At 37.3% G+C, this 71,889-nt stretch overlaps 7 protein-coding genes and 1 long non-coding RNA gene across 9 annotated transcripts; 7 read left to right on the plus strand and 1 right to left on the minus strand.

Annotated features, from left to right (window-relative positions):
• The first annotated feature begins 13,261 nt into the window (after positions 1–13,261).
• On the plus strand, positions 13,262–15,713 carry LOC141698605 (endoglucanase 1-like). The gene is made up of 7 exons (XM_074503373.1): positions 13,262–13,592; positions 13,712–13,921; positions 14,115–14,315; positions 14,400–14,492; positions 14,570–14,731; positions 14,819–14,930; positions 15,070–15,713. Exons 1-7 carry the CDS (start codon positions 13,344–13,346, stop codon positions 15,555–15,557), a joined length of 1,515 nt encoding a protein of 504 aa, XP_074359474.1. The 5' UTR covers positions 13,262–13,343; the 3' UTR covers positions 15,558–15,713.
• A 2,386-nt stretch (positions 15,714–18,099) lies between these two features.
• Positions 18,100–19,961, plus strand: LOC141698157 (protein BRANCHLESS TRICHOME). The gene is made up of 2 exons (XM_074502786.1): positions 18,100–19,433; positions 19,585–19,961. Exon 1 carries the CDS (start codon positions 18,249–18,251, stop codon positions 19,212–19,214), a length of 966 nt encoding a protein of 321 aa, XP_074358887.1. The 5' UTR covers positions 18,100–18,248; the 3' UTR covers positions 19,215–19,433; positions 19,585–19,961.
• A 193-nt stretch (positions 19,962–20,154) lies between these two features.
• On the minus strand, positions 20,155–22,995 carry LOC141698156 (protein IQ-DOMAIN 17-like). Of its 2 annotated transcripts, none has more exons than XM_074502785.1 (5): positions 22,696–22,995; positions 22,334–22,615; positions 21,719–21,964; positions 21,504–21,641; positions 20,155–21,389 (listed from the first exon to the last, which is right to left on the minus strand). In XM_074502785.1, exons 1-5 carry the CDS (start codon positions 22,825–22,827, stop codon positions 20,613–20,615), a joined length of 1,575 nt encoding a protein of 524 aa, XP_074358886.1. In that variant the 5' UTR covers positions 22,828–22,995; the 3' UTR covers positions 20,155–20,612. The 2 variants fall into 2 exon arrangements, with proteins under 2 accessions (XP_074358886.1, XP_074358885.1); XM_074502784.1 differs by having other exon boundaries at positions 20,159–21,389; positions 22,334–22,618; positions 22,696–22,993.
• An 8,600-nt stretch (positions 22,996–31,595) lies between these two features.
• LOC141696458 (putative mitochondrial protein AtMg00310) lies at positions 31,596–31,934 on the plus strand. Its single transcript, XM_074500598.1, has one exon. It carries the CDS (start codon positions 31,596–31,598, stop codon positions 31,932–31,934), a length of 339 nt encoding a protein of 112 aa, XP_074356699.1.
• Positions 31,935–33,730: 1,796 nt separating this feature from the next.
• LOC141698194 (non-specific lipid-transfer protein 1-like) lies at positions 33,731–34,431 on the plus strand. The gene is made up of 2 exons (XM_074502842.1): positions 33,731–34,119; positions 34,234–34,431. Exons 1-2 carry the CDS (start codon positions 33,746–33,748, stop codon positions 34,241–34,243), a joined length of 384 nt encoding a protein of 127 aa, XP_074358943.1. The 5' UTR covers positions 33,731–33,745; the 3' UTR covers positions 34,244–34,431.
• A 2,051-nt stretch (positions 34,432–36,482) lies between these two features.
• On the plus strand, positions 36,483–37,095 carry LOC141697940 (uncharacterized). Its single transcript, XR_012564887.1, has 2 exons — positions 36,483–36,743; positions 36,836–37,095. It is a non-coding gene; the product is annotated as an uncharacterized LOC141697940 (long non-coding RNA).
• Positions 37,096–65,543: 28,448 nt separating this feature from the next.
• On the plus strand, positions 65,544–66,527 carry LOC141696460 (uncharacterized). The gene has a single exon (XM_074500599.1). The coding sequence runs from the start codon at positions 65,544–65,546 to the stop codon at positions 66,525–66,527; it is 984 nt and encodes a 327-aa protein (XP_074356700.1).
• Positions 66,528–67,255: 728 nt separating this feature from the next.
• On the plus strand, positions 67,256–68,533 carry LOC141696461 (uncharacterized). The gene has a single exon (XM_074500600.1). It carries the CDS (start codon positions 67,256–67,258, stop codon positions 68,531–68,533), a length of 1,278 nt encoding a protein of 425 aa, XP_074356701.1.
• Positions 68,534–71,889: the final 3,356 nt, after the last annotated feature.

Consider the following 71,889-nt stretch of genomic DNA (forward strand, 5'->3'; position numbering starts at 1 on the left):
ATCACTATTTGAACAACTGCTGACACGTGAGTGAACTCCATCAGTTATTCAGCTGTGTGAGTCATGTTCAGTGAACTTATTCTATAATAAGCACCTACATACTAGCTTTAGTGTCACCACACAAATGTCTATGAGAATAGACATCCTTCATAATGAAGCAAGTATAGTATGTACCGATCTTTGCGGATTATTAATTACCAGTTAGTAATCCTACGACCGGAAACTATTTAAGTTTAGAGTTATCATCTTTTAGGTCTCATTATTATGATCTCATCACAATCCATAGAAAGCTTTGCTCTAAACTGTGGTATATCTTATTTAAACATTTAAATAGATGGAGCACGCAATAAAAACAAAACAAGTCTTTTATTAATATCAATGAAATCAAAACAGATTACATAAAAGTTATTCCTAAATCCTCATACATGATTGGACTTAGGACATATCTCTTTCAATCTCCCATTTGTACTAAAGCCAATCACTCTGGTATCTAATATCCATCTTGTCTTTATGACGATCAAAGTGACTTTGAGAAAGTGGCTTTGTGAGTGAGTCTGCTATGTTGTTATGTGTGTCAACTCTCTCGACGTTGACATCTCCTCTTTCAACAATCTCACCACCATTCAGAGTAAACACGTACCCTGACATGGATTTGCTATCACTTTCTGATTGAAAACTAGAGTTAGTATAACCCTCTATTTTCAACTCAGATTTACCTCCAAAAACAAGAAAAATGTCCTGAGTCCTTCGCAAGTACTTAAGGATGTTTTTCACTGCTTTCCAGTGGTCTTCACCTGGATTGGACTGATATCTGCTCGTCACACTAATTGAATAAGCAACATCAGGCCTTGTACATAACATCGCGTACATGATAGATCCTATTGCTGAAGCATAAGGAATATTACTCATACGCTCTCTTTCCTCAGGTGTCTTAGGAGACATTTTTTCGGAAAGGGACACTCCATGGCTCATCGGTATGAGACCTCTTTTGGAGTTTTCCATGCTAAACCTTTTAAGCACTTTCTGGATGTATGTACCCTGGGTAAGACCTATCATTCTTCTAGATCTATCTCTATAGATCTTCATACCGAGAATGTAGGTTGCTTCTCCCAAGTCCTTCATGGTGAAGTTCTTTGATAGCCATACTTTGACTGATTGTAGCATCGGTATATCATTTCCTATAAGAAGTATGTCATCCACATACAATACAAGAAATGTTACCGCGCTCCCACTAACCTTCTTGTAGACACATGGTTCATCTATGTTTTTGATAAAATCAAACTCTTTGATTGTCTCATCAAAACGGATGTTCCATCTACGAGAAGCTTGCCTTAAACCATATATGGTTCGCAGCAGCTTACACACTAGGTGTTCATTTCCCTTGGAAAGAAAACCCTCTGGCTGTGTCATATACACTTCCTCCTCAAGTTCCCCATTGAGGAAGGCCGTTTTCACGTCCATTTGCCAGATCTCATAGTCGTAGTAAGCAGCAATCGCAAGCAAAATCCGAATTGATTTTAACAGGGCTACAGGCGAAAATGTTTCATCAAAGTCAATCCCTTGCCTTTGTTTGAATCCTTTTGCCACGAGCCTGGCCTTATAGGTCTCCACTTGGCCATCTGCTCCAATCTTTCTTTTGTATACCCACTTGCACCCAATAGGCTTAACACCTTCAGAGCCTCAACCAGAGTCCATACTTGGTTGGTATACATAGATTCCATTTCGGATTTCATGGCACTATGTCATTTTTCTGAGTCAACACTACTCATAGCCTCATTATAGGTCACAGGGTCGTCATCATCAATGATTGACAACTCATTGTCATTCTCAATGACAAGGCCATAATACCTCTTAGGTTGGCGAGACACTCTCCCTGTCCTACGAATGGGCTGTTCCACAGAAGGTTGTTCAGTCTGAACAGGTGTTTCCACTTGATCCGTAGTAGTTTGTGCTTCTTGAACTTCATCAAGTTCAATTTTGCTCCCACTGTTTCCTTCAAGGATAAACTCCTTTTCCAAGAAGGTAGCATGTCTGGAGACAAACACCCGATGATCGGTGTAAAAGTAATACCCCAAAGTCTCTTTAGGATATCCCACAAAATTACATTTTACAGATCGAGATTCCAGCTTATCTGGGTCAACTTTCTTGACATAAGCTGGACATCCCCAAATCTTAACGTGTTTAAGACTCGGTTTCCTTTCTTTCCATATCCCATATGGTGTTTGAGGAACAGATTTGGAAGGCACCTTATTCAGTGAATATGCTGAGGTTTCCAATGCATAACCCCATAGGAATACTGGAAGATTCGCATAACTCATCATGGACCGAACCATGTCTAACAAAGTTCGATTTCTCCTTTTAGATACCCCATTTAACTGTAGAGTATATGGAGGAGTCCACTGGGAGACTATACCATTTTCTTTGAGATAATCTAGAAACTCTCCATTCAAATATTCACCACCTCGATCTGATCGAAGAGTTATAATACTGTGTTTGGTTTGTTTCTACACTTCATGTTTATATTCTTTGAACTTTTCAAAGGCTTCAGACTTGTGTTTCATCAAATACACATATCCGAATCTAGATCTATCATCTATGAAAGTAATGAAGTACGAAAATCCACCCATGGCTTGTGTAGACATTGGTCCACATACATCTGTGTGTACCAATCCTAGCAAATCTGCAGCCCTCTCTCCATGTCCACTAAATGGAGATTTGGTCATTTTACCCAATAGACAAGACTTGCATGTAGGATATGATTCAAAATCAAAGGGGTCAAGTAACCCTTCCTTATGCAATGTCTGCAGTCTATTTTCACTAATATGACCTAGCCTACAGTGCCATAAATAGGTCAGATTTTCATCATCTCGTTTTCTTTATTAGTTTGTTCAATCTGAAGTAAATCATGCTCTACGTCACATACATACAGACCATTATTTAAAATACCACGTCCATAAAGAACATTATCTCTAAGGATAGAACATTCATATTCTTAATAATAAATGAAAAACCATCCAAATCCAACATAGGAATAGAAACAATATTCCTCACAATAGAGGGAACGTAATAACAATTATTCAAAATAATAGTCTTGCCCGTAGGCATATGTAGACTAAATGATCCTACAGATATGGCCGCAACCTTTGCTCCATTGCCCATACGTAGAATCACCTCATCTTTTTCAAGAGTCCTACTTCCCTTTAGTCCTTGCAACGAATTGCAAATATGAGAACCACAGGCGGTATCTAATACCCAAGTAGAAATTTGACCAAGTGACATATTAACTTCGATCATGAACATGCCTAAATCAGAAGCGGTAGTCTTACTACCCTTCTTATTCTTCAATTCTGCAAGGTAAACCTTGCAGTTTCTCTTCCAGTGCCTCAACTTGTTACAGTGAAAACAAATAGCTAAATTAGGAACAGTCAACTTGTGAGCATCTAGTATGCTCCGGAGTGATAGTGCAGAAGACATGACGAATATAGTAAATCTGTAAATGATAAACACATAACAACACTTAGCAAATATTCAATTTCATTTCAAAACACTATATGAATCGGGTCTTTATTCATAAGTGTCTCCCACTAGTTTATCTAATTTTTTCAACCCCCTAAGTGAAAATTAAGCATTCATAATGCTAGTGGGAATAGGGATCCTACATTCCATCACACAACCTCGGCTGTGGCACGAAACATCATGTGATGTTCAATAGGTAGATAACTCTTGTCAATTACATCTTATGTTATTCCCTAATATAAGTTTAGCCTCTTGAATAATTGAGTCACGGCTGTGGCACGACAAACTCAATATTCTAAGTCAAGTCTAACCCAACATTTCGTACAATTGAATCAGTCTCCAACGGCCCACAGCTGTAGCACGTACCTTTAGATTCTAATTCAATGTACACATCTCTATGTAATAGACAAGTATTTCTTATTTCGAAATCAAAGCCCTCGACTGTAGCACGAAACGACAATGATTTAAAAATAAGAACCACTTTCTAAGGCCAATTACTTTTAGAGGGATTATATTACATTACAATCATAATCATATTACGTTACAATCATAATCATATTATAAAGAGATTATTCCTTTTAAATTAAATATTTCAAATCAATAATCGATAATCAGATGATTCCCAGATCGGGTGGAGCATTGTCAAGAGGCGTCACTTAATAACCCTTTCTTACAGATAGAAATATGTTGTTGACAGAATCATCCTTTCTCTCAATATTAAAAATTCATATTCAATTACGTGTTTCATAAACACAAGAATCTCATGATCGTATTCATAATATTATTGTTAAGGCAAGAAACGATTCATATTCTAGATTTTCTAGAGCATGCCTTATATTGATTTAAGTTCACCTAAATCTATCATCGCATGGTAAACATAGGCATATATCTCATATATAAAATTAAATAAACAAGTAAATGTAAAGTGCAATAAAGTAAATGTGTTTGGTTATGGCCCCATCCTATGTGATCTTTATCAAGCTCATGATAAAGATCAAGGTCAATCTAATATGGTGATGGAAATAAATACAACTACTTATTACATAAGTCTTCTTCTTTGTTTAGACTTCTTGTATGCCTCGTCTTCTTCTTTGTATCACCTCCATTGGATAGCCTTCTTGAGTCTTCAATTACATTACATGATTGAAAGTAAAACTAATCTAATGAACTTACAAGAATTAACTCGAGTTACATTCGAGATTTATGATTACAAAGATTGACGACATGCAAGTCGTATTTAAAACCAAAATTAAAACCATTACACTAAGGTCGAAAGACCATAACCATCCACCATGCTCATAAAACACATACAAGCATGTTAAAACACATAATCTGATCTTAACATATCATATTATCCATGATCTAATCATAAAAAAAATATGACAAAAATCAGAAAAATCAGAATAAAATCAGAAAAACAAGAATCACTGTTTAGGGGCAGTAAACGACGTCAAACGCCTTACAGACGAGTCATTGATAGCTATTGCTATCAGTTTTGTTCAGACGCTCGTTTACCTATGGAATAGGGTCTTCGTTTGCGTAAATCGGACACCAGACCCAGATTTCAGCAAATCTGCAGCAGCCAATTCAGAATCCGTATCTAATATGATTCTCATAATTAGAACAAACATAAATCATGTATATATCAATATATATACAGATTACATAATCATCTTATAATTATACAACTCACATGAATATCATATATTCAAAACCATACATATATAAGCATATTATATCAACATCAAATCATGGCGAATCACGTACATGCTCATATATCGAAAACAGTTAAACACATAAACGAATTAAAAACTTTTCGCAAGTAGCTCTGATACCATTGAAGGGTTTTTAGCACATAAACGCAACGAAAACGTAAATTTAAATCTTAAAAAAAAAACGAAACCCTCCGCTGGATCCATGCGAAAAATAATATTTTATTCGTAGTTCAGTATGTTTACCTTAAGAAGCTTTACGTTAATGGAAAGATGAAGGTCTTTAATGGCGATCCAAAAACGATGAACGGAGATCCTTAGCAGCTGTTCCACAAGTGTGAAGCACTCCACCGATATCCACCAAGAAAACGATGTAATGAAGGAGGAGGAGGTGGAGAGAATTAGGGTTTTGTAAATCTTTTTGGTTGACGCAAAATAGGGTCTATAATAGTATATTTATAGGCAAAATTTTCAGCTGAAAATTTTCCCATAAAATATTATTATTATTATTAACCCTTTATTATTCTCACTAATAATTAAAACACCTTTTAATTATTAATCCTTTTTCTAAACACTTTAGAAATAATTCTCTCACTTGATTTAATTTCCAAAAATTAAATTCTTAATTAATAATATTAAGAACTTTTTCTTAGTTAATTTATAATCAATTAAATCTCATTTAATCAATTATTAAATTTGCCAATTAATTATTTATTTCATAAATAAATAATTATCAGCCATTATTAATTAATTTCTCCACCATTAAATCATTCTCTTTTATAGTGTGACCCTGTAGGTTCAATATTAAGCCGGTAGTAGAAATAAATAATAATAAAACTATTTTATCATTATTTATATAAATTCTCTAATTCATTAAATATGATTAATTAATTAATCATATTTATTGTACATCGTGAGAGATACTTCTCAGCATATCGCAACTATCCAGATAATACGAATTCACTGCTTAGAATACCAAGAACCTATTCAGTGAGTAGTTACCGTACAATTAATTCCTTCTACCCTGCAATGTCACGATTAAATACAAGGCATTGAACTTGTGTCAAGCCTATCATATTTAATCACTTGCTTTCCCATTTGCTATGCTTAGTTCTATTTAATGTAAATTAGAAACTCCTTTTTAATTTCATTCACTCTGGCCAGAGATTCCTGAACTAACATAAGTGGATCAACATTGAACATTCTCTTCCTACACTGGAAGGGGTAGATCCTTTATTGATCATACACTATCTTCGTGTACAAATTTCTATACCCAGTAGAGCCCTTATAATTGTCCTTTGAGACTAAGAACTAAACCAAAGCATAGTTCAATGTACACAAGATGACTATGATGACCTCAAGTCTAAGGATACTTGTACAACTATCACTATGTGAACAACTGCTGACACATGAGTGAACTCCATCAGTTGTTCAGCTGTGTGAGTCATGTTCAGTGAACTTATTCTATAATAAGCACCTACATACTAGCTATAGTATCACCACACAAATGTCTATGAGAACAAACATCCTTCATAATGAAGCAAGCATAGTATGTACCGATCTTTGCGGATTATTAATTACCAGTTAGTAATCCTACGACTAGAAACTATTTAAGTTTAGAGTTATCATCTTTTAGGTCTCATTATTATGATCTCATCACAATCCATAAAAAGCTTTACTCTAAACTGTGGTATATCTTATTTAAACATTTAAATAGATGGAGCCCGCAATAAAAATAAAACAAGTCTTTTATTAATATCAATGAAATCAAAACAGATTACATAAAAGTTATTCCTAAATTCTCATACATGATTGGACTTAGGACATATCTCTTTCAATTCTTTGGATGAATGCTTGAAACCCCGAAAAAGTTTGAAGGTGGTGGAGCTGCGGTGGTTGAGGTTGCCGGAAATCGCCTTCTAAGAGAGAAATTTGAGAGAGTTTTTTAGAGGAGATTTGAGAAGTGAGGAATGAAGTGAGGATTCTCACTTCTCGCTTCTCTTATATAAGCGAAAAGCTCGGAATACGAGGCGTTTTAAGGCCCATGCAGCAAGGCCCAACTTGAGGAAAGCCCACTATGGGGAAGCTTCAGGATCATCCTAGAAGCACGGATGGAAAATGAAGGGTCAAAAATCGACCAGAACTTCAAAGAAATAGTTCGATCAGAGTCCTGATCGATACAGGGAAGAACCCTGATCGATATTCTATTCGATCTAAAGGGTAAAAAATCACTTAATTTGATCAGAGTCCTGATCGATACAGGGAAGAACCCTGATCGATATTCTATTCGATCTAAAGGGTAAAAAACCACTTAATTCGATCAGAGTCCTGATCGATACAGGGAAGAACCCTGATCGATATTCTATTCGATCTAAAGGGTAAAAAACCACTTAGTTCGATCAGAGTCCTGATCGATAGAAGGAAGAACCCTGATCGATATTTCATTCGATCTAAAGGGTAAAAAGTTAGCTAGTTCGATCAGAATCCTGATCGAAATCGATCAGGAATCCTGATTGATTTTGCTTAAATCCTGATGGACGATTCCATCGATTGAAGTATCTTATTGTGAGCTAGTTCGATCAGAATCCTGATCGAAATCGATCATGAATCCTGATCGATTTTGCGTAAATCCTGATCGAAGATTCCATCGATTAGAGTGATGTTTTCTGAGCTAGTTCGATCAGGATCTTGATCGAAATCGATCAGGAATCCTGATCGAAGATTCAATCGACCAGAGTGACAATATCACATTAAGTTCAATCAGGATCTTGGTCGATTTCGACCAGGATTCCTGATCGATTTAGTATGACCCCTGATCGATTTTAAGCCATAAAATTAGGAAAAATTCCAGAAAAATAAGGAAAAATCCAGAAAATGAGGAAAAATCCCAGAATTAAGGGAAAAATCCAGAAAAATAAGGAAAAATCCCAGAATTCAGGAAAAATTCCTGGAAATCAAGATAATTCCTAAATAATAGGGATAAAAGCAAATTGTTGTAAATGTGTAGGTCGCTCCACACTTTACGAAAAAACGATATCCTGTAAGGGAACAAGTAAACTTAACTTCTGCGAAACCGAACCACTGTTTCCCAAAAGTTGGGGGGCAAATGATGGGGAGTAAATAAATACTGATTATGTAATTAATATTGCATTTATAACACATGATTGGGGCTAAAAGGCCCAATAAGAAGATGTATGACATTCAGACCAAAAAGGTTAACACATTGATCAGGCCTGATGGACCAGATCAGGTCTGATGGAACAAAGAAGGCCCAAAACCCTGAATATCAATTAATTTCGTAATTAATTAATAAGGGAGAAAAACAGCTATTAAGATGAGTCCTAGTAAGGATATAAATCCTTGTAGATTGGCCTCCAAGGAACCTCATGGGATAAGGAATCAGCTTCCTACTTCCTAGGACTCCAAAGTCCATTCTAATTCTGAGACTTGACCACCAAGTATCCTACACCAAGTCCAATTCAAGGACTCCCAACATCTATATAAGGGGCCTCACCCCACAAATCAGAACTACATTTTTTGACTTGATCATTGGCAATCAGCAAGGTACGTAGGCATCTTGTTAAGGCAAATTGAGTCACGAAACACAAGAGCAGTCAGATCGAGCCTCGAAGCTCACGTTCCTTAGTAATAAACACGGCAATTATATACCTTAGTTTTTAATCCATAACAAGTATCCCGTTGGATCATTCCGGATATAAAATAGTACGTTTATTTATAAAAACAGATCCAAAACGGTACTGGTTTCGGGATAATTATCCAAATCTGTACAATTTGTACTGCGGTCTTGGTCTCAGCGCCTGGTTACACGTATTACGAGGTGATAATTATAATAGTTTAATAAAAAGATCCTGTTTATCGAAAATACGAGTTTTATTGATTTACCGAAATAAATTTTGTATCGAAAATATTACACTGGGACCCACACAGGACAAACCGTACGCCAGATCGAAAAAGTCGAAACATGGAAAATGCTCGGAATATTGCAATTAGGTTAGGAAGGAGTTCTCGGAAGAGTTTCGGGTTATAAAAACGTAAAAACGGGTGAAGTCGGTTGGTTCCCGATTATATAAAATAATTTATAAATACTCGGAAAAAGAATCTATTAAATCCATAAATTTCCTATAAAATCATAAATCAACGTAAAAATAATTAGGAATATATGACAATTATCTATATTTTATTTTGGACATATAAAAATTAAAATACTCAATTTATATTATTTTTAATCACCCAAACACATATACCACTTAACAAATAATTCACAGAATACATACTGAACATGCATAATATTTATTTATTAACCGAAATAATTACACGGTATATCCCAGATATTACATAGTCTGATCCTAATACTTGAAAATTATTTTAAACGGGCTAGATTATATAATATTATATGATATCTAATTGTACAATACTTAAAATACAAAGTAATATTGTATTCTATAATTCTTAAAATTTCGTGTGAGTCATAAAATTTTATAAATTGAGTTTTAGAACTTAATATACAACCAAAATAGTAAAGATTCCGCATTAAAAAATCATATAAACTAGACCAAATTAACTAATGGTTCAGTTTTAAAATCCTAATGTGAACATAAAAAATAATACAACTCGATTATTTTTTGATAATTTAAAATTACCATTATTTTTTGATAACATGAATTACAAAACTCTTGGATGCAAAGTAAAATTTGAGAAAAATTCTAGTATGCAAACTGAAATATAAAAATGTTACCGAAAATGCCCTTCTGACTAGGCCTGTCAATGGAGCGAAAATTTGATCCGACCCGATCCGATCCGAGACCATTTTGGTGGATATAGATTGACCTATTAAAAATCCGATCCGATAAGAAAAATCCGATTATAAATGGAGCAGATATGGATTTAGGCCGATCCGATCCGTTATAATGTAATAAAAATATTTTTTAATAATTCTAATTTTAAACGTATTATCCTCGAGTGAAGTCCCATTATTTATATTTCATTCGGTTTGGTCTCTATAGTCTAGTCCATTTCTATAATCCTAGTTCTTTTACCTTTTATAGTCGCACAACCCAAGTCTCAATTCATATAACACTTTCATTTACAAGTCAAGTCCCGTTATCCTCGAGTCAAGTCCCATTATCTATATTTCGTTCGGTTCGATCTCTATAGTCTAGTCCATTTCTATAACCCTAGTTATTTTACTTTTTAAAGCCGCATAATCCAAGTCTCAATTCATATAATACTTTCATTTTGCAACATCAATTTTTTTTCATTGTTAGAATTAAAAAATTGTTCATCCAATAGTATTTTTGTTTCAAAAAGCGAATTTTAGTTCGTAATTTATCTTTGGACTTCGTTATATTCAACTTGTATTTTAATATTTTTCAAAATTGTCAATTTTAAATAAATTCTGTAATAATTGAAGTTAAAAAAATAAATATACATAAATGGAGCGGATATCCGATCCGAAATCCGTGATCTGAACAGATCCGGATATGGATCGGCTATAAAAAATCTGGAGCCGATCCGATCCGATCCGAATATGAATCCGAAAAAATAATTGGATATGGATATGAATTTAGGCCGATCTGATCCAAACTTGATCCATTAACGGGCCTACTTCTGACAATTAACATTAACGTCTGAGTTAACGTCAAAACCAGCAAACAGATGCAAAAGTCACCGTTTTTTAAGTATAGGATGCAAACTGTTAAGGTTAAAAGTAATGGTACCAAAGTGAGATTCAACCAAAGTTTTAGTATGCAAAGTGCTAATTAGTCAAAATCAAATTACATTTGTAGTACTTCACTCTGATCTTATATTTTGAAAAAAAGATAGTATCTAAAAATATCTCTAACAACATAGAAAATGCAAATTATCTCTAACACTTACATATATTTTGAAAGTAAATAAAATATATAAATATATCGTAGAGCGGGGAAAACGAGGATCGGGTGGGGTTTACATAAAAAACCATCCCCGACCTGTTTCCCGTTTTTTTTTCTTCTGAAAATTGTCCCCGTTCCCCGGCCCGTACCCGCAAAAATCCCCGAATCTCCGTTACTTTTGGTGTGGGGATCGGGGCGGGATCAGTCGGGTCGGAGTTAATGCCCCTAATTCCATTCTGTTTCCCAAATACGAACCAAATGCCCCTTAGTGTAATGCTATTGGTCTAAAATTCATTAGATGATAGTTGTTCGATCTAAACGAAATTCTATATTTTCATGATCTCAAAAAATAAGTATGTATTGTAAATGTAATTGAATACTTAATACAAAATTTGTACATGTTAATTTAGTTTAGTTTTGGGAAAACTGTAGTTTGGTAATTATTTTTAAATTAAAGATAATTCTGTGCGTTTTGCGTAAGTTGTAAACTGGTCAAAATCTGATTTTTATAACTGAAAATAAGATGAAATAAGATCAAATATAATCCAATAATTTTTTAATTAAAATATATAAGGATTTTTTGCCATATAAAAATATGTTAGGTATGAATATGTTAAATTAAGTAACTATTATAACTAAATTAGAATTATTAACTAACTATACTGAGTAATTGGATGAGATCGATAAATAAGGACATTTTTAATATATCCTGATTAGTCTATTTTTAGGTGTGACCTGTCATTAATTAGAATTGAATAAAAAAATATATGATTGATTAACTCGATAATGTGATTAATTCAGATATTACAAAGAAGAGTTGATTGATTATGTATTTATACTGTGTTACCAAAATATGTTTAAGTAACTTTGGCGTATTCAACAGAGTAATCGATTAGGCAGTTAGGCAGTTTAGCACAGTTGATCCCGTGATTGTCATTCTTTCTTATTACAGCTACCTAATTAACCTGCTTGTATTTACATGTTAATCTTTAAAATCCACTTTGCATGGGACTAATTTTCCATATCATGCTTGGCATCTTTTTTCAAATATTTTTAAAATAATGTAATTAATGTACAATATTTAAATATAAATTCCCATCTATTTCCGATCATATCCAAAAGAAATTGTCAATCTAGAAAATATGATTATACTAGTGCAAGCACCGAGGTTTTTCTGATTTATTATTTTTTCTCGCAAACTCTAATATAACTGCATATATTTGATATAATATTTTAATTCATCTTTACCATGTTGTATGTATTTATATTTTTATATATCTATCCTCTTTTAAACGATATTAATTTCTTTAATTAAAATTTACCAAATAAATTACTATAAAGAGCATCAACAAAACAGATATATTTAATATAAAGTGAAATTTTTCACATTACTTTAAATTATAGCAAACGTATTTAACTTAACCCAAACTCCTACCTACACTTGTCCACTTCTGGTAAAACGTTTTCATGAAACCAAATGTAATGTACATTGCTTTTCCTTATTTGTTAATACAAATAATGATAACAATTATTATAATTAAGAATATTAGTATTATTATAATCATTTTTATATGTCGCAGAAAAAGAATTATAGACATTATTCATGTGGACTGTGGAGGTGTTGATATTTTCTTATATATAATATATAGTTTCATGTTCTACTTTTCCCAAATACAAATATCATAATTTAATATATAATACTAAATCATCCTTTTATCCAGCAATTTGGCTCTCATCTTTGGCCGTACGCAAGTTATAACTTGTGTAGGTGGGTCCCTTTATTGATATTCAAAATAATGGTCGAAATTAAATGACGACAATATTTAGCTTGTGATAAAATTTGTAATTATGATGAAATTTAAAATTTGATATGAATTTTGTATTTTGTGATAATTTTTGTCTATGACAAAAATCTGAACTTAAAATTTGAATTCAAACGATGAAGTATTATCATGACGAAATTTTTCGATTATAATTGCTTATTTTTGACGATTTAAATGCAAAAATTTCGTCTACAAGTATTCAATTTATTGTAGTGTTTGTCCTAATATAACCTTCCAGAGAAATGATATCCAAAGACAAAATCAATATATTTCAACAGAAAAACCCGTTCGGTGCATTTCGATCTTTCTTAGTAATAAACACACACCTCTCTTCTATAAATACCGCAATGCCACCACCAAAAATAAACTCATAACTGCACCATTAACATTCAACAACAATGCAGACTTCTCATCTTTGCCCTCTGATATTCTTGTGTTCTATGCTCTTGTGTGCATCTTCCAACACTCCTAGGAACTACTATTTTTCTAGTGCCCTTGAAAAATCCGTCTTCACTAGTCAAGATTACTATACTGCTCTGAATAAATCTATTTTGTTCTTTGAGGGCCAGAGGTCAGGGAAATTGCCTGCTGATCAACGCGTAAAATGGCGGGGTGATTCAGGATTATCTGATGGATCTGCTGCTAATGTAATATAAAATCACACACTTACACCATGAAATGTTGTGCATTGGACACACGTTGGAAAAACCGTTTATTATTATACAGTGTTTTCATGTGGTTAATTAACTATGTGAATATTTTGAAGGTGAATCTTCTTGGAGGATATTATGATGCTGGTGATAATTTGAAGTTTGGATTGCCAATGGCTTTTACAACTACGATGCTAGCTTGGAGTGTAATAGAGTTCGGGAATTCCATGCAGAATCAACTCGAAAATGCCAGAGCTACGGTGCGTTGGGGCTCTGACTATCTTCTGAAAGCAGCTACTGCAATTCCTGGTTCTCTATATGTTCAAGTAAGTCTAATTGGAACTGCCTTATCAGTCTTAAAACGGATTATACCATTTAATTATTTTTTGCGTTATCTTTGCATTTGAATGGTTGGTTTTGTCAAAAAATCAGCTTATGCCACGGGCTACGATAGATGAATAGTGCATACATTTTGAGCCTAAAGGGGTAAATGATTTAAACTTTTTACTTAAATTACAGGTGGGAAATCCTTATAATGATCACCAGTGTTGGGAGAGACCAGAAGACATGGATACATCACGGGACGTTTATAAGGTGTCTTCGAATAATCCAGGATCTGATGTTGCTGCAGAAACAGCTGCTGCATTGGCAGCCTCATCAATCGTGTTCAATGTCACTGATCCTTCTTATTCCGCAAAATTACTTCAGACTGCCATTAATGTAATTTCTCTTCCAAACCACACTTGATATTTCAATTATTCTGATATGATCCTCGTGATAGAGTTGCATTCTTTTGACATGCAGGTCTTTAAGTTTGCAGACGAACACAGGGGTAAATACAGTGACTCGCTGAGTTCAGTAGTCTGTCCATTTTACTGCTCATACTCGGGATATCAAGTAAAGATCAATTAGCGTTTTCTTTCACAGTTATCGGTCAAATAAAGTTATTAATGTAGGTTACATTTTATAAATAGGATGAGCTATTATGGGGAGCATCGTGGATTTATCAAGCTACACAGAATCCCACATATTTGAAGTACATCCAGTATAATGGACGAGTACTAGGTGCAGATGAAGACGACTATTCATTCAGTTGGGATGACAAGCGACCTGGAACTGACATTCTTCTTTCAAAGGTATTGCTTCACAACAAAGTTTTCTCATCTAATCTTTAATGTCAGAACTAACCTAATAAAGTATTTAATTTCTTCGCTGTCACTCAGAGTTTTCTGCAGGCAAGAATACAAGAGCTAGAGGAATATAAAACACACTCAGACAATTACATATGTTCTTTGATTCCAGGATCACCTAATTTCCAGGCACAGTATACCCCTGGTCAGCTACCTTAACATCTTTTTTTTTCCCTAATTTATTTCCTTGCACATAATATCTTGCTCTACTAGCCAGATGCACTTAAATCTACGAACATTAAGTAATATTTAGGATTGAAGTAAATCTTCCATCTGGCTGTCAGGGGGGCTTCTGTATAAAGCACAAGGGAGTAATCTCCAGTATGTGACTGCCTCGACTTTACTCCTTTTGACATATGCCAAGTATCTAGATGCAGCAGGTAGTGTTGTCCATTGTGGAACAGAAACATTTGCAGAGGACAAGCTCCGAGCATTGGCAAAGCAGCAGGTTGATTACATCTTAGGCGATAATCCAGGAAAAATATCGTACATGGTTGGGTTTGGAAATATATTTCCGAGCAATATCCACCACAGGGGATCTTCCATACCATCTGTACATGCAAAGCCTGATCGGATTGGTTGCAATGAGGGATTGCAGTACTTACAGGCTACCACACCGAATCCAAATATCCTCGATGGAGCTATCGTTGGAGGTTCTGATAATAATGACAATTTCTCTGATGATCGGAGTAACTATCAACAGACTGAGCCTGCAACATATATCAACGCACCATTTGTAGGAGCTCTTGCCTATTTCTCATCAACTTCTTAACTTTTCATGGGAATAATTTGAAGAATTTAAAAAATATTATCCCCTTCTATTACAAGAATTTGCATGATAATGTAGACTAATACTATTAATTAATTCAAATGTTAATATTGTTCCCTTCCATTACAAGTATTAATATTACTTCAGTATGTAGAGTCAAACCCCAAACATATGTTAAACCTTAACTTTGAAGTATCTATTATCAAATCATTTGATTTATTGTAAGAACACAGTGTCATTAACTCATTATCATAGATCCTTAAAGTGGTTTTAATAAAATTGTATATTCAAAGCTCCTGCTCCAGAAACAATCAAAGTGTCAAGTGAGTTTCAGTGGAAAATAAGTGTGTCATAGATCCCGAAAAGAATTTGATTTAAATCGACTATTTTCAAGGTTTTCACTCAAGAAACAACCAAATTGCTAAGAATTTTAGTGGAAAAGGAGTGCTTCTATGCACAAATACTTTTGGAAATTTTACTCTTGTGTGCTAATAGTCTTTCTTGTACAACTAGCAAAAAAAAGTTCTTGTACAGAAAAAACTTTAAACCAAACAACTCGTATCAGTAGCAACTTTTATGCTTAATCGGAGTTCTGATAGTTAATTTTTTACTGTAACTCACCACATCCCAAAAGATCAGTTTGTATAGGTTTTAATGTATACATCCACTCCCTTCTAATTCGGCTGGAGTCTTTTGCATTGGCAAGACCTCTTTCTATATAGAATGTCGACTATACGATTGATCTGTTTCATTCTGTTAAAATAAAAAACAGTAACAAAAATGAAGTTCGATTACATAGGTCACACTTCACACTGTTGTCAGAGTAACCAATGTCAATGTGTGCTTTACATAAGTGTGTCTGTATTCCTATACTTAATACACACTTGAATTATAATTAACATCTTATCATAGCAATCTCGGTGGTCCATTAGTTAGGTTGTTTGTTGATAATGTATGTTTTTATATAAAGTGATGGGTATTCCAGCTTTAGAATATTTAACATATGATTTCTGCTTTTTCATATTACACCCTGTTGTTAAAGTTTTTAAATTTATCTAGAACGTGACTCCTCTAAATTTGATTGGTAGATGCCTAATTATTCTACGTAGGCTCACAACAGAATGAAAATTGATATACGAGGTCCTAGTCTAGTGACGAATGCTGAGGGCCTGAGGTCCTGTTTACGATAGGTCACGTGTTTGATTCCCTCTAAATCAAACTAGTCCGGACAGCCAGAGTAATATTTTGTAGTGCATAGTCAAAGTGTTATTGCCTTCTCCAGGCTGCTCGAGGTTGTGGGTTAGATTCATGGATTTAAACAAACAACTTCTTGAGTTGCATTTTGGTTTTTGCTATTTTGAGCAATGATTAATGCTGCTCAATTTTTGTTTTGAAGGAGCCATTATTATTGCAGGGCTGTCCATGTTTGAAGCTGTGGTCCATTGAGATGGTCCAATCTATCTGTTTACAGACATTAGATAAGAAATTAATTACTGTTTGACCATAGTCCATACATATAAAAGTTCTACTCTGTTCATTAAAATCTTATCTTGTAATTTAGAAATTGGCGCATGCAATTAGTAGCTTCGGTGATTAGAGTTAGTAATGATGTGATTCAAGCAAACACTCAATTCAAGGGGGACAGAGGAAAAGTAGCTTAAGAGACCATACATGTGGAAATTGTAAACTATTGCCTCTGGTGTTTTTCTTTTGGAACTTGCCAACTTCTCCGGGGACAGGCACTCTGAGCTGGATATAGTTTCGAAATGACAGATATAATGATTTAACTTATTGATTCTTGATTTCGTAAATGCTTGGTTCTTGATTCCGTAAATTCTTGAAGGAAAGATCACTATTAGTACTAGTTAATTGCCAAAGCAGTAGAAGGTTGTTGGCGTGATGGTTTAATGTCTACTTGTTTTTCGTTATCCTCAAGGTCGAGGACTTGCGGGAGCCTTGTGAAATTTACATGATATATTCATGATAACATAAAAGAAAGCTGTATTGTATGATTACGTAAAAGAAACTCTTGTTGCTATAATGGTTTAGGAGCCCACAATGTTCTAAAGAGAAGATGATAAGTATTGAATCATGCTCCCATTATCTGTTTATGTAATGACTGATCACTTGTATTGGGATTGAAAACATCAAATAGGTTGTTAGTCTGTCACATGTCACATCTTAGTTTTACTCCACTTGTTCTGCCTCGGGTTGATTTGAGCCTTCTTATAGTTAAGGCTACGTACATCTTACCCTCGTGAACTGTACTCATGCTTTACAAGGTCTACACTAGCTGCGTGTGGTTTGGTTCTTATTGAAGCTGAGTATTCGGGTTCAACCCTCAAATTTCTTGGTTGCTGATCAACCACCAGCTAGGTAGCGATTTATGTTACCTTGAGCATTTTATTAACTGCAGATATCGGAGATTCAGAGAAATAAAGACTTACCATAGGCCACCTCCATCATTTGCCGCAGATAATAAATAATGCATAGGGAGTTAAATGATTCACATGCTGCATTTACCTTTACAATCGACAATAGATGATAATTGGACCTACAAGAAACTCAAAAGCTAAAGAAAAAGAAAAAGCTAATGCAAAATGCCAAGCTTGCTCCATAGTCACTCAAGAAAAGTCTTGTAGATGGATATAAAAGCATATAAATGTGAATGAAAGCCTAATAGTGGAGAATTTGATGATAATGATGATGATCAGAAGCAAAGAAATTTTGAGTGATGAGCTTTCCACTAGCCCAACCTGGAAGTTGTACGAGAATCCATATTATAGTTCGCCACTTCAACAACATAAGCATCAACAAGAGAAACAGATAGAAGCACACATTCACAAGCCTCCCGATAGTCATCGTATTACCCTCCCTATCTCATCACGTAAAATTGCATCTGCATTCTGGGATCTCACCTTTATAAAACCATTCATGGCATCCGAGCTTGATGTTGCTCGAGCCCAGATCATGGAACTAAAGGCTAATGTTGAGCGTGAGCGCAAGGCTCGTAAGAAATTGGAGTTGATTAATAAAAGGCTGGTAAAGGAACTGTCTGACGCGAAGAAAGGAAGAGAAGAAGCTGAAAGAGTTTGTTCAGAGGTGTATAAGGAGATATCATTATATAAAGAAGAGATTAGTCGCGCTAAGCTGGAAATGCAGGAGGAAAGGAAGATGTTACGTGTTTCCGAGGTTTTGAGAGAAGAGAGGGTTCAAATGAAATTAGCTGAGGCTAAGTTCATGTTAGAAGAGAAATTTCTTGAATTAGAAGCTATTAAGAGATTACAAATTGATCCTCCTTCCAGGAATCAACCTGAGTATGAAGAAGACAATGTGCATCAGATAACCAACGTGACACACACTTTTTATGGAGAATCATCTAGTCAATGCACTGCTAAAGACACTCTTGTTAGTGATTATGGGAAGTCAGATGGGAGTGAGACGGTTCATTGTGTGCAACGGAGAGTCTCCAGCGTGGAGGCAGAAAATCCCCATATCAAACGAGGGATCAGAGGTTTCGTTGAATTTCCAAAAGTGGTTCGGGCAATTGGATCCAAAAGTAGGCATTTTGGGACAAAGTTGGAGTGCCAAAAATCTCAACTCATGGTACTTCTTAAGCAGAAGAGCATAATCCGATCCAACAACCTAATTATGAGTTAACATAATGAATCAGAATGGATATTTACACCTTCGAGTGTTTACATGTTCAGAAAGCACTTAATAACGTGTGTTTTTTTCAAGGCAAGCGAGGTTGTTAAAGAAGGCCTCTACCACTAATAACTGCTGCTTAGATATGATCACAACTACCCAGAAATTTGTTGCAGGGGTAGGTATAGATTGTTGAGTTCGTAATTCTTGAGTTCTGATGATAGAATTTAGGTACAATTCCTTTTTTTGTTTTGGATTTTAGCTTGTCACTGTAAACGTCAAGTGTTGCATTGTTTCAATTTTTGGCCTCTTAACTTTCTTCCTTGAATAACCAAGATAGTTTCTTTACTCTTAAATTGCTTTCAAATTTGTCTTTCGACAGGTGTTTGTCCAGCGTTGTTCATCTAAGATTAGTGAGATCGACAAACCAGTCCCAGAACCATTTTGTTTTCCTTCTCTGTAGTATGTTAGATGCATCTCTACCTGTTCTCTTCATTCTAAATGTTGTTGGATCAAGATTGAGAAGGCCATAAGTGATGAATTAAACCCCTACAGGAATTGGCCACAACATTTTATTACTCATCTGATCATAATAATCTTGTTTGCATAGTGATATATGTTTGAAATTAGATGTTTTATTAAATGTATTAATGAGCATATGCTACCATACGGGTTGTGAAGTTGATTCACTTCTACAATTGTGTAATCGGTGTCCAGGAGTACTGATTTTTAATGAGACGTAAACGAGTAACTGGATAAGCCTCTCCATAGACCGTTTCTTGAACTCAACGATGGAACTCAGGTGTATCCAGTCATGTGCATGCATCTGAAGTGATCAAGCTTATTGGCATCTGAAGAGCCAGAGCTGGAAAGTCACTTTGACACACACATCTAGTGTGTTCTGTTTTGCCTTGCTAGTCCATTGTTGAAATTATTATCTCAGCCTAAGTTGTACAGTATTTGTTTTAGTAGCATCTTTCCGGTAGCTCTTTAATTTTGACATCCGGTCTCTAATATTACTTTTGAATGTGTATATCTGGAGATCTTTATCAATGAACCAGGGCTTCACTAAACATAATATGGTAAAAAAGTTGCTATGAGAAACACCAAATAAACTACCAGGCTTTTGAGGAATATACTACTTCACTGTTAATACTATCAACTGTTGAAAGGGAAAGGAGATTTTTCTTTGTTGGTTTTGTCTTAAATTGTAATTTGAATTGCAAGAAGCTACCAAACATGTCTTTTAGGCTAAAACACGTCCCACATACAAAACTTCAACCTAATCCAAATTTTCCTCTACTATCACTTTGCACATCAAAATGTCTTCTACCTATAGGTTCTTTGTGCAAAATTAAGGCAATGTGAGACTAGGTTCACCCCTTACACCATCACGAACTTGAACTAGCTTCATCTGAGCCACCTTCTCAGGTCGGTAGTTGAACATGGGGAAATCTCTCCAACGGTACTGTCTGTATAACATGATTGCTGTCCCATTCCAACATATCCAGCTTGAACGCTTTTGAAACTCGGGCTTCTCAAGTTTTGGCTAAAACTTGGGCATTCAACGCCAGCATTTATACATGGATCAGCAACTGGATATGATAGTCGTTTCTTTGCTGCACCGCGCTGTTCCCTTTCTGGTGTTGATGGGCGACTCTGCCTTGGTGCACTATGTGATCTAGCTCGAGCTTTAGCTGACTCCGTGGCAGCCATATAATTGGGCACTGGAGCACTAACTGGACCATCATTTCCGTAACTGCTGTATCTAGCTGCACCAAAACTGGCACGAGGCGTGAAATGTAAATTTGGGGTATTTGCTGTGGAGTGGCTCCTGTCTTCTTTTGTGCAACGAGGACTTGCTGAACGCACCTGCAAAGGCTTGGTCTTAGATAAAGGAGTGACAGGTAGACGATGAGAAGGGCTGCAAGGTTCCCTATAGCGAGGTGAAGCCACCGGACAAGAGCTAGGCTGTCTTTGATATTGGTCTATATATTGAGATTGGAGTCCGTTTGAAGCTGAGTAAGAATAGGCCCTGCATGTCTCAACTTCTGTAGTCCTTGTGGTTTCTCGTCTATCGGTGGAAGCTCTGTTGTTAAGCTCCCATTGCTTTTTTGCCATCCATTGTTCGAGCCATTTTGTTCTGTCCCCTGTGTCTTTCTCATCAATACTCGTGTTCCTTCTAGACTGCCAGGCCTTCATATAGTCAGCATTGGTACAAATAATTTTAAATGCGCAAATAAATTGAAATTTAAAACAGAGAGTTGAGTTCATGTGTATGAACATAAGGGTGTCATGGACCTGTTGAGAGAAAGAACTAGACAATGAAGTGTCACGCATAAAGGCAGCTTCTTTTCTGCTATGCAAAATAGCTTCAAGTTCTTGAAGTGTATGTGGTCTTTCATCCCAGCTATCCACAATGCTACTTCCTTCTCTAGACTGAAACACAACTATTTCATTCAATACTTTTTGATGTGTAGACTTATACAACATAATAATATTGGTGAAGTACTTACATGGGACTTCCTTGCTCGGATGTCCTGTAGATATCCAGCCTCCCACAAGTTACTTGTCTCGGAAAACAGAGAATTTCTTCCTGCATCATGTGAATACCTTGCTCGGTGATCACGAACCCGAGCCTGGACACGAAGAAGAGCTGTCATACATCTCAGTGTCATCTTTGCTTGCTTCCGAACGTTTTGTCCTCTAATCAGAGCTTGAAGCATTACAATCCCCTGTAGTGCACATCGAGCTTTTCTTGCCTTTTCAACCATATATAACAGTGCCAGTGAGTAAGACTAATCTTGATTTCTCATATACGTCTAATTGTTAATCACTGCTATTGCCTTATTTGACTACCTATGTGTGTGTTTCTTTTACTAAATATACTTTCCTAAATATCTCTTTACAAGCGGAATGTACTTGATAAGTTCCAATCAATCAACCATACCTAGTATACACCGCTTAGAGAGCAGTGTTTGGTATACTAGATAAGTTTGGTTTGGTTAATCGTACTGTTATAAATTATAAAATAGTGTTTTTTGGTATCAAACCATATTGAACTAATATCATTAACTATCAGTTCATCTAAAACCTTAAGTTAACGGATATATAAGTACGAGACAAAGTACCAGGTAGCGCCTGAAGGCTGTTTGAACGATGATAGCAGCATAGTGGTGCTTAAGCGAATACGAGGGCGGCCTTGCCACTTTAATAAATTCAACGGGGGCTTGGACTGATGCAACAGCAGCTTTCGCTTCGTGAGCTTGTGCTAGCGCAATCGCAATGGCATGCTTATGGTCCGCGTTAAATGAGGAGAGATTCGCCGCTGGAATGTTGATTGATGTTGTCTTTGTTTGGCTTTGTTGAGCGTTTGGTGTTGATATTCGAAATATCCATCTCCGCTTGTCTTTCTTCTGCAGATAGAAAAATATATTTAACATATAGGAGAAGAGTAATATTAGTAGACAAGGCAAGAGTAGAATAAGCTAACCTTTTGTTCATCTTCTTGGTTAGGTTCCTCAAACTCTCTTCTCCTGCTGGTTTTATTATTAGTATCCTTGGTTGGAGACATGAAGGCTCTCTTGACTGCAGAGAACCATGAAGAAGCTCCTTTTTTCCCCATGAAGAAAGTGATGTGTTATGTGTATCAGTGTATGTATGTGAGTAGTAGGACTAGTTAAAAAGGGAAATGAAAATGAAGAGAGGAAATTAGAAACCTAGGCAGCTTGGGCACTAGAGCAATGAGCGAGAGATATAAAGAAATAATAGTACTTGTTACTATCAGAGAGAGAGAGAGCGCATCAACCGTACAGACAGACACTGTTTAGCTAGGTCACATTCAATTTAGAGCTGAGCGGTACAAAACAATACTCCCTCCGTTCCTAAAAACGTTTTCTCTTTGTGTTGGACACGTTTGTCAATACACACTTTTAATTGTTAATATCTTTAATTTTATATTAATATTAAATATAAAAATTTCATTGTATTAAAGTACTCATAAATATGAATCCAACAAAATCAGTCATGAATATATTTGATCTTATAGATTAGATGTAAATTAGTAGTCAATCGTTTACCATAAACAGTACAAAAAGTCAAAATGGACAATACCTTTTGGGACGGAGGGAGTAGTATTAAGCAATCTCAACGGCTTGGCAAGAGTCGTTGAACACCCAGCCCCGTAGCTCAGCTCCTTAAGTCCGGGATTTAAGGATTTATCAACTCCAAGATCCTAGTTTCGATTTCAGGTAATGAAGTAGATGTTTTTATATATATTTAAATAGTAGGTCATAACGATAGGATATCGTGAGTCGAAAAGTTCGTTGTGATATATGTAAATCCAGGATTTCTATTATAAATGTAAGAGGGGCTGCATGATGGTACCGTATGTCTTAATATATATTTGTCCTCGAACGTCACTCTACAAGCAAATTGCCCTTGTTTTTAAAATTGAAGGTACTTGTGGGGAATAGTGAAGTTGGTCTTAGGAACAGCTACAAATAGAGATAGACAACGTTCACATAAAATATTTTTTATATCACAAAAATAAACAAATGTTGTGCACAAATGGGAGCAGTCAGCAGTGACACCAGAATCCAAAGTTAACAGAATACATGATACACATACATTGTGCCATTGCGGGTAGTTTTTTGTGACATAATAGTAATGTCAGTCTGTCAGAAGGCTGCTATTAATTGCTAATTAATCACTCATTAATCAATTTTCGGTAAAAAAATGAACTGATACTTTGAAAATCCGGTCAAAAATTGGCTGCATTGGTAAAATATAGATATAAAAATTTAAAAAAATATATAAATTTGTAAAAATTTAAGAAACATATTATTTTCGTAAACATAATTTAGGTTTTAAATAGTTAAATAATGAACTTTTTAAAATTTTCATATCAAATTGACCTCAATTCATAAGTTAGATGTTAAAATTATATTTAATTTAACAATATTACATATTTTAAATTTATTTGTATAGATATATATAATAATTGTATATGTATAATCAAAATAATAAAACAATTACATATTTTAGGATTTATATATAAAAAATAATATTAAATTAGTACCGATTATTGTGTCTGGATTGATCATTTTGATTAATTTCTATTTACCTGATTAATCCTAGAACGCTGCTTTTACCGAATAAGTCCAATTTCTGTTTTTCGAACTATGCTATTAATATACAATTGTAATTCATACATACTATTACATATGATCGTTATAATATATTTTATTGTTTTTTAATTATATTACATGTGATAAATAAAATATAACAAGTATTTTTTATGTAAATAGGAAGAGGTCATCTGCTACTCTTGATCATGCATAAAGCAAAAACGGTTAAAATTTCACCTATTCACCTTAATTATTAAAAACACGTTACAACAATAATCTGTCAAGAATCCGAGCCCTTGACCAAACCCATACAAGAACTTATATTTACAAGTAGCAAGCTGAATCGCCTTTACGTCTTTCACGTGTTATGCTCAGCAGGTACCAGTACTATATTATCACCTCTCAGTGGCTCAGTCGTCTCCTTCCACATTATTTTTGTAGATATAATTGAATGTCTGAGATGAGTGTTTTGTTGTAAGGCGCGCTAGCCTAGCTGTTGAGCATATTTTGTGTTCGACGCTTTTCTTGTTAGCATCAACACATGATTTGGAGTTTAGTTACACTTGTGATTGACCAAACTCAGTCCGGTCAAATTTGTCTTAAATCTCCTGGGGTTAGTGCAGCATTAGCAGCAGCCAGTACTGGCACAAGGTGCACCAGCTACCATTAATTATTTGGAAATTTTTGTGCTACTATTTCTGAGATTCCGAAAAATACTTCTCCTCACAAATGTAATTATATAACCTTTACAATTACGGGTGAGATTAATGATTTTCACGCAATTACATAAAATTTCCATATTAAATCTATCCGCTCTTAAATTTGCGGATAGTATATTATAATAAGAAAAATATTATTTTCAGAGCTATATTTTTATTTTCAGAGCAAAATAAAATTGAAATGACAAAATTGCCATTCCTACATTCACAATAAAAAAAACCCTGAAAAATATTAATATAGGGATGATTTGATCTTTTTGCACGAAAATGCGATAGAAATTCGGCATACTAATATTTTTCTATAACAAAGCCATTACACAATCAAATAAATATTTCATTTAAAATTCATGTTAAATCTATTCGCTATTAAATTTGTGATATTATATCATGGCAAAGCCGTTTATATTTTTTAAAGTCAAATAATCTATTGATAAAAATTCATACTACATGTACCTAAGAAATTGATTAAAATTGAACAACTCATATTTACAACTAAAAAAATTATTAAATTCCAGCTCAGCAACCTTAAATTTTGCGCCATTTGATTGAGATCCGAAAGTGCATTTAAATTTTTATTACTCCCTCCATCTCATATTATATGTCTTGTTTTGAATAATATATGGTCAAATTGATCAAGTTTTGACAGATAATTACGACAATTATATGTATTATTTTTAAAAAATAAAAAATACATTTAAAAGAGAATTATATATTTTTTCTAATGATACTAGTTTTAAAAATTATTTAATTACATATTATACGTAATTTATAGTCAAAATTTAAATAATTTACCTATTGATTAGTAAAAAAAATGGACACATAAGTTGAGGGAGTAGTATACTTGTCATTTTTCACAAAGGAGACACTGGCATATCGGCTAAAGCATGCCCGAATAATAAGGGATGCATGTGTTTGATGATGCAACAGCATAACGACATTTATTGAAACAATAACCTGTTGGGGGGCTTGGGAGTTGGGACGTTGTTTGATCACATATGCAGCATGGGCATGAACTCCTCACTCCAAAATCCAAATATACCAACTACTATTATTACTACCAATTACCAAAGCCCAGCATGCAAATTATTAATGAAAGCTAGTCCAAATTCTGTGATGGTTAAAAAAAATAGAGTGATATTCCATCTATACTATTATAAGTAAAATACTCTTTGTTTTGGTAATTGGTCGATCATTCGGTACAGTTATTTGGTACGATAAATAAAAACGGTCAGATTTAACATATGAATGAGAACCGTTAGATGTAACAATAAAATATTAATATTAAAACAGTTTTCATAGGTTCAGGGTTCGAATCCCGTCAACAGCGTATTATATTTAAACGTTTATATTCTTTATCTTTAACAATTTCTACAGGATTGCATCGCACGGGTTATATACTAGTATAGTATTATTGTAGAATCGGGTTTTCAATGTATGCCCATGAACACATAATAAACACAAATTTTTATAATTTTAACTTATTTTGATTGGATATATTTTTTAATAGCGAGGATTCCTGCATTAACAACTAGGATTGAGTATTTCTCGGTTCAGAACCGAGAACGGAACCGAACGGACCAAAAATTTCGGTTCTTAACAAATTCGGGTCCGGTTCAGTTCTTATATTTCTAGAAATTTCGGTTCTCGGTTCGATTCGGTTCTTATCATACTAGAATCGTAAGAACCGAACTGAACCGTATATAAATGAATAAATACAAATTTACATAAATACATGTATATATATATTACGTATTATGTTTTCTTATTTATAATATTATAATAATTTTTTTAAAAATATATGATTTTTATTATATTACTCGTTTCTTTAAATATATATGGTGTTTTGATTATTTTGACAAATATTTTTCTTCTTAAATTCAAAAAATAATCAAATTCAAAATTTCTAACACTAATAACAATCTTATTTTACTAAATTACCCTTAATAAATAATCAAAACTAGTCAAAATTAAAATAGTTAAAATATAAAATAATATGCAAAGTAAATAAATATGAAATAAAATATAAATTCGGTTCTTTCGACACACAATACACAAATCCTTGTAGAAATGGTTATTCTGGCTGTTACCATCAATTTATTGACTTTTAGTCGAAGTAACTTGTATATTTTGTTTTTCATTTTTGATACCCTATGTTAGATACTTAAATCATTAAATCATGAACAATGGAGTCAATATGAGTCCAATATATATGGTCAAGTTTAGTTCTAAAATTTAAATATATATAACTCATTTTAACTCTGTTTTACATGATTTAAAAGTCCATTCTGTTTATTTTTTCGCAAAAATTTCAAATATATAATTTATTTTCCGGTACGAAATCAATTCTATTACTTTTTGGTTAACACGGGATATCAGAAATTTATTTTGTAGTACGAAATCAATTCTTTTACATCTTATTTAACACGGGGTATCGGAAGTAAAAATTAAATATACAGGATTGTCCCTGCTAGACCAATAAATTGATGGTAATATTGGAAAACCCCAATTTTGCAGTTATATCATAAGAATATCCCAAAATTATATGTTTGCGATATGAAATTTTTTTACGACCTCTAACGTCTGCATTCATGTTAGTTTCCTGTAAACCTGTTTGAGAAGATCTTTAACGCATAAATCATTACATTCATCGATCTTTTGGGGAATGAAGACTCATTATTATTAACCAAAATCATCTACTACCGCTTCAATTGCTTCTTGGAAGGTAAGAAAAGAAATTTTGAAATGAGAAAAAAGAAAGAGTAAAAGGTTTTTTTTAATGGAAGAAAATGACAATGCTTACGAGCATAAGCATTGTAGATGATCCTTTAAAATTTTTTGGAGAGGGGGGGCTAATTTTCTTAAAACATAATTTGTGGACTATAATTTCATCAAATACTGTTATTACTTAATCAAGTTGAACATATGATATGATTATGATGTAAAGAATATGATAAAACAAAAGTAAAAACTTGATGATGAGGAGGAAGGGGGACTATCTTATGAAGGTGAGACTGAAGTACAATCCGAGATAGACACGCGTTAGTGTTTGGTTGGACGTTTTCTCACAGAATCACCGATTGATTTCCAAGCTATGCAACATAAAATGGCTTCGTTGTGGCGTCCGGGAAGAGGAGTGTACGTGAAAGAACTGGAACAAAATCGGTACTTATTTCAGTTCTATAATGAAGTGGATGTTAAACGTGTAATTGAAGGCAACCCATGGACCTTTGGAAGGTTTCACTTGATACTTGAAAGGCTGAAGGCAGGAGATAATCCAAGGGCATTGCCATTAGAAAAAGTGCTACTATGGGTTCAGATACATGGCTTCATGTCGTAAATAGTTATGACTGACATTGGTAATCACATAGGTACGTTCATTGAAACTGACCCAAATAACTTTGTTGGTGTGTGGAGAGAATATTTGAGAGTCAGAATTGTCATTCCTATAGATAAACCTTTGAAACGCAGAATGAAGTTGAGAAGAAATGACAGTCAATGGTGTTGGGCAAATTTCAAATATGAGGGCGTCCCTACGTTTTATTTTATCTGTGGGATGATTGGACATAGTGAGAAATTTTGTGAAAGAGTTTTTGAAACACCAATGGAGCTGATTGAAAAACCATATGGAACGTGGATGAGAGCTGATTCACGTCGACGAAATCATACGATAGGATCTAAATGGCTCAGGCATGAAAGTGCTTCTCCGGTGACGCCGGTGGCGGATGAACCCACAGAAGGAAAGGATAAATGAGAGCCCGTAATTGTCGCAGGGAGGGAACAAGATAACGAAAAAACAGGCGGGGTAGTTGCAATTGTGGATAGAGGAAAGCTGATTGATAATGGCGTGATTTCAGGAACAAATCAAACAATAATTTTAGCTAATACAACAGCTGGGGGGTTTCAGAATTTGAATGAAAGGCGGGAAATCGTGGATAATATAGATGAGAATAATGGGCTTCTAATCACGGACCCTAAGCAACGCATAATGGAAACATTAGGCCCTAGGGATGAAGATATGTTAGACTTACAAAACAATTCACAAAAGAACCAAAAAAATGAGATTGGGGCGGGTGCTGCTGTGCAGGCCCGCCTAGAATTATGACAACCTTGAGTTGGAACTGCTAAGGTATTGAGCCTCCTTGAAAAGTTCGGTTCCTAACGGACGTGATCCGTCAAGAAAGGCCCAACTTTGTTTTTCTGTGTGAGACTATTTATAAAAAAGAAAAGATGGAATCATTGCGCATGAAGTTAGGATTTGAAGGCATGATGGTAGTAGACCCGCAAGGCAGAAGTGGTGGATTAGCGTTATTATGGCGTGATCAAGAGCAAGCTAATCTTCTGAGTTTGTCTCCAAATCACATAGATATGGAGGCTTCAGTTGAGGGTATGGGAGTCTGGCGTATAACAGGTATGTATGGGGAGCCAGAAAGAAGTAATCGAAGGAAAACTTGGGACTTGCTTCGTAATCTAGCAAGGGATTCTAACCTCCCGTGGTGCACTATTGGAGATTTGAATAACGTCACCTCTTAGCAAGATAAACAAGGAGGTGAGCCATATCCCACATGGTTGGTTGATGGATTTAACGAAGCTTTAACAGATGCTGGCCTCATGGACATGGAGCTAACGGGACACCAATTTACATGGGAGAGAGGAAGAGGCAAACTGGATTGGACTGAGGTGAGACTTGACAGAGCGCTGATTAAAGATTGACAGAATCTATTCCCAATGGCGAACCTATTTAATTTGGAGGGATCAAACTTAGATCATAACCCAATATTTCTGGTGCCAAAGAAACGAGAAATTAACCCAGGTCCTAGCACTTTCAGATTCGAGAACGCTTGGTTATTGGAACCAATGTGCCAGCAGCCAGTATTTGCATATTGGAAGGAGGATGAAGACATTGATATTCAAAGCAAAGTGAAAGTTTGCAGCGAAGCCTTGGCAGAGTGGGGAAAAGATATAACGGGTAATTTTAGTAAAGTCATTAAGGAGTGCAAGCGGAAACTGAAGAAGTTAAGGAACAAGAAAGATGATCAATCTTTGCAGGAGTTCGTTGAAACGAAAAAGAAGCTGCATTTGTCCTTAGATCAAAAGGAAATCTTCTGGAGACAAAGGTCGAAACAGCTTTGGTTGAAGTCGGGAGATAAAAACAGCCGGTATTTCCACGCTTCTGCTTCCAAGTGCAAGAGAAATAATCAGATTACAAAACTGCAAAATATGGAGGGAACCTGGAAAGAATGGGATAACGGGTTGGGTGAGCTGATTACAACTTATTATACTGATCTGTTCTGTGGCTCACAAACTCAGTGGAAAGACGTGATTAGAAATGTGCCAACTAGCATAAGCCATGACCAGAATGATAGATTATTGGAGTCGGTTACAGTAGAGGAAGTTAAAAATGCCTTATTTTCAATGCACCCGGACAAGGCGCCTGGTCCGGATGGCATGACGCCTGCATTTTTTCAGAAGCATTGGCAAATAGTAGGGAAGGATATTGTTGCTTTGGTGTGTCGATTTTTTGAAGATGGTACAATTCCTCAAGGACTAAATGACACAAATGTTGTGCTTATCCCTAAAAAGAAATGTTCGGTTAATATGGGGGATCTACGTCCAATTTCTCTTTGTAATGTGTTGGCTAAGGTAATTACTAAAGTCATGGCAAATCGTATGAAGGGCTTTCTCTAAGGGGTAGTGTCCGAAAATCAGAGTGCTTTAATTCCGGGGAGGTTGATATCAGACAATATCTTAATCAGCTATGAAGTAATGCACCACCTGAAAAGGAAAAAATGAGGCAAAGAGGGCTTCATGGCACTAAAGTTGGATTTAAGCAAGGATTACGACAGAGTTGAATGGACATATTTGCGAGAGATCATGCGTAAGATGGGTTTTCATGAGAAATGGGTTCACTTAACAATGAGTTGTGTAAGATCAGTTATGTATCAGGTTACTCATGGAATGAGGAAGATGAGGCCTATTACTCCGGGAAGAGGTATAAGGCAGGGGGATCCCCTCTCTCCATATTTATTTATTTTATGTGCAGAGGGGCTTTCGGCGACGATCCGAAGATTTGAGTTGAATAAGGAGATAACCGGAGTCAAGATTTGTAAACGGGCGCCTGTAATTACACACATGCTATTCGCAGATGATAGCTATGTGTATTGTAAAGCAAACAAGGAGGAAGCAGATAATGTATTAAAATTGCTGAATACTTTTGAAAATGCAATAGGGCAACGAGTGAATTATGGAAAGTCATCTATATTTTTTAGTTCAAATATTGCAGTTTCTCAGCAGCTGCAACTATGTACCCTTCTGCAAATGCAAGAGGCTGGGGAGAGATCAATTTACTTGGGTCTTCCTACTATTCTGGGTCGAAATAAGTCTACTCTTTTGGGTTATTTAAAGGAGAGAATTGATAATAAGGTGCGAAGTTGGGATGAGGGGTATATCTCTCGATCGGGTAAGGAGGTGTTAATCAAGAATGTGGCTCAGGCGTTACCTAACAATCAATGAGCGTATTTCTATTGCCTCAAGGGATTACAAAAGACATGGAGAGAATGTTAGCGAGATACTGGTGGAAATCAAAGTCGAAGCAAAATTCAGGAATTAGTTGGATGAGTTGGTCAGGGTTGAGCAAACATAAATCAGTAGGTGGAATTAGTTTTCGAGATTTCTATGACTTCAACTTAGCTATGTTAGCGAAGCAGGGTTGGAGATTTCTTAGTAAACCAGATAGCATAGCAAGCAAGTTATTCAGAGCACTATACTTTCCCGAGCATGATTTCTTGTCAGCAAACCTGGGTTACAATCCCAGTTTCGTCTGGAGAAGCATCTGGGAGTCTATTCCTTTACTGAAGAGTGGAGTTCGATGGATGATTGGCGCATGAGACAAGATTAATATTAAAAAACATCCATGGTTAAATGCGGAGGATCCTTATGTGTCAACAGACTCCCCAAGTTTTCAGCTTAATAACATTAGCTCACTGATGCAAGTGAGTAGCAGAGAATGGGACACATAAATCATTCGGGATTTATTTAATGAGAGAGATCAGAGCTGTATCTTAAACACTGATATTAACAGGAGAATCACAGAAGATCGGATTTATTGGAGCAAAGAGGTGTTTTGGGAATATTTGGTACGCTGCGCTTACCGTATTTTACAAGCTCAAAAAGGGAGATGGGTCAAAAAATGATAATAGAAGCTTATGGAGGAAAATATGGCAAGTTAAAGCACCTCCAAAGGTTCCCAACCTCATCTGGAGAGCCCTGGCTTATTGTTTACCTACGATGGTGATGCTGGCTCAAAAACATGTGCCAGTGATTCTCTCTTGTCTGGTCTGTAATATAGAGGATGAAACCATTATTCATGCATTGGTTACCTGCCCGTTTGCGAGCCAGTGCTGGCAGAGGGTGATTCCTGATCTTCATCAGGATATTGATCGTGGCTTTGAAGGATGGTTGGAGAAAATTCTATGTAGTATCAGTAAGGAAAGGAGAGCAGTAGTGCTTACTGTGTGCTGGGCAATCTGGAAGGAACGGAATGATAAACACTGGAATAAGAAGCAAGGTTCGATAAATGGTGTGCTAGCACCGGCAAAGATTTACCTGTCTCAATGGCAAGAAGCTCAAGGTCGTTCTACTGGGGCCCTAATTCATCTCGATCATTCAGGAGATGGGGTTGTTTCCTGGGTAGCACCACAGATGGTAACAATAAAGGTAAATGTCGATGCGGCTACATTTAAAGATCCGGCGGGTTTTGGTACTGGGATGATAGCTAGGAATTCAAAGGGAGAGTTATTGCAGGCTGCTTCTTCATATTACGACGATGAGACTTCCTCTAAAATTGCAGAAGTAATGGCAATCAAAGAGGCTCTCAGCTGGATTCAGGAGCATACATGGGAAGATGTTCTGCTTGAATCAGACTATCTAGTAGCGGTGCAGGCAATTAGGAGTAATATACCTATGTCCTTGCCGTTTGGACTAGTGGTTGAAGAGTGCAGAAATTTAATTAGAAGTTCAAACACAATTAAGTTGTCCTTTGTTAGAAGATCTGCAAACATGGCTGCTCACTTCTTAGCTAAGGAGTCATGTTCACATCCAGGTCGAGTTAGATGACCTGCAAACATGTCTGCTCACTTCTTAGCTAAGGAGTCATGTTCACATCCAGGTCGAGTTATTAATGAGGGAGATGTCCCTGTTGGCCTAAAAAATGTATTGATCCATGATTTGGCTTAATAAATCATTTTTCCGTCAAGAAAAACTTAAATATATGTTGAAGTTAATTATTTTAAATCTAATTTCTCCCTAAATTGCAAAGCAATGAATAAAGATTTTCACCTCAAATGCCACTATTTCGCTCACTACCACGAAACCCGATAATTCGCTTGTGTCGTGTACTCAAAAGCCAAACACAAAACCGACCCATTAAAGATGTTTCTCAAAATTTACCGGGTGTCCTCCTAAAAAAAATTCTTAAATCCGCCCCTCCTACCATGCAGTTTGAAATAAGAAATATTCATACATTAAAATGGTTAAACATGCATGAAATAGTTAATTGCTAGTTATGTAACTAAACCACATTTGGCGTCCTAATTGTTAGTTAAAACTAATTCAATATAGATTTTTCTCCCTAGCTATCCTATAAATAATGCTTCCTTGATGCAACTTATATCCTCAACATTTGCATATAGTAAGAAAAATGGCAAGGGTTGCATACTTGGCACTAGTACTGGTGGTGTTGGCTCGTCTGCTAATTGAGCCAGGTGAAGCTCTGACATGTACTACACCCGAGGAACAGAGAACAGGAGCCTTGTGCAATGTTTATACCAGAGGTGATCAACCTGAGCCATCCGGCGAGTGCTGCAATGCTTATAGAGCATTACGTGCACTGGCCAAGTCACAAGCAGAAAGACGGAAATTGTGTTCTTGTGTCCAGGAAGCAACTTCTCAAAGTAGATATAATCGCGGTGCTTCTGCTAATCCCGCTGCTCGTATTCCAAGATTTGATTCTCTCTCAGAAAAATGTGGACTTAATTTTCTGTTCTCTGCTGATCCTAAATTCGACTGCAATACGTAAGTAGCTCAAATCACTTTCGAGTTTCATCTTAAAAGGCACACCATGCACATTAATAAACAAAATGTTCCTTTATGGCTTTCTAATATTTTCTCTTGTACAATGTAATGCAGCGTAAACTGATGCCACTTTCTTGCGAGGGAAAGCGAGGGAAAGCAATTGGAAGACAACGACAAACATAATGTTAAGCTTACTATTGTATACATGCTTTAATCATAACTAAATAAAAGATGCTTATATGCATCCAGGTGCATTATGTGTATACTGCTGCAATACATTCAGAATAATACCAAATTCAACAACTTATTAGATCCTTTTATGCATTCCATGTACAACGCGGGTAAATGGACAGATATTGATGCATTCCATCTACAATACGGGTAAATATGCTCCCAGAGCCCCAGGCTCAAGTCGCGAATAATATCCATAACTAACCGACACACAATCTGTATAAAATGACAGAAAAACGCAAAGATTTTAGAGGAACATAAAATGAATGAAGACTTTAGAGTTGTACTAAAAAGCCCAGCTTGCCAATCACTATAATGTTATTGTTCTGAACTTCTGTAAGTAGCTTAATGTAACATTCAGAAATGACACCGGAAATTTACCTTTATTTCATAGAATGACAATCCAAATCTAGGTTTTTTGTTCTCTTATAAAATATATTGGGTTCTAGCCTTCTAGGCAATCTGGCTACATAGGTACTTTCCCATCCAGTAGTAATCGTACAATCGATAATGTTTAACTAATGTCTAATCGTGTAACGTTTCTGCAAAAGATAAAGAGACAAGGTATGTCATTCTGTATTTCAAAGAAATTAAGCTCCTGGGCATGATAACAAACTTACTGAGTTCCTGATGACCAGATGAACTAATCCGGTCACATAGCACAAATCACCGCAAATAGCAACAAATACCGATATATCAACAACAACTTCACATCTGGCAAATTTTTAAAGACCACGAGTGTTACATGGTATTATGGAATCAGGTTATTATGGAACCAGGTTACCAGACCATATTTTTCAGAATTTTAAGTTGTTATTTGACCTGATTGTATGTAATTAGGTTAAGTTGACATTGATAACTGAGTGTAAAATTCAAGAGTGCTATGAATCCCACAGCACTGATTGATGAGATAAACGAGCCAAAATGGAACCGCCTCATGTAGTGCCAGCTCTTCTGAGCTGAAATTATTGCAGATGAAGCAAAAACTTATAGACAGCACTTGTGACTTGTCTCTGATAATGATCCAACTGCATATATCTTAAAAAGCTTGAAATATTAAGTACTTATATGCATGCACGACTAGATGAAACTTAGCAGATGGAATCGCCTCATCTCATATCATATCTTTTGAAATGAAACTTAAAGAGTAACTGTACAACTAAACCTAATAATAAAGAGGAATGCATCAAATAGGTGCCAAGAAATTTTGTGATCAAGCCAGATTAGGTGTCCCAACTTATTGGTAAAATTCTAAATTTGGTTTCTGAAGTACTTTACCAATTGGCCTATGAATGCGTCTACCTGCATTTTATCTGCATAGCACATTCCAACAAGCCTATAATCTGCTAGATATTCATATGAATGCACAAATAAATTACCGATACACAATTTGTCTATCTAGCACATTCCGACAAGCCTATAAACCAGCAGCTATTCTCTTATGGCCTCTACGTATTGCAGACAGTCATATAATTTGGTGAGAATGTTGCTATTACTAAGTACGTATTTAAAAGGCTTGCCTAAGTACCGTTACTTGATAAGCATCACGACTTCCAATCAAATAAGGCAAAGCAACAAACAATTTTCATAATACTAAGTGCATCATAATCTCTAAATCAAATTAGGCTACGGCTACGCACCAGACAATTAGGCACGTAGATATGAGATTATTAGTGCTAGGAATCCCAGAAAACTGATAAAACAAACATAGCAAATTAAAACGCCTCATCTTGTGTCAAATATTTTGCAATGAAAGTTTTTCATGAAGCCTAACAAGTAACAAGTAACCGTACAATTAGACATGATAACATAGAGACATGCATCGATTAGTTGCTAGTCATTTATGTGATCAAGACAAATTAGGTGTCCTAACTTTAGTTAAAATGTTAATTGGATATCTGAGGTACTTCTCGAGCTGCCTATAAATGCGTCAACCTGCATAATCTATTTCCAAACTACCTGTACACAATTTGTCTACATAACACATTCCAACAAACTTAATACACTGCTAGCTAAGAAAAAATGGCGAGGATTGCATACTTGATGATGCTTACTGTAATGGTGGTAGGGGCTTTCATGATCGTGGAGCAAGGGGAGGCTTTTACTTGCGGAACATCACAACAAGAACGTACCAAAGCACTCTGTGATCCATTTCACAGAGGTGACGTCCAGGAGCCATCTGCCGAGTGTTGCAACGCGTTGAAAGAATTCCGTGAAATGGCCAAGACTAGAGAAGAGAGGAGGGAGCTGTGCCGATGTGTGCAGGAACGTGCTAACAGGAACAGAGCTGGTGTTCCCGGTCCAGAGGGTCGTATTCCAAAAATCGACGCTCTCCCTGGAAAATGTGGACTTCCTTTTATATACTCTGCTGACCGTAAATTCGACTGTAATACGTAAGTTCATTCCATTGATTGTTGTTATGATTGACTTATCAACACGCGATCCATATGACTAATTATGTTTTCCTTGTTTGACATCTATGCAGCGTTAACTAGGCTGACCTCCGGTGCATGGAAAAGCTATTGGAGGAAAGACCGAAACACAATAAAACTATGGTCACATTGTATGTGCCTTTGTACTAAATAAAATAATGAGTAAGTGTGCCTCAGATGGTTCATATATTTCAATTCAATAAGGAATGTAACTCCTGTTATGCATCCACTGTAACTCGTGGAGTTTTACGAGTGTACTGTTTCTGGAATGCTTTATTATGAATGTTTCTGGAATTACTGAATGTTTCTGTAACTCCTTCTGTTACAAAAGTTGCGTAAATCTCAGTGCTCTAAATCCAACAAAACTGATAAGATGAACATGTGGTGGTAGCTCTTTGAGCTGAAAATATATTAGATGAAGTTAAAAAGTGATCCATAAAAATTGTCTTTACGGCCTCAACATATTACATAGTTCAGACTGTTGTCCACAGATATGATGCACGGTCATTTAATTTAGTGATTATGATGCTCTTAAGTATGCTTATGTAAGAAGGTTACCTAATTACTGTTGTAATACTACCTAGTCTTCAAATCAAAATAGGCAACACAACAGACGATTAGGCCAGCAGTCAATAAATTATACTATAAATGATAGTATTGTTGACAAGTTACGCAAGTAGACAGATGTTACTGCCTGAAATCCCAGGAAACTGATGAAACAAACATAGCAGATGGAATCCGAGCATCTCGGTGTCACATTTTTTCAGATAAATCTTGTTGGACCAAGACAATATGGCCCAAAGGAGTTATAATTAGGATAATTATGAAATACAATGTAAAACCTAAGAATGCCCATTTTGTAAGATAAATCTCATTTGAGACTTGTTATAAATAGAAGACAACAACCTCATTTGAGGGGTTGGTAAATTAAAGTAAAAAGAGATCATCTCCTAAAATTATAGTCTTAATAATATAATAATATTGTAGACTTATCATTTGGCGCTAGAAAAAACTTTGCTTTACAGATCCAACCAAAATATGATTGTGGAGGAGTTTGATCCGAAAACGGCTGGACCAACTCAAGTGAAGGAGTTGACGGCAGAAATTGCCGCCGACCCCTCGACCCACGATGGTCATGAACTGCCCAAGCAACCGGCATTAAAGCCGAAATGTTTGTTTCCTCCACCTGAAGGCCCTCCTGAGGACCATCCAGTGAGCTTGACAGATACACGTCAAAGAGATAAGAAGAGAAAGTCCGTCTCAGATCAGCGCTTCAGAGTACAGACCTCCAAAGGTAAGAAGGTTCTCTCAAGCGACATATGACTGCATCTAGAAAAGAAAGAAAGACTAAAGGCTCAAAACCAAGAAAATCCAGAAGAATCAGAAGAACCACTGGATTCAGATGAAGAACTTGAACTACTAGAACGTGAGACTCGGAGGCTGCAGGCCAAACTCAAGCGAAAACGTGAAATTCACCGTCTCCGTCGAGAGCTCCAATAAATAACAATACAAAATAAAGAACAAGATGATGAGTTTTATGATGAAGACGACAACGCCGAATACGAATATGAGCCATCGGCAGAGTCGAAATATTCACAACCGCGCGAACGTCGACAACGGACAGTCTCATCCGCCAAGGTCTCGCGTCAAACTGAATCAACAGAGTCCATCTCCCACGAGGAATTTGCCAAAATGTAAGAAGAAATCGCCCAAATGCGTAACATCATGAGAAATCAATCAGAATTCGAAACTGTCTCCGAAAGCCCCCTATCGCTCGTCCTTGAGAAGACGCGCATCGACATGACATTAAAAACCCCTTTCCTTGATCACTTCGACGGATCTTCAGACCCGTTGGCATTTCTCAACGCATTCGACGGACGAATGGCTTTCTTCGGCCACTCTGAAATCGCCCGTTGTTAGTTTTTCTCTACGTGCCTTCAAGGTACAACACTCCGATGGTACAACAATTTTCCTCCTCGATCCATCGATTCATGGACGACCTTAAAAAGCAAATTCCAAGCCCGATTCTCCAGTAACTATAAAGGCATTAAGGTCACAGCATCTTTAATGACAATGCACCAACGCTCGGGTGAAAGTCTCCGCAGCTTTTTAACTCGGTTCAGAGAAGAGATCGCCGAGATTCCTGATTTAATAGAACAAATGGTCGTTAATTTCTTAACAGCAGGAATTGATAAGTCGCGACATGGGTTGCTCTTAGAAGAAATTTTTGAAAAAAGGCCAAAAACCCTTCAAGCAACGTTCCAAATCATCGAACACCGTATGATGTTACAAGAAGCGGTGAGTTGCATTCAGTCACCTCGACGCTCTTCAAGGCATGAGCGTCATCGCAGCTATAGCCCCCGATCTCCCGCGCACGGAAGATCGCCCTCCGAGGGATAGGAGAGAAAGGGACTGGCAACCCCGCACACGACCAAAAAAAAAGAATTTACTAAATTGAACACAGAGAAAACAACAATTTTAGAAGTCCTAAAAACAGAACCAGACTACCGACCACCAAGGCCCATGAAGGCCGGTAGACCTCCCAGTTCCAGATATTGCGAATATCATGAAGACACTGGCCACACAACATAACAGTGCTTCCAACTCAGCAACCTTACTGAGGGAAAGATCCTCCAGGGACAACTGGTCCATTATGTGCAACAAGATGACACGCCAAGACGTCACCATCGTGGGGACGATGACCGAGTCATTGATGTCATTTTCGGCGGTATAGCAGCTGGGGGACTCTCACACAACTCTCGCAAGCTGTACGCTCGAGAAGTTTTTAATATAAACCCCACAACCAAATGCCCTCGAGGAAATCCCTCTCCCGTTATATCTTTCTCCGACGATGATTACCATCAGGATCTCATCGAGCGCCACCAGGATGCCCTTGTTATCACCAAACATGTGGGAAACAACACAGTAAATGTTGTGAATATGTTGTGTACTTGATGATCACTTAAACAAAATGTCTAAGTAGATTTTACTTAGTGAAATAATGTAGCACTCGACGGATAAGAGTTTTAGTCTCGACGGGTAACTCATTATAGTCCCGACGGATGATTAACTTATTATCCATCGAGTGAGTAGCTTATGTAATAATAAGTTTGTAGTACAGTGATGTATGCACCTTTGTATAGAATCTGTAGTAGCATATAAGTCATGTTGACTTTAACTAGATATGCAGAATAGGTTGATTAACTGTACATAAGCAATGTCTTGTAATTCTGTATAAGTGAAATGAAGTCAAGTGCCAAAATAGCTACCGACGGATGATTAACAAAGCTTCGACGGATGATCAAATGACTATCAATGGATGTTTAACATAGCAGTCGACGGATGATCAATTAAGTCATCGACGGATGATCTGAAAGTCGACGGATGATCATATCAAGATTCAAACATCAGTTGAACAGTGAAAGCTGACACACAGCCGTCGAGTTGGATACAAACACACTGTGGAAGCCCATTAACTGGGTAATAGAGGACGAAAAGCAGCAAAGATCAAGACTGTTAGATTTTATATTTGTTCAGTTCTTTTGACTTTGTAATCTTGGTAATATATAAACCAAGAGAGTATCAATTAGAAAAACAATTGATATAGCTGAGAAACATACAAACAGAGAAATCTTTGTAAGCACAATCTTTAGCATTTCCTGTATTCTCAGTAGTTCTATCTTTTGTAAGCAGCTGTGAGCATTTCTGCACACAGAATCCTCTCGATATATTATATATATCTCTGGTGGAATTGTTTAAATCCACCAGAAAGTTTTTAAAGACTCTTGTTTTTAATTACTTATGTTTTGATTCATTCAAGTTTACATTCCGCATTGTGCTAATCAAAACAAATATATCCATAATCGAGTTGAATATTTTTATTTCAAGAAAATGGTTCAAGAATTCCATTCAACCCCCCCTTCTGTAATTCTTGCTATATTGTTAAGGGACTAATAATTGGTATCAGAGCAAGCTCTTAATCTACAAAGAGTTTAAAGATCAAAATAATTCAGCAAGATGAACAAGAAAGATGTTGGAGTCAAGATTCCTTTTCTTGATAAAGATAATTACCATCATTGGAAGGTAAAGATGCATCTTCATATGCTTTCTCAAGATGAGGCCTATGTGGACTGCATAGAAAGAGGCCCTCATGTTCCAATGAGAGCTACAACAGGAAATGAACCATCTGTTCCAAAGCCAAGGCATGAATGGTCTGATCCTGATATTGAACAAGTCAGGAAAGATAAAAAGGCCATGAACATTCTGTTCAATGGTGTTGATGCAGACATGTTTGATAATATTATAAACTGCAAGACTGCCAAGAAAGTTTGGGACACAATACAAATAATCTGTGATGGTACTGAGCAAGTAAGAGAAAATAAAATGCAGCTCCTGATTCAGCAATATGAGCATTTTCACAATGAAGAAAGTGAGTCACTCACTGACATTTTTAGTAGATTCCAAAAGCTACTAAATGCTCTTAAATTGCATGGAAGAGTCTATCAGACTAAAGACTCCAATCTGAAATTTCTCAGATCTCTTCCAAAGGAATGGAAACCAATGACAGTCTCATTGAGAAACTCACAAGATTATAAGGAGTTTACTTTGGAGAGACTGTATGGCATTCTGAAGACCTATGAGCTTGAAATAGAGCAGGATGAAAGAATGGAGAGAGGAAAGAAGAAAGGAGGATCCATTGCACTAGTTGTTGATTTGGAAAAGGAGAAGGAAGTGAAGATGGAAGCTGTGGAATCAACTTCAAAGGCCTGTGAAAGCAAAGGTAAAGGGCTAGCTGCAGAAAATGAAGATTCATTGAGCCAAGATGACATGGAGGACATTGATGAGCACCTAGCATTCCTTTCAAGAAGATTTGCCAAGCTCAAGTTCAAGAAGAACTTTGGAGCTGTCAAGCCAAATAGAAACATGGTGGATAAATTAAAATTCAAGTGTTTCAAATGTGGCTTGGCAGGGCATTTTGCAAATGAGTGTAAAAAGTCAGATTCCAGCAAGAAAAGATTTGAGTCTGTAGATTACAAGCAAAAATACTTTGATCTACTCAAACAAAAGGAAAGGGCTTTTATCACACAAGAGAATGACTGGGCAGCTGATGGCTTGGATGAAGATAAAGATGTCAGCTATGTCAATCTAGCCCTCATGGCCAAGTCTGATTAAACAGAGACAAGTTCCTCAAGCAATCAGGTAATCACTACAAACCTTGCACATTTATCTAAAGCTGAGTGTAATGATGCAGTAAATAACATGTCTACAGAATTGTATCATTTGCGTGTTACACTTAAGTCCCTCACTAAAGAAAATGCTAAAATCAAAGAAAACAACTTGTTTTTGAGTGAGAGAAATAATGTGCTTGAGTCTCAGTTTGTTGAGTTTGAGAAACTAAAAATTGAGTGTAGAATTGCCAAGGAGGAATTAACTGAGTCCTTGAAAAAGGAAGAAATTTTAAAGAAGCAGCTCGATCGTGAACAAGAGGTGATTAAAGCATGGAAAACATCCAGAGATGTTCATGCTCAAATCACCATGTTATTCCCAGTGGACTAACAATGAGATTTACAGAAGGGGGGTTGAATGTAAATCTCAAAACTTTTTCAAGTTTTGAGCAGTTTCTAAGGCTAAGTGTTTTTTAGAGCAAGTGTGTGTGAATTGCTTGAAGCTAATGCAGACAGATATATATTCAAACAAAAATGTAAAGAACACAGAGAACTTAAAAAAAAACTTTTCTGGTGGATTTGTTGTTCCACCAGAGGTGTGTTATTTCAGAAAATCTGTGATTCAAAGAATTAAATCACAGCTGCTTCCTAGTACAAACTAGATGATTTTCTCTCTGGATTTTTCTAAACAGCTCTGGAAAATTCACATCTAATTACTAGTTGCTACTTGGTTTATATATCACCAAGTTTACAAGTGAAGACAAAACTGTAAAATACAATTAAAAAGGCTATTCACATATTTCTTCTTCATTTCTCTATCCAATGCAATTTAGGTTTAGCTGTTGATCTTTGAATACTTCCTTGTTTGCACCAGAATGGAAATGCTGCATTTTCTTGATTCCTCCTAGAGGCTTCCACATTCCAGTTTGTCTCTGTCAACCCATGTGCCTCTGTCAGCTTATGAATTGTCACTATCAACTGCTAATGAACTAAGCATCCGTTGAAGCTTTCATCCGTTGATGCCTTATCCGTTGAGGCTTTATCCGTTGAAGTTTTATTCGTTGATGCATTAGCAGTTGAAGTCTTTATCCGTTGAAGCACTTATCCGTTGATGGATATTATCCGTTGAAGCTTTAGAGACATCCGTTGAAGCTTTATTTCTTATCCGTTGAAGGTCTTCAATATCAGTTGATACTTCTTCACTTATAAAAAATTACAAGGCATGAAATATTTACAATTAGCCCTCCTATTTGCATATCCACTAGTAGTCAACATGACTGATAATTTCCTACAACATCTAAGAGTTATAACTTGAATCCAGAGAATGAAATATGCTACAATACTAAACTTATTGCTAAGTAAAGCTACTCCTTCAACGGATATCCAAGATGGTCTTATCCGTTGAGGCTACAAATACTAGATTTCTACTTAAGTGTTTTGTATAACTTATCATCAAACTAATACACATATTCCTAACAATCTCCCCCTATTTATGTCTACTAGAACTGTAGGCATAAATTTGGGTTTAGCTTGATGATAACAAAACACTTGACACATATATTAACTGTAATAAAGCAGAAATTCAAAAGTGCTGCAAAAATGTGTATGCTGAGATGGAATTGAAGAATTACATTATTTCCAAGGGTGCTCCTTTAGCCTGAGCAGATTAATTTCTTTTCCTTTGATCCCTTATTTTCTTTCCTAGCCTCCTGTCATTCTCCTCTATTTGAAGTTGGAGTTGTCTGTAGAACTCAGCTTCATCTTCTTCATTGATGTCCAACTTAGATTGCATATCCTTGAGAGTTTCATTACTGGCAATCTTGAGCTGATCTTCAAGTCTGAAAAATCTTCTGACTCCTTTGTTGTCTCTGAACTTCATCAACCAATGAGGTGATTTGTGAACTGTAATTCCTCTTTCTTGAATGAGTAATGTTCTAGGCAAGGCATTGGGCTCCCACCAAGTTTTCCTTATATTGGCAATCTTGTTGAGAATCTCAGTCTTGGCAGTCCTGGTAAAGCCAGAATCCCTTTGTATGGCTGAGTAGACTCTAACCAAGGTAGAGTAGCCTTCATCCAGAATCCTGTAGAGAGGCCAAGTTTTTTCCCCACTTCCTTTGTATTTGAACACTAGTCTTTCTAGTAGCTGTCTGTAGGCAGCTATTCCCCTTACTTCCTCCAGCTCATCCAGATAGAGTTCAATGTCTGAAAATTCTTTTATGTCACAAATGTGAACATAATCATCCTTAGAGGCTTGTGGCTTAGGCTTAGGCTTCTGAGTGAATTTGATTGAGGTTTTAGAAGGTGTTGATTTGATTCTTCTTTTCTAGCTTCTTTGATGGTGGAGAAGAGGTTAAGAAGGTGGGCAATTTGATGGTGTCCCAATCAATTGGTTCCTCCTTAGGAATGATTGTTTCACCATGAATGTTTATGAAGGGGTCAGGCACAATGGGTTCAGGAATAGAAGGTAGTGGTTTGGATTTTGATTGGGTTTCTTCAGTTTTATCTACCATCTTTCTCTTTGCATTGGCCTTCTTTATGTTCCCTTTCTGCCATTCCTCTCTTTCCTTACTTCTCTCTTCCATATCATTATCAACCATGTCCCCCATACCTTCATCTTCACTTTTGTCTTCAATTTCTTTCTTTTCTTCCGCTTGACTTGACTTTAGCTGTTTTTCAAGATTTGCTTGTGCTCTTTTGTCAGCCTTTAGCTTTTTGGCTTCTTCCTTCAACCTTCTGGTTTCTTCCCTCTTGGCTATTGAGAATTTGAGATGTCCTTACATCACACAGATGCTCTTTCCCTCTCTAAAGATAATAGCCATGTTCCTCCTTACAACCACATCCATGGTCTCTTTGTGCTTTGTGATACTTCCACCCAAAACCTTGTCTTCATCAGGCTTTGGAAGAGGAAAATCCACTTCTTTCATCTGAGCAAGGCTTAGAGGATTCTTTGTAGAGTCCTTATTGGATCTGTTTTTGGGCTTGAGAACCAAAGGTTTCAGATTCTTGGAAGAAGTCTCTCCAACCTTATTCCTCCTTACTGGCTTGAGCTCCATAATAATTGGTTCCGCCTTTGTGCTATGCTTCACAGATTGTGATTTAGAAGTTGTAGAACCAAAAATTTGTTGCATCTTTTTATCAATTTTTTCTCCTTTGCTCTTTAACTTGCAATTCAGCTGCTGCTATCTGGATTAGATCAATTCCATCAAGCTTTCCTTTGATTTGAATAGTTAGAGAAGTGGTGATGGCAGGAACTAGCACTTGAGATATTTGAACTGTTGTTGATGACTCTCCTTCCCCTTCCCCTTTATTCTCCCCCTTTTTGTTATCATCAAGGGTAGGGGTCAAGCCTTGTGCTTTTGCCAGCTGTATTAGTAGATTTGTCTGAGTTTGTTGATTCTGAAGAATGGTGACCATAGAGTCTTCAATGATCTGAACCCTGTCTTCCAACCTGGCCAGCCTCTTGTCAGCATCAGATGCTTTCCTCAGTCTTCCCAACAAATCTTGCATAGTACCATAAGGCATGACTGAATCCAACTTCTCAGCATTGTAGGATTTCAGATCAGCAATGTCCTGCTTGAGTTCATCCACACTTAGATTCTGTTTGAAATGTTGCAACTGCAAGAGATGCAGAGAGTCCAGATGAGCTTGAAGAATTGCCTTGGTACCAGCATCCGTAGTCTCCTGAAGGGCCTTCTGAATAGTCATCACTTGCCTGACCAAAGTTACACCAAACTCTCCTGGTGTAGATGCCTTTGCCCATGCCCAAGCAGGTAGATCTGGAACATAACTTGGGCCTACTTCTCCCCCTAAGTTCATGCTCTCATCCAAAAAATTAGAGTCATCATCATTAGAATTTACTCCAAATTCTTCAGATGGCTCACCAGCTTGAGAAGGCAGCCTGTTAACAGCAGCTTTGTCTCTGAGAAGAGATTCTGAAGTGTGTACAATGTTTAAAATCTATTATGCCTCCACATTGCCCTGAGCAGCCAACAATTGATAGGCTGGAACAGGGTGAGTAAAAGTGTCAGCATCCAAGAAAATGTTATCAATTACAGCTTTGTAATGTTGCTGAAATTGTCTTCCCTTGTCTGCATCATCCACAATCATTGACTCACTAGCAATGGCTGGATCCACCCTTATAGCTTCTGTACCTGCCTTTCTCTCATTTTCTCTATATTCTTGCATCAGGGACTCCCCCTGACTCATACACACCCTCACACCCTCACCCTCACCTTCTAAGGTGGCACTCCCCTCACTCACTTTTGCCATGATGGAAGAAATAGCATGCATATGGTGACTCTCAACCTCTCCTTTTTCCTGGGAGCAACCCAGCCTCTCACTCAAATTATCACTCCCTTCCCTCAAACCTAAAAGTGATTGTACAGTAACCATGTCCTCTACAGTTAGAATTGTTTCTGTTATATGTGTAGAGACCATCAACGGATAGGGAGTATCCGTTGAAGTGGAAACTGATGGTATCAACGGATAACTGCTGTTAAGCTTATCCGTCGAAGAACAACCATTTGTCAACGGATGAGAGATATCCGTTGAAGAAGGAAAAGATGTAGATATTGAAAGTGACATAATTGTTCAATCTGTTTGAATTGATTTTTAGTGAGGTGACACAGATTCTTCAACTATATCTGAAAGAATTGGCTGATGATCCAACAAATCATCTAAAAGATGATGATCATCAGGTTTTGAGTGGGGCTCCTCCCTGAGTTTTAATGAGGGAGAATCAGGAAGTGATGTGAATATCATATCCACATCCAGAGAGGGTGATGGAGAGTTTGATGATGGATGTGTTTCTATTATGAGAGAATGGGGTTGTGACTCCACATTTGCTGGAGTCACATCAAGCTAAATTTGAGAAGGCAAAGATACAGGTGGATGTATCTGTGTTGTGTGTGCCCCTTGTGTGGAAACTAGGGTCTTGGCCTTCTTCTTCCTTGAAAAGGCTTTGATTGGTAAATTTGTGGCTTCAGTGTCCCTCCCTCTTTTGTTCTGTGTCCCTGGTTGGGGACTATTTTCAATAGTTGCACCCTTTTGGGAGGATGCAACTAGGGATGTGTTTGACTCCTTTTGAACCACCACAGTCTTTTGAGAGACTGTGGCTTGGCTGGCTGGGGTACCACTCACCTCTCCCACCTTATCCTGGGGGGTTTCTTGATGTTCACCCCTCCCCTCACTACTCACACCCTGTTCACTCCCTTCAGGGTTTATGGTAGTTGTTACAACTGTTGTCTTTTGAGAGACAACAGAGGTGGTTTTCTTTGGCTTGTGTTTTGAAATTTTAGTTTTGGTGGCTTTGGTAGGAACCTGTTTGGACAAAGACACAGATTCCAGTGCCACACTGGAAGGCAAAGAAATAATGGGGTTGGAAACAGTAGGAGTTATAGAAGTGTTTACCTCACTTACCTGTGGTGCATTCATGATTGGCAAATATACCAATGGCACCTGGCTGTTGAGGTTCATTCTCAAAAGGTCTGCAAGGACCCTTTTCTCTTGTGCCCAGCATTTGAGTTTATTGTTCTCATTAAGTATAACCAATCCTTCAGCAACATGGTTAGCCAATAACATAAAGAATCTAGCATAGTAGATGTTATGTGGTCTATTAGCTTTGTTACCTAATCTGGAACCTAATTCTAGCATGACACAGTTGCTAAAATTAAAGTACCTATCAGAAACTAGCATATAGAGCATATTAACAAGAGATGAAGTTATGGCATCAAAATTGCTAATCTTCCCAGAGAAAACCTTGATAAAGGCATCTCCAAGAAAACTCCATTCTTTCCTAAGGCCCTTCCTTCTAATACTACCTAAACTAGCAGAATCAAATGTATAGCCTATGGAATCTAACATAGCAGATACATCTTTATCAGTGTGTGGTGTCATGGCATTATTCTCGGGCAATTTAAAGCAAGACTGTATATCATCACAGTTAATGCAATAATCCTTACCTTTGAGAGAGAAGGCAATAGTCATATATGTGGAGTTGAACTCTGCAGTTGTCCAAATCTCCTCAATCCCCTCACAGTAGATGGTTGGGGCTTCCAGCATTGCATAGCTTAGTTTGCAGTTTTTGATGAAGTCCATCATCTTGTGATAATCAGAATGGGCTTCATTCTTTTCAACCAAGGCTACACAATTATTCTTTTCATAAATAAATCCAAATTGAGACATAATTTTGACTACTGGTGCCATTGTTGTGAGTAGAGGTTGCAGAGAAAAACTTGAGAATTTTGGGAGAGAAGGAGAATAAAAATTGCAAGAAAGTGTAAAGTGAAAATAAGAATTCAATGGGCTTTTATACTTTCTTGAATTAAAACATAAATAAAATGATTAAATGATACTTTTAAACAAATTACAGCCGTTTAGGAATAAAGAAAACTGTAGAAATTCTGAAAACTGCCTTTAATACAAATACATACAACAGTGTATATCTGTATCAATGGTTAAGGAAAAGAATCAACGGCTGTGACTCACTTATAGTAACTGATGTGACACTTCAACGGATAAGGTAAATAGTTATCCGTTGATGATCAACACTATTTTATCCGTTGAGGGATAAAATTACCAGAAATGTATTTGTCTTTCAACGGATAATGAACATCCGTTGATAGAACAATTTTGGCTTTCAACGGATAGGGAATATCCGTTGATAGAATAAGTCTTACTTAAAGCCAACTTTGTTCTTGCAGCAAATTCATTTCAGGCTTCAAGGCAGATTATATAAAGGACATAAATTTATGAATAATTAAGCATACCTAGCTCACTTACTAATCTTGTGAATGTTGATTCATCAAGTGGCTTGGTAAATATGTCTGCAATCTGCTTTTCACTTGGAACAAAATGAAGTTCCACTGTACCTTTCATCACATGTTCCCTAATGAAGTGGTACTTGATGTCAATGTGCTTGGTTCTTGTGTGTTGCACTGGATTTTCAGTAATGGCAATGGCACTTGTGTTGTCACAGAATATGGGAATTTTGTCAACAGTTAGTCCATAGTCAAATAGTTGATTCCTCATCCATAGTATCTGTGCACAGCAACTACCAGCAACAATGTACTCAGCTTCAGCTGTTGATGTAGAAACAGAATTTTGCTTCTTGCTGAACCATGACACAAGCTTGTTCCCTAGAAATTGATAGGTGCCTATTGTGCTTTTCCTGTCTATTTTACAGCCTGCATAATCTGCATCTGAGTAGCCAATTAGATCAAAACCAGACTCTCTAGGGTACCAAATTCCTAGATTTGGAGTCCCTTTGAGATATCTGAAGATTCTTTTAATAGCCACTAAGTGAGATTCTTTAGGGTCAGCTTGAAATCTAGCACAGAGACATGTAGAAAACATTATATCAGGTCTACTAGCAGTTAAATATAAAAGTGAGCCAACCATGCCTCTATAACTTGAAATGTCCACAGACTTTTCAGCCTTGTTTAATTCAAGCTTGGTGGCAGTGGCCATGAGAGTTTTTGCAGATGAACAATCCATTAAGTCAAACTTCTTTTAAAGATCATAAATATATTTAGTTTGACTAATGAAAATTCCACCACTAACTTGTTTAACTTATAAACCAAGAAAATAAGTTAGCTCTCCCATCATGCTCATTTCATATTTACTTTGCATTAACTTAGCAAACTTTTTACAACTTATCATCTGTAGATCCAAATATAATATCATCTACATAAATTTGAACAAGTATAGTAGAGCCATTAATATTTCTAAAGAAAAGAGTTTTGTTAACAGTACCTCTTGTGAAGTGATTATCTAGAAGAAATTTTGACAAAGTCTCATACCAGGCTCTAGGTGCTTGCTTTAGTCCATAGAGTGCTTTCAACAGATAATACACATAGTCTGGAAAGTTTGGATCTTCAAATCCTGGAGGTTGGCTTACATAAACTTCTTCCTCCAATTCCCCATTTAGAAATACACTCTTGACATCCATTTGATAGACTTTGAAATTGACATGGGCTACATAGGCTAGAAAGATTCTGATGGCTTCAAGTCTGGCAACTGGAGCAAATGTTTCATCAAAATCTATTCCCTCTCGTTGAGAATAGCCTTTAGCAACCAATCTGGCTTTATTCCTTATAACAATGCCATTTTCAACCATCTTGTTTCTGAATACCCATTTTGTGTCAATAGAACTCTTGTTCTTTGGCTTGGGTACCAGCTTCCATACTTTGTTCCTCTCAAATTGGTTTAGCTCCTCTTGCATTGCTAAAATCCAATCTGGATCCAATAGAGCTTCTTCCACTCTCTTAGGTTCCTCCTGTGATAGAAAGCTACTATACATACATTCATCTTGAGTAGCCCTTCTAGTTTGCACTTTAGATGTAGCATCACCAATGATCAGTTCAAAAGGGTGATTCTTGGTCCATTTCCTTTGTGGTGGTAGATTAGCTCTAGATGAGGTTGCCTCAGTATTGTCATGATGTGAGATAGAATGTTGATTGGTTGAAACTCCCCCTGAGTTGCTGATCCTTTGAAAGGAATTGGGAGCTCTATCAACTGATGAAGTGAATTGATTATCCGTTGACAGACTGTGATCAACGGATGCTTCATTATGAACTTCGACGGATGATGCACTTTGTCTTTCAACGGATGCTGCATTGCTTCTTTCAACGGAAGCTGAATTATGACTTTCAACGGATGCAGCATTCTGTGCATTATCCAAAGGCAGATTTTGAATTCTTCTTGAGATGCCTTTTTCATCATTCTCATCTTCACTATCATCACAATATATCTCAATATTGTCAAATTTGAGTCCTTCATGATGTCCCTCATCTGTTAGTCCATCAATATTTTTATCATCAAACACAACATGCACAGATTCCATGACAATGTTGGTTCTTAGATTGTAGACCCTATATGATTTTCCAGCAGAATAACCAACAAATATTCCTTCATCAGCCTTTGCATCAAACTTCCCTTTGTGATCAGATTGATTCCTTAAGATGTAACATTTGCAACCAAAGACATGCAGAAAGTTTAGAGTTGGTTTTCTTCTCTTGAATAATTTATAGGGAGTCATGCCTTTTGCCTGATTGATTAGAGAAATATTCTGAGTGTAACATGCACAGTTAACACCCTCAGCCCAAAAGTAAGTTGGGAGTTTTGACTCTTCAAGCATTGTCCTTGCAGCTTCAATTAGTGATTTGTTCTTCCTTTCCACCACACCATTTTGTTGTGGGGTCCTTGGAGCTGAGAACTCATGCATGATCCCATTTTCTTCACAGAACAACTTCATGGTTGAATTCTTGAACTCAGTTCCATTGTCACTCCTAATATTCCTTACTTTGAAATCAGGATGATTGTTGACTTGTTTGATATGATTGATAATGATTTCACTAGCTTCATCCTCTGATCCAAGAAAATAGACCCATAAAAACTTTGAGAAATCATCTACAATCACTAGGCAATATCTTTTCCTTGAAATTGACAATACATTGACTGGTCCAAAGAGATCCATGTGTAGCAGTTATAATGGTTCATCAATTGCAGATTCAAGCTTCTTACTGAATAATACTTTCTTTTGCTTTCCTTTCTGACAAGCATCACACAGTCCATCCCTTGTGAATTCTACTAGAGGCATTCATCTAACTAAGTCCTTTTTGACTAGATCATTCATTGTCTTGAAATTCAAATGGGACAGCTTTTTGTGCCATAGCCAACTTTCAACTGAGCTTGCTTTTCTGAGAAGACAAGTAATAGATTCTGCATCTGTAGAGTTGAAGTCAGCTAAGTACACATTCCATTTTTTAACTCCAGTTAGAACCACTTTATTGTCCTTCTTACTTGTGACAATACAGGCTTCAGAATTGAAGGAAACAGTATTCCCTCTGTCACATAGTTGACTGATGCTCAATAAGTTGTGTTTGAGACCATCAACCAATGCAACTTCATCAATGATGACATTTTCTTTTGAAATCAAGCCATATCCCATAGTGAATCCTTTGCTGTCATCTCCAAAGGTTATGCTAGGGCCAGCTCTCTCCTTAAACTCTATGAGCAGGGTGAAATCTCCTGTCATGTGTCTTGAACAACCACTGTCCAAGTACCATAGATTCCTTCTTTTTCCCTGCACACAACAAAATCAATCAAGTTGATTTTGGTACCCAAGTTTCCTTGGGTCCAGCCTTGTTAGTCTTTTTCCTAGACTTCATTCCTCCTGCATCTTTTGACTTAGGTAACTTTGGGTCAACCTTGATCTCAGATGTGGTTGGTTGAAGTGTAGGGTTAGTCACAGAATCATTTAGCACATTTGATTGAATTTGATAAGGCATAGATTGTGCAAACATGTTATTCCACATAGGCATATTGTATGACATTTGAGGCATACTAAATGCAGTAAAATAAGGATTATTAATATATGGCATGTTTGCAAAATGTGTATGGGGATTCTGATGAGACATAACAGGCATAGCATGCAGAGGTGACATAGACATGTTAGGCATGGAGGGATTTGAAGGCATGGGAGCATTTTTAACAGATTTGCAATTATCAGATAGGTGATTAACACTTTTACAATGCACACAGCTTTTTCTAGGAGCATACCTATCAAGTGTGTAATTGTTATGTTTATTAATCCCTACCTTCCCATTTCTTTTAGATTTTCTTTTAGTTTCCTTCTTATCCTCAACCAACTTAAGCCTATTTTTCAGCTGATCTACAGTCATGTGTCCTATATTCACCTTACTGGCATCTTTGGATGTGCTAGCTCCTTCTTTGACAAAGTTCTTGAGAGTTGAACCATCCTTCTTATTAAGATTTTTATTTTTGAAATTACTTTCCTGTTTTAATTGATGAGCCTTCAACGGATGCTCCTTTTCTTCCTTCAACGGATAACTTTCATCATCCGTTGATTCCACATCCGTTGACAATCCATCAATTAATTCCAACTCCTTTTTGTTTTTCTTCCAGGCATCCTCACAGAATGATTCAATTCCCTGAACCTTGGCAATCTGAACACTAACATCCCTAGATGTTTTCCAGGCCTTGATTACCTTTTTGCTCACTTTCTAACTGTTTAGAAAGAATTTCTACTTTCTTACCAGCTTCTTCTAGTTCACTCTCAACAATTAAGCATTTAAGTTTAACCTTTTCAAGCTCAATTACTTGATCCTCAAACACAGCATTCCTATCACTTAAAAACACATTATTCTATTTGATCCTAGTGTTTTCTTTAGCTAGTGATTTAAGGGAAACACGCAAATGATATAATTCATTGGATATATCATTTATGACTTCATTGCATTCATTTTTAAAAAGCTGAGAGAGATCAGTAGTAATTACCTGGTTGCTTGATGAACTAGTTTCATTTTCATCAGAATTAGCCATCAGGGCTAGGTTGACATATTCCATATCATCATCTTCATTGACTCCATCTGTTGCCCAATCATCTTGAGTGAGAAAAGCTCTTTCCTTTTGTTTGAGCAAATCAAAATACTTCCTTTTGTAATCAACTTGCTCAAATTTATTTTTCTCAGAATTTGGCTTCCTACACTCACTTGCAAAGTGTCCACTAATGCCACAGTTGTAACATTTGAACTTTGATTTGTCCACCATGTTTTTGTTTGGCTTAGTGAACTTTATGTTTTTCCTGAACTTCATCTTTGCAAACCTCTTGTCCTTGTGAACCTCTTCAATATCTTCAACAGTCCATTCTGCTTTTGGCTTGGGAATAGATTGTCCAACAGAACTGTTGCAGTAGCAGATGTGGCCACCTTGTGAGGGATGTGAGGACCATTCTCAATGCAGTTGATGTAGCTTTCATCTTGAGAGAGAAGATGTAAATGCATCTTCACTTTCCAATGATGATAGTTATCTCTTTCCAAGATTGGAATCTTTACACCAATATCCTTCTTACTCATGATGTTAGCAGAATAGATCTTTAAACTCTTTGTATGTTAAGAGTTTGCTCTGATACCAATTGTTATTCCCAGTGGACTAACAATGAGATTTACAGAAGGGGGGTTGAATGTAAATCTCAAAACTTTTTCAAGTTTTGAGCAGTTTCTAAGGCTAAGTGTTTTTGAGAGCAAGTGTGTGTGAATTGCTTGAAGCTAATGCAGACAGATATATATTCAAACACAAATGTAAAGAACACAGAGAACTTAAAAAAAAACTTTTCTGGTGGATTTGTTGTTCCACCAGAGGTGTGTCATTTCAGAAAATCTGTGATTCAAAGAATTAAATCACAGCTGCTTCCTAGTACAAACTAGATAATTTTCTCTCTGGATTTTTCTAAACAGCTCTGGAAAATTCACATCTAATTACTAGTTGCTACTTGGTTTATATATCACCAAGTTTACAAGTGAAGACAAAACTGTAAAATACAATTAAAAAGGCTCTTCACATGTTTCTTCTTCATTTCTCTATCCAATGCAATTTAGGCTTAGCTGTTGATCTTTGAATACTTCCTTGTTTGCACCAGAATGGAAATGCTGCATTTTCTTGATTCCTCCTAGAGGCTTCCACATTCCAGTTTGTCTCTGTCAACCCATGTGCCTCTGTCAGCTTATGAATTGTCACTATCAACTGCTAATGAACTAAGCATCCGTTGAAGCTTTCATCTGTTGATGCCTTATCCGTTGAGGCTTTATCCGTTGAAGCTTTATTCGTTGATGCATTAGCAGTTGAAGTCTTTATCCGTTGAAGCACTTATCCATTGATGGATATTATCCGTTGAAGCTTTAGAGACATCCGTTGAAGCTTTGTTTCTTATCCGTTGAAGGTCTTCAATATCAGTTGATACTTCTTCACTTATAAAAAATTACAAGGCATGAAATATTTACAATTAGCCCTCCTATTTGCATATCCACTAGTAGTCAACATGACTGATAATTTCCTACAACATCTAAGAATTACAACTTGAATCTAGAGAATGAAATGTGCTACAATACTAAACTTATTGCTAAGTAAAGCTACTCCTTCAACAGATAGCCAAGATGGTCTTATCCGTTGAGGCTACAAACACTAGATTTCTACTTAAGTGTTTTGTATAACTTATCATCAAACTAATACACATATTCCTAACACACCAAGGTTCAAGGAATCGAGTCTTTTTGTGATGAAGCCTGGAAAAAGAATAAGGAGAAACTAGAACCTATTTTGGTAGATGGGTTGCTGACAGATGTAGACTCGACGGATGATGAGGACTATCCGTCGGATAACAAAAAGTGTTATCCGTCCAATGATAAAAATCCTCATCCGTCGGCTGTAAGCAAACCCATTAGCAAAGCCAAATTAACCAAGCTAAATGATAAGTATGGTTCTGTTTCCAAGAACTTTGTTTCAGGAGAGTCAAGTCAAGCCAAGAAAGGGAAGAAGGTTAATGTTGGTCACATGACTGTCAAACAGTTAAGTGACAGACTTGAGAAGATAGAGGTAAAAACAGAGACTAAAAGGAAAAATAATATGAATGGTAAAGTAGGGATTAACAAACACAATAACTACACACCTGACAAATATGCTCCTAGAAAAATCCGTGTCAAGTGTGGTAGTGTAAATCATTTGTCTGTTAATTGCAAATCTGCCATGCCTACTCCCATGTCTGTTCAGCCTCAATTTTCTAACATGAATGCCATGCCTCCCATGCCTGTTAATGTTATGCCTACACAGAACATGAATGCACAGTTTGCTAATATGTCATTTGCACCTAATCCATATTATGTTGCATTCAATATGCCTCAAATGCCATTTACCATGCCTTACTGGAATAACATGTTTGCACCAAGCATGTCATTTCCTGTTAGCCATAATATGCATGATAATTATGTTGCATCTAGTGGTTTCAAAGGCCCAACCCAAATGACTAAGGAAGAATCTGAAATTCCTAAGTCAAATGAGTTAAGACCTAAGAAACAGAAGAAGAAAGCTAACAAGGCAGGACCCAAGGAAACTTGGGTACCAAAATCAACTTGATTTGATTTTGATGTGTGCAGGGAAATAGAAGGAATCTTTGGTACTTGGATAGTGGTTGTTCAAGACACATGACTGGTAATTCTACCCTGCTCACAGAGTTTGAAGAAAGAGCTGGCCCAAGTATCACTTTTGGAGATGACAGCAAAGGTTATACTGTGGGATATGGCTTGATTTCAAAGGACAATGTCATCATTGAAGAGGTTGCCTTAGTGGATGGTCTCAAACATAATCTGTTGAGTATCAGCCAGCTTTGTGACAAAGGCAACTCAGTAACCTTCAACAAAGAAACCTGTGTTGTGTTTAATAATTTAAACAACAAAGTGGTTCTCACTGGTGTGAGAAGAGGAAATGTGTACCTAGCCGACTTCAACTCAACTAAAGCAGAATCTGTAACTTGTCTTCTTAGTAAAGCAAGTCAAGATGAAAGTTGGCTAAGGCACAAGAAGCTATCCCATTTGAACTTCAAGACCATGAATGAGCTGGTAAAGAAAGAGCTAGTTAGAGGCATTCCTCTGGTGAAGTTTACCAAGGATGGACTGTGTGATGCCTGCCAAAAAGGGAAGCAGATTAAAGCATCATTCAGGAAGAAACTTGATTCAGCAACTGAAGAGCCTCTGCAACTGCTTCACATGGATTTGTTTGGACCAGTCAATGTATTGTCAATTTCAAAGAAAAGATTTTGCCTAGTAATTGTAGATGATTTCTCAAAGTTCTCTTGGACCTATTTCCTAAAGTCCAAAGATGAGGCTAGTGAAATCATCATCAATCACATAAGGCAAGTTAATAATCATCCTGATTTCAAAGTTAGAAGAATCAGGAGTGACAATGGAACTGAGTTCAAGAACTATGTCATGAGAGTATTTTGTGAGGAAAATGGGATCTTGCATGAGTTTTCAGCAGCAAGGACTCCACAACAGAATGGAGTAGTGGAAAGAAAGAATAGATCTCTTATTGAAGCTGCAAGGACAATGCTTGAAGAATCAAAATTACCAACTTATTTCTGGGCTGAAGCTGTAAACACTGCATGCTACACTCAGAACATCTCTCTGATTAATCAAGCAAGATGCATGACACCTTATCAATTGTTCAAGAACAAGAAGCCAACTCTAAACTTTCTTCATATCTTTGGTTGTAAATGCTATATTCTGAGAAATCAAACTGATCAAAATGGGAAGTTTGATGCTAAAGCAGATGAAGGAATTTTTGTTGGATATGCTGTTGGTAAAGCATATAGAGTCTACAATCTAAGAACCAACATTGTTGTTGAATCTATACATGTTGTGTTTGATGATAAAAAGATTGAAGGACTAAAAGATGGAGATTACCATGAAAGCCTCAAATTCGACAATGTTGAGATGGTCAGTGATGAAAGTGATGATGAGAGTGATCAAGAGACAGTGTCTAAGGATAATGCAGACAAATCTACCACAAATGAAGCACAAAACTCAACATCCGTCGAGTTACATAATGCTTCATCCGTCGGAAGGCAATCTGTATTATCCGTCGGAAGACAACCTGCCTCATCCGTCGGTACTCAAAATTCACCATCCGTCGGGTTATCAAAAGGAGAAGGAAGTCAAGGCAGATCACCCATAGAAAGTACCCCTATCTCAAATCAAAGATCCACAAACTCAGGGGGAGTTTCTAGCAATCAAAACTCAATCACACATCAAGACAACATTGAGGTCTCTTCATCTAGGGCTAATCTACCTCAACCAAGAAAATGGACAAAAGATCACCCCTTTGAACTGATTATTGGTGATGTTTCTTCCAGAGTTCAAACCAGGAGAGCAACTAAAGAAGAATGTCTATACAGCAGCTTCATATCTAAGGAAGAACCAAAGAAGGTAGAAGAAGCCTTGTTAGATCCTGATTGGATTTTAGCTATGTAGGAGGAGCTAAACCAATTTCAAAGGAATAAAGTATGGAAGCTGATACCCAAGCTTACAGGAAAGAATCCAATAGACACCAAATGGGTATTCAGAAATAAGATGGATGAAAATGGCATAGTAGTAAGGAACAAAGCAAGATTGGTTGCTAAAGGCTATTGTCAGCAAGAAGGGATAGATTTTGATAAAACATTTGCTCCTGTTGCAAGACTTGAAGCCATCAGAATCTTCTTAGCCTATGCAGCCCATGCTAATTTCAAGGTCTATCAAATGGATGTCAAAAGTGCCTTTCTCAATGAAGATTTGGAGGAAGAAGTGTATGTAAGTCAACCTCCTGGCTTTGAAGATCCAAATTTCCCAGAGTATGTCTATTATCTACTGAAAGCACTTTATGGACTGAAGCAAACACCTAGAGCCTGGTATGACACTTTATCAAAGTTCCTTTTGGAAAATCACTTCACAAGAGGTACTGTAGATAAAACTTTATTTTTCAGAAATGTTAATGGCTCTAGCATACTTGTTCAAATTTATGTAGATGATATTATATTTGGCTCTACAGATGAGAAACTTTGTAAAAAGTTTGCCAAACTGATGCAAAGTAAGTATGAAATGAGTATGATGGGAGAACTAACTTACTTTCTTGGTTTACAAGTTAAACAAGTTAGTGATGGAATATTCATTAGTCAAACTAAATATATTTTTGATCTTTTAAAGAAGTTTGATCTAATGGATTGCACATCTGCAAAAACTCCCATGGCCACTGCAACTAAGCTTGAACTAAACACTACTGAAAAGTCTGTGGATATTTCAAGTTATAGAGGCATGGTTGGCCCACTTCTGTACTTAACAGCTAGTAGGCCAGATATAATGTTTGCTACATGTTTGTGTGCTAGATTTCAAGCTGATCCTAGAGAGTCTCACTTGATAGCTATTAAGAGAATTTTCAGATATCTCAAAGGAACACCAAAACTTGGCATTTGGTATCCTAGAGATTCTGGTTTTGATCTAACTGGTTATTCAGATGCAGATTATGCAGGTTGCAGAATTGATAGAAAAAGCACAACAGGAACCTGTCAATTTTTAGGAGACAAGCTTGTGTCCTGGTTCAGTAAAAAGCAAAATTCAGTTTCTACTTCTACAGCTGAAGCTGAATATATTGCTGCTGGCAGTTGCTGTGCACAGATTTTATGGATGAAAAATCAATTGCTAGACTATGGTTTGCAAGTTGAAAGAATTCCTATTTTCTGTGACAACACAAGTGCAATTGCCATCACTGAAAATCCAGTACAACATTCAAGGACAAAGCATATAGACATCAAGTACCATTTCATAAAGGAACATGTAACGAATGGTACTGTAGAGTTACATTTTGTTCCAAGTGAGAAGCAACTTGCAGATATTTTTACCAAGCCACTGGATGAATCTACCTTTTCTAGGTTGGTAAGTGAGTTAGGTATGCTTAATTACTCTTGAATTTATCTGAATTACTTTGCAAGTTGAAAAGTAGCCAGAAATTTAGCTGATTTTTAGTCTTGGATGAAATTTTGGCTAAGTCAAAATTTGCATCTCGACGGATGACCATTATCCATCGGGTTGAGTCATCCGTCGATATACAAATTGTAAATAAAAATCAATTACTTTTCTGGAATATTTTAAAGCTCGACGGATAACAGTTTATCCTCATCCGTCGAAGTGTCTAAATCTTAACCGTTAATTCCCTGAACATTATCCATCGAGTATACTTACAGTTTGTAAGCATTATACGACGGATAATGGGTGGAATTTTTACAGTTTATTTTAAAACGGCTATTTTAGGCAATTTCTATTGGGTAATTTACTTCTCTTTATTATTTTTATCCGTTGATTTTGAGTAAAGTATAAAAGCTTATTTCATTCTAATCATTTTCTTTTATCATTCTCAAATTCAACTGTGTTATTTCATTCTCTCTCAAGCAAAAATCTTCTTTCTCTTCAAGCTTTTCTTCTCTAACAATGGCACCCGTAGTAAAGATCATGTCACAGACTGGGTTCATATATGAGAAGAACAACTTCACTGCTTTGGTCAATAAGGGTATTCAGTAATCAGAAGACTATCATAAGATGATGGACTTCGTGAAGAACTCCAAGTTAAGTTTTGCCATGCTAGAATCACCCACAATTTATTGTGAAGTTGTTGAAGAGATGTGGACAACAACAATCTACAACTCTACTGACAAAACCATCACTTTGACCATCAAAGGTAATGAATTCTGTATCAATAGTGATGTAATAAAAGCATGTTTTAAGATTCCTGATGATAATGTAACTGCACCACACACTGACACTGATATTGTCAATATGCTCAATTCCATTCATTATGCACTTCCTACTACAAAACTAAGTGACATTAGAAGACTAGGTCTTAGGAAGGAATGGAGTTACATGTGTGATGTTGTAACTAAAGTCTTTTCTGGAAAAATCAGTAATTTTGATTCTGTGAATATTTCCATGCTTAACATGCTATACATGCTAGTTACAGACAAATTTTACAATTTCAGTGACCTTATTGTGTATGAGTTAGGTTTTAAATTAGGTGACTTAGCCAAAAGAGGAAAGAATATTTACTATGCTAGATTTTTTATGCTTTTGGCTAACCATCTTTGTTAAGAGATTGTGCTTGAGAACCCAAACAACAAATTAGCTTGTTGGGTTCAAGAGAGAAGAATCATTGCAGACTTGAACAGAGCCAACCATCACAGGGATGTGCCAATGTTCTATTTTCCTGTAATGCTGACACCTCAGGTAAGTGAAGTAAGTTCATCCATACCCTCAACTATTCCAATCTCTTCTATTTCTTGGACTTCATGCATAGCTATGACAACTGTGACAATGACCAAACAGTTGCCTACCAAAACTGCCAAAACAACTGCAATTTCTAAATCCAAATCAAAGAAAGCCCCCTCTGGCATCTCTCAAAAGGTACCAGTTGAAAAATCTACCAAAGCCAAAAAGGGGAGTGTGAAGGAGGGTAAGATAGGTGAGGGAAGGGGTGAACATCAAAGAAACCCCAAAGATAAGATTGGAGAGTTGAGTGAATCCCAGCCTAGCCACACTGCAGTTTCCCAACAAACTGCAGTGCTTAAAAAGGACAAAAGCTCACTTCTAGCTGCATCCTCCCAAAAGGATGTGGCTATTGAACAAAGCTCTCATCCAAGAGAACATGCCAAGAGGGTTAGGGACACAAGCTCACCCCAAACTTATACTAGAAAGAAGAAATCCAAAACAACTGGGGATGCACAGGGCACACACTTAGTGCACACTGGTGTTAAAGACACAGTCCCTGTACCTTCTCAAATTCAGATTGATGTGGCTCCAATAAATGTGGAGTCACAGCCAAAATCTCTCATTATAGAAACCACTGAAACACAATACTCACCAACTAACTCACTGGAAGTGGACATGATAAATACTTCAATTCCTGATTCCCCTTCTTTAACTCTGTTGGGGAAGCCAAAATCTAGTGCAAGTGAGCATCATCTTTTAGATGATTTATTGGCTCACTTGCCAATTCTTTCAGATTCTATTGTGACATCTGTGCCTCAAATAACTTCAATCAACACAGAGTCAACAATAGTTTCTCTTCCCACCTCATTCATTTCTACTCTCTCGATGGATATTGCTCATCCATCGAGTAGTGATTGTATCCCGACGGATAAGCTTAACAGCAGTTATCCGTCAGATAGCTTTACCACTCACCCGACGGATATCACTTATCCATCGAGTATCTCTGCACAACTTCAAACTTTAATAATTTCAAGTGCAGAAGATTTAGTGGTAATACAATCACTCTTAGGACTGAGAGAGGAGAGTGCATTGAGTGAGAGGCTGGGTTGCTCCTAGGCAAAAGGAGAGGAAAAGAGTGAATCTCAGCAATCCATTCATTCAGGATTGGCAAAAGTGAGTGAGAGGAGTCCCACCTTAGTAGGTGAAGGTGAGGGTGTGAGGGTGGGGAGCCAGGGTGAGACCCTGATGCAACAAAAGAGAGAATATGAGAGAAAGGCAGGTACTGGAGAAATAAGGATGGAACCAGTCATTGCTAGTGAGTCAATGATTGTTGATGATGCTGAAAAGGAAAGACAATTTCAGCAACATTACAAAGCTGTAATTGATAACATTTCCTTGGATGCTGACACTTTTACTCACCCTGTTTCAGCCTATCAATTGTTGGCTGCTCAGGGCAATGTGGAGGCAGAGCAGACTTTGAATTTAGTGCACACCACATAATCTCTTCAAAGAGATAAAGCTGCTGTGAACAGAATGCCTTCTCAAGCTGGAGAGCCATCTGAAGAATTTGGAGTAAATTCTGATGATGATGACTCTGGTTCTTTGGATGGAAGCATGAACTTAGGGGGAGCTGAATGCCCAAGTTCTGCTTTAAGTTTACCTGAATGGGCATGGGCAAAGGAATCTACACCAGGACAATTTGAGGTGTCTTTGGTCAAACAAGTAATAGCTATTCAACAGGCCCTTCAGGAAACTTCAGATGCTGGTACCAAGGCTGTTCTTCAAGCTCACCTGGACTCTCTACATCTAATGAAGATCCAACACTTAAGACAGAATCTCAGTGTGGATGAATTAAAAAGGGATATAGCTGACTTGAAGACCTATAACTCTGAGAAGCTGGATTCAGTAATGCCATATGGTACCATGCAAGATCTATTACTGAGACTAAGGAGAGAATCAGATTTTGACAAGAAGATAGCCAAGCTAGAGAACAGACTTCAAGTTATTGAGAATTCAGTGGCTCTACTTCTTCAAAATCAACAGACTCAGACAAATTTTCTTATGCAACTGGCTAAAGCACAAGGTCTAACTCCTCCACTTGATGATGACAAAAAGGGGGAGAGAGAATCAAGTAAGGGGGGAAAGGACCAACTGAGGGGGAGAAACTTCTAGTTCAAATCAGCAAAGTAATTGTACCTTCAATTACTATCTCCAAGCCACCAGTTGCAGATGGTATAGATCTTATCAATGTAGCAGCAGAAAATTTGAAAGATGCTGATAAAGGAAAGTTGACTCTGATCAACTGGAAAAAGATTGATGAAGACATACAGAAAAAGTTTGAATTAGTCAAGGAACCAGTTCAGTCAGCCATCCATCACTCTCATGTCAAGCCAATCAGTGTGAATGAGATGAGCATGAACTATCTGGAGAAAGGACAATCTTCCTGCATCAAGACTACAAAGGCTGAGATAATTCTTAAACCAAGGGCAAACTATCCAAAGTCATCTTTGAAGAACCCTATGGATACTGTGTATGAGACACCCAAGCCTGATGAAAAGAAGCTTCTGTCAAGATATATTGTCTTCTACAAAGATCCAGCTGATTCAGCCTCAAGAAAGAGAATTGCAAAAATATTCAGAAATGGGAAGGAAATTTGTGTGGTAGCTGGACATCCACAATTTGCTCATGCAAAGGAAGAAGAAAAAGCCAGATTGAAGCAGGAAAAGAGGCAAGCTGCTCTAGATGCAAAGAAGTCTAAACAAAAGAAAGAACAGCTTGTTATCTTGGCCAAGCTACAGGCTGTGAATTCTTCTCAACAAATTCCCTCTCAACCATCTCAAGCTACTGAATCAAAGAAGAAGATTGAAGAATAGAAGAAATCCCCAAGAAAGAAAGAACTGGCTAAAAGAACAAAAAGGAAATTGGATGTTGTTGACAAGGAATTAGAAGATCAATTTCCTAAGGAATCCACTCAAGTTAAAACTCAATCATCAAAGCCCTCTGTGGTATTTGAAAATATAAGGGTGGTAGACCCCTACAGGAACATACATGGAGAGCCTATTGTGCCAAAGGATGAGCCAATAGAGTGGGATATATTACCAATTCCTGACTTCAACTTGCCAATTCTTACTAAGCCAAGAAAGACAAAGTCAAGGGCAGTCAAGAAAGTGAAGTTGTCACCTCTCAAATTCAAGTCAGTAGTCAAAGCTCAACCCAAGGTCAACAAGGGAGACTACTTGTACTTATGTGAAATCAAAGAATTCTCAGATCTAAACCTTTATCTGGAGGAGCTGGATGAGGTAAGGGAAATTGATGCATACAGAAACCAACCTGAAAGGTTGGTGTTCAAGTACAAAAGAGGAAGGGAGATTCAGTGGCCTCTTCACAGGATACTTCAAAAAAGCCAAGTTGTGCTGATCAAAGTCTATTCATCCTTCAAGAAAAACTTTGGGTTCAATGTAACTCCAAGAAGATTAGTATTGAAGAAGATTGAAGAGCTAAGAAGTGTTAGAGCCAAAGATGCACTTCCAAGACTCTTATCATCCCATACACAGGGAGAAGAGTGCATCTAAGGCCCTACTGGCTGATGGAATTCATGGATGACAAGGGTGTGAGAAGATTCTTCAGATTAGAAGACCAATTGAGTATCTCTAGCAATGAGACTCTCTTGGAGATGCAAGAAATGTTAGATCTCTCAGAATCTGATGAATTAGAATTCCACAGGCAGCTCCAGAATCAAATTGAAGAAAATAACAGAAAGCTTGGAAGAAGATCCAGACCTTCAAGAAACTAGAAAAATCTGCTCAGGCTAGAGGAGCATCTTGAACTGACTGTGAGCCAAACCCTGTACATTTTGTTCAAATTGAAGCACTTTCAGTTTTATCTACTTATCTTTAAAGATATATGTTAAGGATGTTTTGTAATCATCAAGTGTCTCTTAATTTATGGCTACAATTCCAGTAGACATAAATTGGGGGAGATTGTTGTGAATATGTTGTGTACTTGATGATCACTTAAACAAAATGTCTAAGTAGATTTTACTTAGTGAAATAATGTAGCACTCGACGGATAAGAGTTTTAGTCTCGACGGATAACTCATTATAGTCCCGACGGATGATTAACTTATTATCCACCGAGTGAGTAGCTTATGTAATAATAAGTTTGTAGCACAGTGATGTATGCACCTTTGTATAGAATCTGTAGTAGCATATAAGTCATGTTGACTTTAACTAGATATGCAGAATAGGTTGATTAACTGTACATAAGCAATGTCTTGTAATTCTGTATAAGTGAAATGAAGTCAAGTGCCAAAATAGCTACCGACGGATGATTAACAAAGCTTCGACGGATGATCAAATGACTATCAACGGATGTTTAACATAGCAGTCGACGGATGATCAATTAAGTCATCGACGGATGATCTGAAAGTCGACGGATGATCATATCAAGATTCAAACATCAGTTGAACAGTGAAAGCTGACACACAGCCGTCGAGTTGGATACAAACACACTGTGAAAGCCCATTAACTGGGTAATAGAGGACAAAAAGCAGCAAAGATCAAGACTGTTAGATTTTATATGTGTTCAGTTCTTTTGACTTTGTAATCTTGGTAATATATAAACCAAGAGAGTAGCAAATAGAAAAACAACTGATATAGCTGAGAAACATACAAACAGAGAAATCTTTGTAAGCACAATCTTTAGCATTTCCTGTATTCTCAGCAGTTCTATCTTTTGTAAGCAGCTGTGAGCAATTCTGCACACAGAGTCCTCTCGATATATTATATATATCTCTGGTGGAATTTTTTAAATCCACCAGAAAGTTTTGAAAGACTCTTGTTTTTAATTACTTATGTTTTGATTCATTCAAGTTTACATTCCGCATTGTGCTAATCAAAACAAATATATCCATAATCGAGTTGAACATTTTTATTTCAAGAAAAAGGTTCAAGAATTCCATTCAACCCCCCTTCTGTAATTCTTGCTATATTGTTAAGGGACTAACAGTAAAAAAAATGATAGTTGATAATGGTAGCTCCGTCAACGTCTTATTTCATCATGCCTTTTCCCGAATGGACATTGGAGGTCGAAGACTTGAAAACTCCCGAACACCTTTGTATGGGTTCGCAGGCAATGAAGTCCATGTGGTAGGAACTATCGACATGCTAGTACTTTTTGGCTCTCCACCGTGTCAAGTTTGGAAGGTAGTTAAATTTCACGTGATTAGTGCCTCCTCTAGCTTCAACGCCATATTAGGGCGGACAAAAATCACTGCACTGCGGGCTATAACATCTATTTCCCACTTGAAATTGAAATCCCCCACAGACTTTGGTGTAGGAGAAATGATCGGTGATCAAGCAACAGCAAGACAATGTTACCTAACCACAGTGTCTCTAAATAAAAAAACAGATGAGGAATTTGAAGTCAACCAAGTGTTTGATATCGACCCCAGATCCCTCGTTGATTCACCTACCGGTAACTCATGTTTAACTGTTGAAGAAACTGAAGAAATTGAAGTACTCGAAGGGAACCCAGATAAAACCACGACGATCGGCAAAAATCTCCCTGAGTCGTTAAAGAAGGATATCACACGCCTTATTCGCGAATTCACTGATATATTCGCTTGGGATCCCAAAGACATGCCAGGAATCCCCGAGATAATTGCACGCCACTCTCTTCACATCAACAAAAACATCACACCGATACGGCAGAAGCGTCGAATATTCTCTGACGAAAAGAAGGCAGCTATCAATCAAGAAATTGACCGACTCCTCGAGGCAGAATTCATCGAACCCGTCCAATTTCCTACATGGATATCCAATATCGTGCTAGTGAAGAAAAGCAATGGAAAGTGGAGAATGTGCGTCGACTACTCGGATGTCAATAGAGCCTGCCCCAAGGATTTTTACCCACTCCCAAACATCGATCAGCTGATCGATGCCACAGCAGGAAACGAACTCCTTTCCTTTATGGATGCATTTTCAGGGACAACCAGATAAAAATGGATTCCCATGATTGGGAGAAAACAACATTCATTACTCATTGGGGGGTCTTCGGGTTTCGAGTTATGCCTTTTGGCCTAATTAATGCCGGCACGACTTTTCAACAGATGATGGACACAATCTTTGGGTCGCAAATAGGAAAGAAAATGATAATATATGTGGACGATATGATAACTAAATCTAAACTCGCCGCTGACCACTCACTTGATCTTCGTGAAACCTTTGAAAATGCCCGAAATCATAACTTGCGCCTGAATCCTAGCAAGTGCTCCTTCGGACTTACATCCGGCAAGTTCCTGGGATTTCTGGTCACACAACGTGGCATCGAGGCCGATCCCGCTCAAACAAAGGAAATTCTAAAAATGGACGATCCAAAATCCATCAAAGACCTGCAAAAGCTAACAGGGTGCACAGCAGCCCTTCGAAGATTCATCCCTCAGTCATCCAAAAGATGCCTCTTATTTTTTGTCGTCATAAAAAAGGCCTCAAGATCAACATCTTTCAAATAGAACGATGAGTGTAAATATAGCTTTACAGAACTCAAGGCATTTCTGACAAACCCCCCAATCCTCACTCGTCCCATTTCAGGCGAGGTGCTGCGAGTTTACATGTCGGCCTCCGACGAAACAGACGCGGCTGTCTTTGTCCGACTCGACGAAGGAAAGGAGGTTCCTATATACTACATCAGTCACGCGCTGCGAGATGCTGAAACTTGATATCCTCAGATGGAAAAGCTCGTGCACTCCCTGGTCATCGCCAGTAGGAAACTACGACACTATTTTCAAGTAGGAGAAATTCATGTGTTGACAAATGCACCTCTTAAAAGAATCTTACACAAACCTGATATGACGGGAAGGCTCGCAGTATGTACTATTGAATTAAGCCAGTTCTATATTGAGTACAAGCCACGAACAACCATAAAAGCTCAGGTCCTCTCGGATTTCATGGCGGAATGCCAATTCAAGGCCAAACAATTGAATCCCGAAGAAGTTCAGTTACGACCATGGCTACTGTTCGTCGATGGGTCATCAACCACCAACTCGGGGGGAGCAGGAATAATTCTGATCAGCCCAGAAGGATTTAAGATTCAGCAATCCCTCAAATTTGAATTCCAAGCAACGAACAACGTAGCTGAGTACGAAGCATTAATCGCGGGTTTAAAACTGGCAACAGACCTCGAGGTAGATATTATCGACATATTTGGTGACTCCCAGCTGGTGGCTAAACAAATAAGCAGAGAGTTTAAAACTCACAATGAAAATATGGCTAAGTACCTCGCAATCACACAAGAGCTGCTTAAAAAATTCTCTTCGTGGAAACTCTCGAATGTTGATAGAGCGGAAAACCAGTGGGTAGATTCCCTCGCTAAGTTAGCTTCATCTGATTTAAAAATCAATCTCGATCCAGTATATGTTGATACCCTGACATCCCCAGCCATCAACACACGAGCAGTCCACCTCATCCAAAACAATCCTGACTGGCGAAAGCCCCTTCTTGAGTATATCCTGGAAAATAAGCTTCCCTCGGAGAAAAATGAAGCTCGTGCGATCATGTTTAAAGCAAGAAACTACTGTACGATAGGCTCGGTACTGTACCGACGTTTTTTAACTGAACCCCTGCTCCGATGTCTAAGCCCCGAGGAAGCTGATCATGCAATCCTCGAGGTTCATACAGGAATATGTGGGGAGCATCTCGGAGGAAAGAACCTAGCTCTTAAAATTATTAGACAGGGACTGTATTGGTCCACACTCAGGAAAGATTGTGAGGATTACGTTCGAAAATGCCAGGCGTGTCAATTATATGGAAGCGTAAGTCACCGACCCACGACTGAACTCAACTCGATTCTCGCCCCATGCCCATTCTTTCAATGGGGGATAGATATCGTGGGTCCCTTTCCAAAGTCTAAGAATCAGTGTCAGTATATTGTGGTAGCAGTCGATTATGCGACAAAATGGGTCGAGGCAAAACCCCTTTCCAATCCAAGATCAGAGAGAAAGAAATGATTGAGTTCTTCATGGAGTATGTGGTCTTTCGATTTGGAATCCCAAGGATTTTAGTCTCAGACAATGGAACGCAATTTATGGGGGCACAATTTGAGAAAGCTTTAGACGATTTGAAAATCCAGCATATTAAGGCCTTGGTTGCGTATCCACAGGACAATGGCCTTGCAGAGGTGACGAATAGAACCATTATACAAGGATTGAAGAAAAGAATTGAAGAAATTCCCCGCTGCTGGGTTGACGAGCTCCCAAACATGCTGTGGTCCTATAGGACAACTCCCCGAAGTGCAACCGGCGAAATTCCTTTCCGCCTCGCATATGGGGTCGATGCCATCTTGCCCGTCGAGGTAAGCTTAATTTCCCCAAGGGTAGAAGTCTTCGATCCTTCCCTCGTGCTCGAGGGATTGTGTTTTCATAATGAATTGCTTGAAGAAACGAGAGAGGAATCTCGGCTCCGCATGATCGCACAACAGGAGAAGACTGCAAAATACTTCAACAAAAAAGTCAAGAACAAGCATTTTGAGGTTGGAGATCTCGTGTTTCGAGATTCCACGGCATCTCAGCCCACCATTTCAGGAAAATTTAAGCCAGCATGGGAAGGCCCTTATCAAGTGCTGAAAGTGGTCAGTGCAGGAACCTACGAGCTCTCACATCTCGATGGCCAACCAATCAAGAACGCCTGGAATGGCATTCACCTCAAGAAATTGTATCAATAATTAGCTTTTATGTGTAATCTTTAAAACTTAAGGCTACAACTGCCATACCAAAGACCAACCCTCGATGCAATGAGGGTCGTTATGAGATCCCCATCGAGGAATACTTAATTTATGAAAATGAAAGCCTCTAAGTTATTTTGAAAAAACACCAAGTGGAGTTAATAAATTCGACCACACGAAAAACTCAGTGTTATAACAAATACCAAGTGAAATAAATATTCTTGATAACTGCGAACTGTGTGTAATTTAACTATCACAACACATGTTTTTCAAACTAACGTTTATGAAAAACCTACACTTATTCATGAAAGAAAAAGTAACATTCCCTGGGCACAAAAAAAAAATAGCGCGATTAGTTCAAACAAGGGTACCATGACACAATATATTTCTGGAAAGCGAACTTTTTAACTACAGGAAAGTTATAACACAACACAAACAGCCTAAGAATGAACGCAAGTCAAACAAACATTTTAAGCATCTGAGACAAAAAGATCTCCTTGAGCACAATACACGGAGTACCATCAATTAAAACATAAGATCCATCGACCACGATTAACAAGGAATATCATAAGTCTAAAGATCAATAACAGAAAAACCTAAGTTCACGACCTCATGGAAACCACGAACCAATAGTCAGTAAATAAAACTTAAAATTCATACATCATTTACGGGGCATTCCCCGCCTTCAAGGTTTATCGGTCGGATCGTCAGGCTGCGAGGCAGCGAGGTCAGCAATGTAATCCTCAAACGAGTGCCCCGTGGTATCGAACCTCGCTCCCTACATCATCTCCAAGGGCGTTAGCGATGTCCTCGACCCCTTTCTGGACTTCTGCCCTCAAAACAGTATTCTCATCGACAATCAGTTTGTACGACGTATTCATTCTGTCGACGTGGCGCTCCCAACCTTCACATTTACTTCTCATGTCATCGCGCTCCTTCTCAGCTTCTTGAAGCTTCCGCTCGAGCTCCGACACCTTCGTACTCATTGATTGGCCCATAACATCCATCTCACTAACTTTCTTCGATAATGCAGTATTCGCATTGACCAAATCCACCGATCTTTTTTCTAACTCTGAATAACTCACACTCAACCTTTTCTTCTCCCCCTTAAGAGCGGCCACCTCAGCCTCCAACCTTGTTCGAGCCTCGTGGTTACCATCAGCCTTGAATTCCTCCACAATATGCATGAAATCCGCAAGGAACTGTCACAATTCAAAATTACAAAGGCCAAACAATGAACAGATAAATATAGAATATTATAACTCAATAAAACAATACACCAAAACGAAATTCTCATACCCTCCAGCTCGACTCTTGCATCGATCAGCAAGATCATCTCGACGTCGACCATCGTAGGCAACGACATCTTGGGGAAGGTGATAAATATTAAAAGCCCTTAGCGGCACAGTAGCCCCGCCCGTCCAACGCTCACTAGACTGAATCTCGACTCTCACAACTTCTTTCTTCGATCGAGGCTCGACAGTATTAGCCATTAAAACCTTGTTGCCCACCAAGGTGATGGTTTTATTCACCCCGCTACCTGTCGCAGTCGGTTCCATAAACTCATTTCCACCCAAATTAACATATTTCTCATCCCGACGACTTCTCTTACGAGGGATCAGGCCCGTCCGCTCCACATCCGACACAATTTTCCCAGGATCTTCCACAACTTTATTTCCTTGATCGTCTAACAGTTCTATCGACACAGAATGTCTAGCACCCGACATTCCAGCCCTAGAAGGGCCAGTTTGTGTGCCGTCGACATTCTTCCTCGAGGCACGCTGAACGAACAACATCATAGCTTTGTCCATTTCCCCCTTAACACCGCTGTTCAAAATCTTCTGCAAGGAGGCTCCAGCCACTAATGCAAAACAAAAAAAAGGGGAAAAGCTCGGTGCACATAAATAAATAGTGAAAAAAACAAGTATCGACATAAAAGATAACAGCTAAAAAAGAGAGAAGAAAAAATAAATAAATAATAACAGATAAGATTAATCATTGGAAATTCCCCCTTACAATCATGCATCTCCAAAAAATCAGGGTCCTTTAACTGCAGATGGGTGTACATCGACGTCAATCCATGAAATTTGTTCAAATACCTCACATCGCATTTTTCGAGTTTATTCAAGTAATCGATAGTAAGCTGATTTACTTTCCCACACGGTTTGACAAACTCTAAATCTGGCCCCCCAAAATAAAGCCACTTGGAGTGATACCCCGAGTTAGAAGACCGAACACTAACAATCTTAATCCTTTTATAAGGACAGTCAAAATAAACATGTCCGTCATGATACCTAACAGCATAGATCGAGAAGAAAAGTTTAAAAGAGGGAACCAGGTTCCTATCACAACAAAGAGCAACGAACCCACTAAGCTGTGCGATGGAATTAGGCGTCAATTGGCTAACCCCACATCCAATAGCCTCAAACATAGCCAAGAAAAAGAGATGCATAGGCAACCGCAGTCCGAAGTGGAATAGTATCACCGGTATCCCGTGCATCCCATACTCAGGCATCATCCACACTCGCTCATCAGCCGTCGGTACTCGATAGCGGTAACCATTCGATAAATCCATGTATGACTTCAACTTACTCAACGGAGGGTCCTTGGTAATATAGTAGCTTAAATAGTTCAGACTTGTCT

This window comes from Apium graveolens, chromosome 11 (genome assembly GCF_009905375.1).
Source record: "Apium graveolens cultivar Ventura chromosome 11, ASM990537v1, whole genome shotgun sequence".
NCBI classification, from domain to species: domain Eukaryota; kingdom Viridiplantae; phylum Streptophyta; class Magnoliopsida; order Apiales; family Apiaceae; genus Apium; species Apium graveolens.

Excerpts from the sequence above, each read along its gene's own strand:
- LOC141696460 (XM_074500599.1), top strand. The coding sequence starts at position 65,544 with ATGATAGTTGATAATGGTAGCTCCGTCAACGTCTTATTTCATCATGCC.
- LOC141698605 (XM_074503373.1), top strand. The coding sequence starts at position 13,344 with ATGCAGACTTCTCATCTTTGCCCTCTGATATTCTTGTGTTCTATGCTC. Across the intron at positions 14,493-14,569 it reads GCTCATACTCGGGATATCAA|GATGAGCTATTATGGGGAGC; the intron begins GTAAAGATCAAT and ends TTTTATAAATAG. Across the intron at positions 14,931-15,069 it reads CCAGGCACAGTATACCCCTG|GGGGGCTTCTGTATAAAGCA; the intron begins GTCAGCTACCTT and ends TCTGGCTGTCAG.
- LOC141696461 (XM_074500600.1), top strand. The coding sequence starts at position 67,256 with ATGGAAAAGCTCGTGCACTCCCTGGTCATCGCCAGTAGGAAACTACGA.
- LOC141698157 (XM_074502786.1), top strand. The coding sequence starts at position 18,249 with ATGATAATGATGATGATCAGAAGCAAAGAAATTTTGAGTGATGAGCTT.
- LOC141696458 (XM_074500598.1), top strand. The coding sequence starts at position 31,596 with ATGGAGAGAATGTTAGCGAGATACTGGTGGAAATCAAAGTCGAAGCAA.
- LOC141698156 (XM_074502784.1), bottom strand. The coding sequence starts at position 22,827 with ATGGGGAAAAAAGGAGCTTCTTCATGGTTCTCTGCAGTCAAGAGAGCC. Across the intron at positions 22,619-22,695 it reads ACCAAGAAGATGAACAAAAG|AAGAAAGACAAGCGGAGATG; the intron begins GTTAGCTTATTC and ends TTCTATCTGCAG. Across the intron at positions 21,965-22,333 it reads CAGCCTTCAGGCGCTACCTG|GCAAGAAAAGCTCGATGTGC; the intron begins GTACTTTGTCTC and ends ATGGTTGAAAAG.
- LOC141698194 (XM_074502842.1), top strand. The coding sequence starts at position 33,746 with ATGGCAAGGGTTGCATACTTGGCACTAGTACTGGTGGTGTTGGCTCGT.